Here is a 72,089-nt window from a genome sequence, read left to right as displayed (position 1 = left end):
AGATCCTTTGTCTTAGAGTCCACTCCTGCCTTTGTTGTTCCAATTACCTGATCATGGTCATTTTCCTGCTCTGTACCCTCTCACATTTTTAAATGTACGAAGGGAGTCATAGTCCTGGACCAAATTTTGGGGTATTTTTTTCTTATAAATAGAGTGATAAGATTAATGGTTCTTTTTTATTAGCCTTAGGAAGTATTGCACAGTTCCTTTGGATTATTTTACCATAAGGTTTTTGTTCTTGTTTTATAAACAGCACTAAAATAATCACTTTTCATAGCTTTTATTTTATGATGTGTTTAAAATCAGCCAGGATGCTATAGCCATGAATTCTGTCAGGATGTCCTTCAGTGAGTAGTTCTGTTCAATGAAAACATAAACTAGGTAATTTTAGGGTTTTCTTCTTTGTCATTATTTTTGTTGACTTTCTTTACACATATATTAAAGTGCTGTAATTTGTTTGCATTTATGGTCACAGGAAAATTCATGCATGCAGATGCTTTCAAAGTTTTATGATGGGGTTCAAGCATCAGTAATATAGTGTGTTGTTTTTCACTAGCTCTCATTTTGTTGCTATTTCCACCATAAAGTAACAAGAATTCAGAATCAAAAACAGTTCATGTAACTTTATGCCAGCTGAGTTTTATAGATCAAGGAAATGATTTGGACAAGATTAGTGTACATTCCTCAGTTATTTTCAGGTTGTTACTCTGAACACATTTTTAAAATCTCTTGGGCATTTTATCAGTATTTTGTATTCTTTATATTTACAGTACTTAAAAACCTGTTTATAATATTTGGTATTCTCTGAAATTTACTGTAGTTTAACACTGTATGAATAATTCAGAAGAGAATCTGTTGAGTCTCTTTCCTCCTGCTCATTGTTTCCTTATCTGTCTATACATTTTCATGTTAATAATTTTACTGGTTAGCCTGAGAACACTGAAATATCAACTCTTCCAACTTTATTGGGGACTCAGATATCTCTGCCAAGTTCATTGCTCCCCAATTTTCAGTGTTATTCAAACTATTGAAAATTGCAAGTTTTACTACTTTGTAATTTGTTAATACCTTTGTATCAGGAGTTTATCCTGTCTGCCTATTGTATTCCTTATTAACATCTTCTGATTTTGAACCCTTGAAGCATTTAGCTTACCAGTTTTCCCCCTCCATTCCTTCTTACATTTTAGTGTGGTATTACTAACTAAATTGTAAGCCCCTTAATACTTTTTTTCTCTTCATCGATAAAATATTTTCTTCTTTATATTTAATTTAATTAATTGATTTTGCTCTACTGAAAAGTGAATTTATGGGTGCTGTGCCACTAGGTATCTCCTTAGCCTTTTTAATTTATTTTTAAAATTAAAGACATTGTCTTATATAAAGCAGTTCTTCCAAAATACCCATTAGTCTGTGAACTTGTGATTGCCCTGCATCAACCTTCCACCTCACAGGATTTTAGGCATGTGCCAAACTGCCCTCCACTCTTCATAATTTTAAATGACTTGGAAACTAAATTGCTCATTAGCAGGGGTCTTGAATAATCTGTTTTAAGGTATTCTGCTAAGTGAAAGAAATAAGTAGGTGAATAGTATTTAGAGTTATACCTTGAAATAATATTTTTGTACTGGGAATTTAACCCAGGAGTGCTCTACCAGTTAGCTATACTCTCTTTTTAAAATTTGGTTATTGTTAAATTGTCCAGACTGGCCTCCAAGTTGAAACCCTCGTTCCTCAGCCTCCAAATAATTGATATTGTGTGGGTGACAACATTCCCAGAATGTCAAAAGAATGTTTTAATTATCCTGGGGACAGGAGCTAACAGTATAGCTGAAAACATCTCATTAGTTCCATAGACTCTAAGGCCTAAAAATAAAATTAACTAGAAATGTTAAAGAAATAGGATATACATAGACTTTCCCTTTTTTATTTTATTTATTTATTTATTTTTTTTGGTTAAGGTATTGAGCCCAAGAACCCTTTAACACACTGAACTCCATACCTAGCCCATTTAATTTTTTTTTTTTTTAATTTTAAGACAGAGTCTCACTAAATTGCTGAGACTGGCCTCAAACTAGTTACTCCTGCCTCAGGCTCCTAAGGTGCTAGGATTATAAGCTTGTGCCATCACATATATACCTTGAAAAGGACACTGAGTGGAAACCTGAAAAATCACTTTTTGAACAGGTGATAGAAGATAAACTCAAAGTGTTTATGACACTTCAGCGGACTCAAATTATATTTTAAAACACTGACTTCTCATTTGACAGTTTTTGGAGTTTCTCTGAAGAAACAGAAAAGTAAAATAACATCAGAAACCTGGGGCCATGATCCAATGGTATTATTAAGTGCCCTTTCATAAAGAGATATCAGAGAGTTCAGTCATGCTTTGAAGTACATGTGTACAAACAAGGTCAGTTGAGGACACAGCAAGATTGTGGTCATTTTCAAGCTGTGGAGGAAGACCTCACCAGAAATTGATCCTGATGGCTTCTTAATTTGGACTTCTGTCAGTAATGTAAGAAAATACATTAGTTAAGCCTCACCCCCAGTCTGTGATATTTTGTTATGTCAGTACAAGTAGACTAACACAGGTTTATAAGTATTCTGGAGTTGGTTCTAGAAAAATTTCCTAGCAGAAAGGGACTTATTAATGGTATCTGTGTTAACAATGGATTTCCACGTTGAGGTTTAGTGGATGAAAAGGCATGGAAGTATGAGGAAGTATGTGGAAAAGAGGATAAGGGAACCTCAGTGAAGAGATGTTTGGAGGTGTTTTGAAATGGGATGCAGGGTCACATCAGACAATGCACTGCTGGCAATGTGGAATAATGGAGCTCAGGTATGAATACAGTTGTGTGATTTTGGACATGAACCAAAATTTTAAGCCAAGATCTGAATTTCTTCATGAAATGAGAATTAGTTTTTTTGTTCACTTTTTCTTTTGTAGTGCTGGTTAGCAAATGCAAGATCTGGTGCAGGGCGGGCAAACCCTCAACACTGAGCTATATTCCCCAGCTGCCTTGTGGATTTTTTATGAATAATTAATACATTTTAGTGAAATACATGGTTGCATTCCTGGCATCTAATAAATATAGCTGTAAAAGATGAAAAAAAATAAGTCTTTTGGAATCTAACCAAAGTTTAACTCATTACACTTTGCTTGTGGAGGTGAATGCAGATTAGTTGTACATTGTTTTCAGGTGGGGTTAGGGCAGCAGTCTAGGTAGTTGTCTTTGTTTACTCATGTATCTCTGGAGGATAAAGCAGGACCTTTGCTGAATGGGAGAGATCCATCTTGAGAGAGTGGAGAAGGTGGTAATGAGTTTTATTTAGAGAAGGGAGCCAGAAATGAATAAGGGCACAGAGATGGCTGAGCATATTGGCACACACCTGAAATCCCAGCAAATTAGTTGGCCACAGCCAACTAAGATCTCAAGGTCAAAGTCAGGCTATACATCTTAGATCCTGTCTTAAAAAGAACTGGGAATGTAGCTCAGTGGCCAAGCATATCTGGGTTCAGTCCCCAGCATCAAAAGAGAGAAAAATAGAAGACAATGAGGACCATGAATCTTGAGGAGTGCCAATCTAAACAATAAGATTTCTTTCTTATCTAACACTTCACAGAGATGAGAGATTATTGCCTTGGTCCAGGATCAGGGGTTTGGAAGATTGAGTGAGATAGAAAGAATGAGAAGTTGAGACTAATGCAAGAGTTGGTAGCTGAAATCTGTGTTCATGGGACCTGTTTGGTTTGGGAAGAAAGTGATGTCAGCAAGTGTCTGCCAGTTATGACCCACAGGCCACACATGGCCTGATGCCTGTTTTTGTATAGCATGTGAACTAAGGATGGTAGTTGTGTTTTTCAGTGGTTGGAAAAAACATCAATATAAAGATATTCTATGATATGGTAATTACATCAACTTCCAATTTCAGTATCCACAAATAAAATTTCATTGAACTACAGCATTGCTCTTTCATTTACATATTGTCTATGGCTACTTTTGCCTTAAAGCTGTAGTAAGGTTTAGTAATTGTGACACAAAAGCTATGGTCTGCAAATTCTAAATTACTTTTTTGTAGGAAAAGTTTACTAATTCTTATGCTAGAATATTAGCAACATTGAATTCATTTACCAGAAAATGAGAAAACTAGTAAGATCAGATGAGAGGAGGAAAGTAAAGATTCAGAGACAGGACAGATGTGTAAGCAATAGGGTATCAAGAGTTAAAGGAGTCAAAAAACTGACTCATTTGGGCATGGGATAGGTTGTTCTTAGACACTGAAGAATCCTTTGATGGTAAAAGTTGAGGAGCAAAGAAGACTGTGGTAGAGTTGCTGGAAATCTCATTGAAGGTGGAAGAATTGGTACATCAGAATTGGAATTTAGGAGTTTACTACTAATTTAGTAAATAAAATGACAAATACTTTTAAAAAATCATCAATCTCACAAGTACAAAAGTTCTCTAATTTTTTATATTTGTAACTACATGATTTAAGATATTTTATGTCTATTAATGGTTTTATAAAAATTAGTCCAAATTTCTGTTGATAACATGTCCTCTGCTTTAAAAAAATGTTTATTTGTAAATACTCCTTATACATTAGGATAACCTCTGCCACAAGTTGCAACTTTTTCCCCATTTGTGTGTATTATGATACTATATCATGTTCCTGTTTGATCATGTGCTTTGGAAATGGAATATTTCATTTTTATCTAGTCCTCAGTCTGTCTTTTGTAATTAATTTTTTTTTTTTTGCTTTTTTAAAAACTTGGAATGTCTCTCTGCCTTAAATGAGCTACATAGTTCTCTGTTTTGTGATTATGATTGCTGAGATGCAGACAGGTTTTTGAATTTTGTTTTACTTGCTCAGAGGCAGATGGGTGACTGAACATGTGAGTAAAATATGATTACTGATATATTGTGTGTACTTAGTTTTCACATAATGTAAACTTTAATATGTATTTTTCTGGACTTGATTAATGTATGACTACCTATAGATGAATTTAAATCCTTAATAATGTGTTAGAGATAATAAATTAGAGATGATGATCCTGTACAGGTGTATCTACTGTAGTCTTCTTTGCTTTTTAACTTTTACCATAATTACAGGGATTTTATTGTCTGGAAAAAATCTATTAAATCACAAATGAAACAATCATCATGACTTCTTTAACTCTCGAGGACCTAATACTCAACCCAAGTATTGTGTTTATAGATCCTTACTCTAATTTTATTTATTTGGGTTTTTCATCCTTTTTTAGCTAAAGATTTATCAATTTTCTTTACATTTTCAAATAACCAGTTTCTTGTTTCATTGATTTGCATATTGTTCTTTAGTTTCCACTTTGTTTATTTCTGCCATGATCTTTTATTATTTCTTTAATTCTACTGATTTTAAATTTTGTTTATGTTTTTCTAAGACCTTAATGTGTGCATCACTAGGTTATTCTCTTTTTTCTCTTAAATTTTATTGAGTTCTCTGCTTTTATAAATGTAGAAACTCATAGCTGTAAGCTTTTCTCTTAGTACTGGTTTTCTTGTATTTTTAAGTTCTGGTATGTGATCTTTAATTTTTATTTGATTTTAGAATTTTTTAATTCCCTCTTTGATTTCTTCACTGACACCCATTGTTATTTACAGAGTATTGGTCAGTCTCCGTGTGTTTGTATAATTTTTGTAGTTACTCTTGCAGTTGGCTTCTACTTTTATTTCACTTTTTTATCACATGCAAGAAATTGTTCACTTTTTAAAATATATTACCACTTGATGGGTGGGGTGGCATGAGCTTGTAATCCCTTTGACTCAGGAGTCTGAAGCAGGGGGATCATGAGTTTAAAACCAGCCTCAGCAATGTTGAGGCACTAGGCAATTCAGTGAGATCCTATCTCTAAATAAAACACAAAGTGGACTGGGCATGTGGCTCAGTGGTTGAGTGTCCCTGTGTTCATTCCGCAGTACTCCCCAAAAATATTAAGTCTTTCTTTGTGTCCTATGTATCATTTGTTTTGGAGGATGTTTCCTGTGCTGATTAAAAGACTGTATTATGTTGCTGTTGGTGGGAGTACTTTGCATATGTTAAGTCCAAATATAATGCTGTTTCCTTGTTGATTTTTTTTTGTTTGTTTGTGGATGATCTACTAGGAAGAGTGAATATTATAGTCACCCACTGTCAGCAGTTGCAGTGTTGTGTACCTGTTCTACCAGTAACTTGGAAGACTGAGGGAGTCAGAAAATTTTATTTAATTTTAAATCAATTTAACCATTAAGGAATGTATCTTATGCACTGCTGTATCCTCAGGAGCTGGTGCAGGGTCTAGAATAATAAATGTATCTCTAAGGAAAGAGGAAATAGATAAATATAGCTACTGTCAAAAATTAAAGAGTTTTGCAACTAAGATTGAGGTAAACACTACATACAAAGCATAAAAGGCTTATTCTTCATGCTTTTAATTTTTAAATAAAGCATAGTGGCACATAGTATGTATATTACAGCTATTGTATGCATGTCAAAAGTATTTTATCTGATTCTAGGGATTAAAGCATTCCACAAAAATAAGCCTGAGATAAATACATTTTAAATTAATTTATTATTTTAGCTGTTGGATAATCTTGTAGAATACAATTAATATTTTTTCTTTTATTCCTAAAAGTTTTTCCTTCTAACTTTATGACAACTGTCATCCCTAAAAACATCCAGTGCATATTATGAAAAATCAAGGTACTGAAGAATTGGGGAGGCAAATAGGTGAACTGTGAGAAAGAAAAAGGGAGAGAAGAAAAATATTACAAAGTATGATTTTGATTCTTTTGGACATGTAAGCCATGCAAATGAGCATATGTAAAAGTACAGAGAAGAAAACTGACATTCAATTTTCTGCATTGAGTAATTTGGAAAGAAAAAAAATACCTTTCACAAAGAAAGGAAACACAGGAAGAAAATTTTGTACAATTTTTTTTCTTATGTACATGACAGGAAAATAATTAAGTTGAGATAGGCTCAATAGACATCTTGTAATCACTGAAGAAAAAATAAGATGTAGGCAACATGCCAATTTAAGTATTGAGATTGTGAGTGCAGCTCACAAGTTTTACATTCAAAACCCATAAAGAATACCCATAATTCAATAATTAATTAAGAACAGCCCAATTAAAATGACCTAGGCACAGTGGAACATACCTGTAATCTCAGCAACTTTTTTTTTTTTTTTGGTGGTACTGGGGATTGAACCCAGGGCCTTGTGCTTGTGAGGCAAACACTCTACCAACTGAACTACATCCCCAGCCACTCTCAGCAAATTTTGAGGATAAGGCAAGGAAATAACAATTTAGAGACCAGACCCAGCAACTTAGCAAGACCCTGTCTCAACATAAATAAAATAAAACAAAACAAAAATTTAAGTAGACAAGTGACATATTGTAACCACATAGAGGTAACAATGCACATACATTTATGGCTATTTATATACAACAGGGCTGCAGATGTAGCTCAGTGGTACTGTGTGCTTATTATCACATGCCAAGTCATTGGTCAATCCCCACCACTGCAAGGGTTTTGCGGTATGTGCAAGCGGAATTAGGTTCTGTAATTATGGTTGTTTACAGAGTGAATTGGCAAGTACTACTTTCTGTATTTGTAGAGTATGTTGAACCCAAAGACGTGTCATGGAATTTGAGGGTAGACCATGATCACTGACTAGTATTAGAATGTCCCTTAATTGAAGAAGGCATTCAGCAACAAAACTTTCTGCTTTCTGTGCCCTCAAAATATCCTTCTTCCCCCTTTGAATATTCATCTTGGAAGCTTTTCATCATAGCTCTTTCAGCATGGTGCATGTTCCTATCTGGAGCTATGCCATGTGACCCTGTGTTCCTCATGCCATCAGCAGGCTCTTATATGATCCACTTGCTTGTAGTCGGCATCATCTTTGGGCTGCTAAGAGGACTGTTAGAAATTTTCCACAGGCTCTTGTGCCAAGCAGTCTCTATTGTGTTGAAGAGATGAACCCATGTGTGAACACAGATAGACCACACATTTCTGCATCTCAAGGTGAGTGTAGGTGGCCCTGGAATTTCTAAGCAGGTAAATTTCTGAGTGCAGCCTAGTTGAGCTTGGTGATCCACGTGTCCCCAAGCACACATCCACCCAACCAGGCCCACTGGAACTGGTGGGGGATAATTGCCTGCGGTCATGAAGCCCAGTGTGGCCAAAAGAGTGCAGTGACACCTAGCAGTCTTGCAGCGTAGTGTGAGCTGTCAGGCTTCAGAGGAGTACCTTGTCCTGCCTGGTAATCAGGGAACAACAGACCACAGGGCTGTGCTCTCCTGGTCTAAGAGGTTAGAATTACATTTGGGAAAACCTCAGTTCCCTGGCACTCACTCCCTTCTTTTCGCATGTAACCATCACAACTCAGCTGGTCCTTGTTTTCAATCTTGGTCTGAAGTGACCAGGAACAAAAGCTTCTCTGGTTGCCATGAGAACCGTGATGCCATCATGCTGACAGGCATTTCCTCTGTGACCTCAGGCGGAATCTGCAGTGCGGCCACCAGGTCATGTGAGCCACTCCTCAAACTCATGTTGAACAAGGCTCAGATAAACCCTTTTGGGGGAGAAACCAACTGTTCTCCAACTGGAGCCAGGAATCCCTGAGCCTTTCCCACCTGTCCTACGTGATGCCTGCCCCTTCCACCTGGATAAAAAGAGCTCTCCCATTTTTGCTCTCATGTCACAGCAGCACTGGTAACCAAGTGAGGCATTGCATTCAGTGCAACTGAATGCAACTGAATCATTGAGAGATCAGGAGTATGAATTTCAGCCCTTTTCCTACTCTAACAAATCTTGACAGTAAAAGCTACAAACATACCAAGAGGAAGATTGAAATTGGATGTGGAATGTTTCCTTTCTGCCATCAAATATGAGTCTTGGGAACCCAGACCCCGAGAGCCATCACCACTTAACTTTTCCTGTTTATATTTCCGACATCTTCTTGCTAAGCTGATGAGGCATTCCCTCATTGAAGGAAACCAGCCTTTCCCAGGAGGAACGCCTTCCTCTACCTCACACTACCTCACATGATATGCAAGATCCAGAACCATCACTGGCTTGTGCATTATTCACATCACTCTGTTGCTTAGAATTTTCCAAAGTAAAATACCAAAAGGAAACAAAAAGAAAAAAAAAATCAAGAATTTTGTCAGTAGATTGTGAATGAAATGGATGTGGATGCAATGGCGAATGATCCCCAAAATCTCCTTTCACACTAGAAAAATGAGCACATTCTAATACCCACATGGATTTTCCTCTCCTCATGCCCTGTTCTCCGTGGATCAGTGATATAAATTTCTGCTCTGGGATCAGTTATAACCGGTTTCCTCCTCAAGTAAAGAGGGGATATTTCTTTCCCTCAGGACAAAACCTTAGATTATGGGTTTGGAGATGCATAAATGGTTATTTGCAAGATTGTTGTTAAAAGGAGAATTAAGAATTCCTTGGTCATTGATTAGCTTTGTCTAGGGTTGATTCTCTGCATAGAACTTCACAGAGACAGAACCTCAGGGGATCAAGTCATGTACCTTAAAGGAACTCTTCCTGTGCTGAGGATATTGTCCATCCCCTAGGGCACTGGATTTGCAAGCAGAAAGGCTGGGATTCATATCCCCAGCACAGTGTGATTTGTGGGGGAGGAAACAAGAAAAAGCACTTCTGAGGGTTCCACACTTCCATTCACTCAAACTATTGGTTTGTTCTCCTCTGTTTTTCAGCAAAATTGACACTATTCAAGATCTACTAGTTTCACCTGCAAGCAATTTCCATTGACACCTCTCAGCCCACAGCTCCACCCAAAGGGAGCACTACTTCTCCTGTCACCTCCATGCTTAAGAGTATGTGTTCCTTCACAGCTTTCAACTCTCTTTAGTTCAGACGTTTCATCTCACACATGACTATGCTATGCCCATCTCATTCAAGCAACTTCTCCAGAAAAGCAATGTGCATCAGGTTGCAGTGGAAGGAAATTCAAAATGACCCTTGCCAATTTCCAGGCTTTTTGGACACAATCCCATACAACCAATGAAGGAGACTGCCACACCTGAACACTTTCCATGTGAAATACAAGGCCTACTGAAAAACCAACATGTGAAGGCATAAGACAGCTGCCCCTGGCCCTGATTTTCCTAGTCAGTTTTCCTATGCTTTCACTTGATTATGACTTGATGAAAAGTGGTAGGATTTGGGTCTGAATCCATGTTAGTTAGTGCTGATAGCATTCAGGAGAAACAGGGGGATTTACCACCTACTCTACCACTATCACTGGAGCTGCAGTGTTAAAAGGAACAGAACACATGTAGAGACATATATTAGAATGTGTATTAATTGAAGAAGGCTTTCAGCACCAACATCCTTCTGCCTTGTGTACCAACAAAATGTGCTTGCCCTCCCTCTATGAATATTCATCTTGGAAGCTTTTCATCATTTCCCTTTCAGCACGGTGCATGTTCCTATCTGGAGTTATGCCATGTGATGCTGTGTACTCATGCCATCAGCAGGCTCTCTTATGATCCACTGACTTGTAGGTGGCATCCTCCTGGGGCTGCTAAGAGGACCCATAAAAATACTCCACAGGGCTTTATGCCAGGTAGGCTCTAGTCTGCTCAAGAGAATGAACACATGTGTAATCACAGATAGGCCATCTATCTGGCCTACATCTGGAGGTGAGTGTAGGAGGTCCTGGAATTTCCAAACAGGTAAATTTCTGAGTGCAGCCTAGTTGTAAGGCCAGAGCCAAGGAGGTGTGGCCTTGCAGCTGTAGTGAGCACAGAGTGTCTCTACTGGCCAGTCAGCACCATCCTATCCTCAGTACAACATGCTCCCAGGACTGCATATTAGCCTTCAGAAGATGCACCCACCTTCACCTAGAAGATCCACTTCCAAGTTTCCAGCTATCACCTGGCTGAAATTTCTAGAAAAAGAGGAGAAACACTCAGGATTGGGTGTCAAGTATCCCAATTCAAAGGTCACCTAAGACACCATGCTCACTGCATGCTCCACTGCCCTGAGCTCTCACTAGTCATGACTCTGTGTGGTTGCTATTGCCTGAGGCTATTTTTCTGACTAGGATATTCTGGGTGTGCCCAGTGCTGGAGGAATGAGTTTGGAAGGAAATAGCACTGGAGCAGGTGCTCAGTCTGGTGATCCACGTGTCCCCAAGCACACCTCCACCCATCCAGGCCCACTGGAATTTGTGGGGAATAATTGTCTACTGTCATGATGACCAGTGCGGCCCAACAAATGTAGTGACAACTATCCGTATTGCAGCTTAGTGTGAGCTGTCAGGCTTTAGAGGAGTACCTTTGCCTGCCTAGTCCTGCAGGGATCCACGGACCACGAGGCTGTGCTCTCCTGGCCGAAGAGGTTACAATCATGTTTTGGAAAACCTCAGTTCCTGGCACTCACTCCCTTCTCCTTGCCTCTGACCATCATAACTGAGCTGGAGCTTGTTTTCAATCTTGGTCTGAAGTGGCCAGGAGTGGAAACTTCTCTGGTTGTCATGGGATCCATGATGCCATCGTGCTGTCAGGCCTTTCCTCTGTGACCTCAAGTGCATTCTGTGGTTTGGATGCCAGGTAATCGGAGCCACTCCTCAAATTCCATGTTGCACAAGGTCCGGAATAATCCTCTGGGTTTGAAACCAACTGTTCTTCAATTGGAGCCTGGAATCCCTGAGTGATTCCCACCCTACAAGCCTGATGCCTTCCCCTTCCACCTGGGTTGCAGGAGCTCTCCCATTTTTGCTCTCATGTCAAAGGAACATTGGTTACCAATTGAGGAATCGTCCTCATTGCAACTGAATGCAACTGAATCATTGACAAATCAGGGATATGAATTTCAGTCCTTATCGTATTCCAAAAAATGTTGACAGTAAAAGCCACAATCATACCGAGAGGTAGATTGAAATTGGATGAGGAATGTTTCCTGCTGCAAGCAAATATGGGTCCTGGGGACCGAGAATCTAGAGCTATCACCACTTGAGTTTGTCTGTTTATATTTCTTGACATCTTCTGGCTAAGTTGATGAGGAAATCCCTCATTGAAGGAAACTGCCCTTACCCAGGAGAAACGCATTCTTTTACCTCACTCCTACTCAGATGATAGGCAAGATCCACAACCACAAATGGCTTGTGCTATTTGCATTGCACTCTGTTGCTTAGAATTTTCCAATGTAAAATGCCAAAAGGATAATGAAAAAAAATTCCTGGAAGTTTTTGGTAGATTGTGAATATGATGGCTGGGGTTGCAATGGTGAATGATCCCCAAAATCTTCTTTCATAATAGCAACCTGAGCATATTATTTTTTTTATTCATTTTTATTGTAAACAAATGGGATACATATTGTTTCTGTTTATACATGGAGTAACAGGATACCATTTGCATATTCATAAATTTACATAGAGTAATGTTTGATTCATTCCATTATTTTTTCCTTCCCCCCACCCCTCCCACCTCTCTTTTCCCTCTATACTGTCCCTCCTTCCTCCATTCTTCTCCCACTCCCACCCCCCATTAAGTGTCATCATCCGCTTATCAGTGAGATCATTCTTCTTTTGGATTTTTGAGATTGGCTTATCTCACTTAACATGATATTCTCCAATTTCATCCATTTGCCTGCAAATGCCATAATTTTATTATTCTTTATAGATGAGTAATATTCCATTGTATATATATATATTTATATATATATACCACAGTTTCTTTATCCATTCATCAATTGAAGGGCATCTAGGTTGGTTCCATAGTCTGGCTATTGGGAATTGAGCCGCTATGAACATTGATGTGGCTGTATCTCTGTAGTATGCTGATTTTAAGTCCTTTGGGTATAGGACGAGGAGTGGGATAACTGGGTCAAGTGGTAGGTCCACTCCCAGTTTTCTAAGGAATTTCCACACTGCTTTACAGAGTGGCTGCACTTATTTGCAGTCCCACCAGCAATGTATGAGTGTACATTTTTCCCCACAACCTCTCCAACACCTATTGTTGCTTGTGTTCTTGATAATCGCCATTCTAATTGGGGTGAGATGGAATCTTAGTGTACTTTTGATTTGAATTTCTCTTATTACTAAAGATGTTGAATATTTTTTCATATATCTGTTGATTGCTTGTACATCTTCTTCTGTGAAGTGTCTATTCATTTCCTTAGCCCCTTTGTTGATTGGGTTATTTGTATTCTTAGTGTAGATTTATTTGAGTTCTTTATATATTCTGGAAATTAGTGTTCTATCTGAAATATGAGTGGCAAAGATATTCTCCCACTCCGTAGGCTCTCTCTTCGCATTGCTGATAGTTTCCTTTGCTGAGAGAAAGCTATTTAGTATGAATCTATCCCAGTTATTGATTCTTGCTTTTATTTCTTGTGCTATGGGGGTCCTGTTAAGGAAGTCTGATCCTAAGCCAACAAGGTGAAGATTTGGACCTACTTTTTCTTCTATAAGATGCAGGGTCTCTGTTCTGATTTCAAGGTCCTTGATCCATTGTGAGTTGAGTTTTGTGCAGGGTGAGAGATAGGGGTTTAGTTTCATTCTGTTGCATATGGATTTCCAGTTTTCCCAGCACCATTTGTTGAAGAGGCTATCGTTTCTCGGTGGCATATTTTTGGCACCTTTCTCTAGTATTAGAAAATTGCATTTATTTGGGTTTGTGGCCGTGTCCTCTATTCTGTTCCATTGATCAACCTGTCTATTTTGGTGCCAATACCATGCTGTTTTTGTTACTATGCTTTGTAGTAGAGTTGAAGTTCTGGTAATGTGATGCCCCCTGTGTCATTCTTCCTGGTAAGGATTGCTTTAGCTATTCTGGGTTTCTTATTCTTCCAGATGAATTTCATGATTGCTTGCTCTATTTCTGTGAGGTACATCATTGGGATTTTAATTGGAATTGCATTGAATCTGTATAGTACTTTTGGTAATATGGCCATTTTGACAATATTAATTCTGCCTATCCAAGAACATGGGAGATCGTTCCATCTTCTAAGGTCTTCCTTAATTTCTTTCTTCAGGGTTTTGCAGTTTTCATTGTAGAGATCTTTTACCTCTTTAGTTAGATTGATACCCAAGTATTTTATTTTATTTTTTTTGAGGCGATTGCAAGTGGAGTTGTTTTCCACATTTCCCTTTCAGCTGTTTCATCACTTGCATATAAAAATGCTATAGATTTACTCGTGTTGATTTTATTGCCTGCTATTTTGCTTAATTCATTGATGAGGTGTAGAAGTTTTCTGGAGGAGGTTTTTGGATCCTCTAAATATAGAATCATGTCATCCGCAAATAGTGACAGCTTAAGTTCCTCTTTTCCTATTTGTATCCTTTTAATTTCTTTAGTCTGCCTAATTGCTGTGGCTAGAGTTTCGAGGACAATGTTGAATAGAAGTGGTGAAAGAGGACATCCCTGTCTTGTTCCCGTTTTTAAAGGGAATGGTTTCAGTTTTTCTCCATTAAGAATGATGTTGGCCATGGGTTTAGCATAAATAGCCTTTACAATGTTGAGTTATGTTCCTACTACCCCTATTTTTTCTAGTGTTTTCAGCATGAAGGGGTGCTGTATATTGTCAAATGCTTTTTCTGTGTCAATTGAAATAACCATATGATTCTTATCTTTAAGTCTATTGGCATGATGGATTACGTTGATTGATTTACGGATGTTAAACCATCCTTGCATTCCGGGAATGAACCCCACTTGATAGTGGTGCACAATTTTCTTAATATGTTTTTGGATACGGTTTGCCAATATTTTGTTAAGGATCTTAGCATCTATATTCATCAAGGATATTGGTCTAAAATTTTCTTTCCTTGATATGTCTTTTCCTGGTTTGGGTATTCGGGCGATATTAGCTTCATGGAATGAATTCGGTAGGTTACCCTCCTTTTCTATTTCCTGGAATACTTTGAGAAGTATTGGAATGAGTTCTCCTTTGAAGGACTTGTAGAACTCAGCTGAGAATCCGTCTGGTCCTGGGCTTTTCTTGGATGGTAGATTTTTAATGGCTTCTTCTATTTCATTACTTGATATTGATCTGTTTAAATCGTGTATGGTCTCCTGGTTCAGTTTGGGAGGAGCAAATGTCTAGAAATTTGTCAATGTCTTCGGTACTTTCTATTTTGTTGGAATACAGATTTTCAAAGTAGCTTCTCATTATGTTCTATATCTCAGTGGTGTCTGTTGTGATATTCCCTTTTGCATTACGTATTTTAGTAATTTGAGTCTTCTCTCTCCTTCTCTTCATTAGTGTGGCTAAGGGTTTATCTATTTTGTTTACTTTCTCAAAGAACCAACTTTTTGTTATGTCAATTTTTTGAATAGTCTTTTGTTTCAATTTCATTGATTTCAGCTCTGATTTTAATTATTTCCTGTCTTCTACTACTTTTCCTGTCATTCTGTTCTTCTTTTTCTAGGGCTTTGAGCTGTAATGTTAGGTCATTTAATTGTTGACTTTTCATTCTTTCCTTGAATGCGCTCCATGCAATGAATTGTCCTCTTAGTACCGCTTTCATAGTGTCACCAGAGATTTTGATATGTTGTATCATCATTCTCATTGACCTCAAATTTTTTTTAATCTCCTCCCTGATGTTTTTTGTTATCCATGTTTCATTCTGTAGCATATTATTTAGTCTACAAGTGTTGGAGTAATTTCCTTTTTTTACTTTGTCATTGATTTCTTCTCAGTCCATTATGAACGATAGAACAATTTTCGAGAAGGTTCCATGTGCTGCTGAGAAGAACGTGTATCCGCTCGTTGATGGATGGAATATTCTATATATGTCTATTAAGTCTAGGTTATTGATTGTGTTATTTAGTTCTATGGTTTCTTTGGTTAGATTTTCTTTGGAAGATCTATCTAGTGGTGACAGCAGTGCATTAAAGTCACCCGGAATTATTCTGTTGTGGTCTATGTGATTCTTGAAATTGAGAAGGATTTGTTTGATATACAGGGAAGCACCATTGCTTGGGGCATAAATATTTACTATCATTATGTCTTCCTGATTTATGGTTCCCTTAAGCAGTATGAAATGTCCTTCTTTATCCCTTCTGACTAACTTTGGCTTGAAGTCCATTTTATCTGATATAAGGATGGAAACCCCCGCTTTTTTACTGGGTCCATGTGCGTGGTAGGTTTTTTCCCATCCTTTCACCTTTAATCTGTGGATGTCTTTTTCTATGAGATGAGTCTCTTGCAGGCAGCATATTGTTGGGTCTTTCTTTTTAATCCATTCTGCCAGTCTATGTCTTTTGATTGATGAGTTTAGGCCATTAACGTTCAGGGTTATTATTGAGAAATGATTTGTATTCCCAGTCATTTGGCTTATTTTTGGTTTTTAAGTTGGCTTGGTTTCTCCTTTGAGTGGTTTTTCTCTAAGGTAGTTCCTCCCTTTGCTGACCTACATTGATGTTTTTCATTTCCTCCTCATGGAATATTTTGTTGAGAACATTCTGTAGTGCAGGCTTTCTATTTGTAAATTCTTTTAACTTTGTTTATCATGGAAGGATTTTATTTCATCTTCAAATCTGAAGGTTAGTTTTGCTGGGTATAGGATTCTTGGTTGGCAACCATGTTCTTTCAGAGCTTGAAATATGTTGGTCCAGGCCCTTCTATCTTTTAGAGTCTGGGTTGAGAAGTCGGCTGCTATCCGTATTGGTCTCCCCCTATATGTAATCTGATGCTTTTCTCTCGCGGTCTTCAAAATCCCATCTTTATTTTGAATGTTAGGCATTTTCATTACAATGTGCCTTGGTGTGGATCTGTTGTGATTCTGTGCATTTGGTGTTCTGTAAGCCTCTTGTATTTGATTTTCCATTTCATTCTTCAGGCTCGGGAAATTTTCTGATATTATTTCATTGAATAGGTTGTTCATTCCTTTGGTTTGTATCTCTGTGCCTTCCTCAATCCCAATAATTCTTAAATTTGGTCTTTTCATGATGTCCCATAGTTCTTGGAGATTCTGTTCATGATTTCTTACCATCTTCTCTGTTTGGGCGACTTTATTTTCAAGATTAAATATTTTGTCTTCATTGTCTGAGGTTCTGTCTTCCTAGTGGTCTAGTCTGTTGGTGATGCTTTCCATTGAGTATGTCATTTGGTTAATTGTCTCCTTCATTTCAAGGATTTCCGTTTGTTTTCTTTTTTTTTTTTTTTTTTTTAGAATCTCTATCTCTTTTGTGAAATGATCTTTTGCTTCCTGCAGGTGCTCTTTCAGCTTATTGTTATTATCATTCATTGCCTGCATTTGCTCTCTTATCTCATCCTTTGCTTCATGAATCATCTAAATCATGTATAATCCGAAGTCCTTTTATGACATTTCTTCTAACATACTGGCATTGGATTTTGTCAATATAGAATCTAGATTTGTTTGGATCATTTTCTTCCCTTGTTTTTTCATGTTGTTCATGTATCTTTCCCTCTAGCGCTGTAGATCTGCGGTATTGCAAATTTCCCCCTATAGGCTTATAGTGGCCCTATAGGTTTCCAAAACCCTTTCTTTAAGGGGAGATCAATATTAGCAGTACCAAATCAGACACTATGCAATCCTAGACCAAATAGCCCCTATGGGGACAATAACATCATGTAAATAAGGGAGAAAGTGACTCTGAGGGAACAGGTAAACAGAAGGAAAAGAAAGCAAGAAACGTAATCAAAACTTAAATAATTTTTTAAAAAGGAGAAAAAAAGAAAATCTACTTTATAACAGTCATATACTAATGAAACCTCCTGATGTGTGAGATGTACCTGACAATGGGCTTCAAGCCTCCAGCAGTCGTCACAAGATGGGATTTGCCCCACCCGAAGATCGGAGCTATGGCTTCTAGGATTATCCAAGATGGCTGCTCTGGCTTCCAAATGTGTTGGCAAATGGGAAGCTGCAGCTCAGGGGTGGACGTGGTCAGCTGGAGGTCCTGGAAACAGGATGCAGTTGGTCCAGCAGTAGTCCTGGAGGTCGGGTGCATTTGGTGTGATTGTGGGATCCAGGAGGCTGGGTGCAATCAGTTGGTCTGGGTTTCTGGTGATAGGGCACAGTCAGTTGGTCTGGGGGTCCTGGTGGCAGGGAGCAGTCAGTTGATGTGAGGGCTTCAGATTCAGGGAGTGATCGGTCGGGCTGAGGGATCCTGGAGATGGGGCTCAGTCAGTCTGGCCAGGGGTCCTACCGGGCCTGGCTGTTGTCTCAAAATGGCGGCAGCCACGTGTAATCAAACCTGCAGGTCCTGTGACAGTGAACTTCCAGGCAGCAGCAGTCAGCTGGTGCTCCACTGGTGGTCTGCGGTCAGTCTGCTGGCAGCTGTCGAATAATCAGGAGGTGAACCTCCAGCGTTGGGTGATGGAAAGGGGTAAGGCAGGTGATGGACAGGCGAGAGGCATGCAAATGGCGGATGATAGATGCCTGACAGTGAGCAATCTGCTCTCAAAAAAGGCGTCGATATGCTGGCAGCTTGCAGGTGATCACAGCAGACAAATGGGGTAAAGAGCAGGGGATCAATAAGCAGCAAAAACTGCCTCACCGAGAAATAGATATCCTCTGCTTGCATCTGGCGTTGCAGAGCAACAAGGAACACAGCCTCCCTCTAGACCGCCATCTTGGATCTCCCTGAGCATATTCTAATACCCACATAGTCCTGCCTCTTCTAGTGTCTTGTTCTCCACTGATCAGTTATATAAATTTCTGCTCAAGGATCAGCTATAATTGGTCTCCTCCTTAACTAATGAGGGGATATTTCTTTCCCTCAGGACAAACCCCTAAATTGTGGGTCTTGAGATGCAAAAAAGGTTATTTGCAAGATTGTTGTGAAAAGGAGAATTAAGAATTCCTTAGTCATGGATTGGCTTTGTCCAGGGTTGATTCTCTACATAGAACTTCACAGACACAGAACCTCAGGGGATCAAGTCATGTTCCTTAAAGGAGCTCTTCGTGTGCTGAAGATATAGCTTATCCCTTGGGCACTGGCTTTGCAAGCAGAAAGGGCAGAGTTCAAATCCCAAGAACCACGGGATTTGGATGGGAAAAAAATACTTCTGAGAGTTCCAAACTTCTGTCTTCTCAAACTACTTGTTCTCCTCTCTTATTCAGTGAAATCGACACTGTTCAAGATCTACTAGTTTCACCTGCAAGCAATTTCCATTGACACCTTTCATCCCTCAGCTGCAGTCAAAGGGATCACTGCTTCCCCAGTCACCTGCATGACTTAAGATTATGTGTTCCTTATCATCTTTCAACTCTCATTACATCAGAGATTACATCTCACACATGACTATGCCATGCTCATCTTTTTCCAGCAACTTCTCCAGATAGGCACTGTGCACCAGGTTGCAGTTGTTAGGTTGGAAATTTGGCGACTGTACGGGTAAACCTTAGCAGCCGGAACAAAGACCAGCCCACCAAATATGACCAGAAAGTTTGCAGCAAGGCGGATGGAAAGTTCTACTGACCTTCACACTCACTTGTCACTCAACAGGACCCCCTCCCATCCCAGTCTATAAAAACCCTGGACCGCCAGGGCCATGTGCAATTTTCTCCGGGACCCTATACCCCTGGAGATCTGGGAATTTCCCCTGAGAGCCAAATTCCGATAAAGCTTGCTTTGGCCACTTTCTGTCTCATTTTATTTGGCTCTAACTGTGCCTGCCTGGCGCCACCTAGACCCGCCAAGCTTACATTTGATCCTGGGAGGGTGTTTTCAGGCTTCCCCATGTCTTGGGGTTGAGACCCACCCCTCCTCAGAAGAACCAGGAGGTTTCATCCTGACCCACTCAGCTCTACTTTGTTCTGCTCCAACCTGCTTCAAAGTGCAGCAAGTTCCCTTGGTTATCTTTTTTTCCCATTTTCCACTCCAATTTCCCTTCCATTCTGTGGAGGGTTCTATTCCATTGGCATGCCATAGACCCTCTCTGTCCATCCAGCCCTGGTCATCATAGAGACGTCTGGGCTTCCAGTTAGGCTCCTTGTCTGTCTTAGGTCCCCAAGAGTTGAGAGACATCTCAAATTTTGGCCCACCCACTGTCTTCCCAGTGTATGAAAGCCAGAACTGGGATGCCTCTTCTGCTTCTGTATACCTCTCTGGGTAAAATTGGATGGCTAATGGGAAATACCAGGAGCTCATTAGACCCCAAAATCCTTTTGGGGTGTATCCACTGTAATTTTACTAAACTTTTCAAAGGGACTTTCCAAATTCTTAAGCTGTAGGCGGCTAGATTTTCATTCAAGCCTCAGTATGTTTTAGATCTCAAGATGGCCACCAAAAGGCACTCACGACAATTCAGTAGCATTCTTTTTAAATTTGGCACTCACCCCACCCCTTCTTCTGCCTGCTCCACCACACACATTCTCCTCCCCAAGCGGTTCCAAACCCCTACCGCCTCCATGGTCTAAACAGATCTCCACCTCCTCTTCCTGTCCTCCTCCAGCTGAAAACTCGCCCTGCTTCCTTCTCAGAGCCCTCCCACTTCCCCTTCCACCTCCTCCTTTAGAACACCTCTCTGCCTAGTCTATTCCCTCCTCCCGTCAGCAATAACATGCAACTTTATCAGATTCTCCCACTGCCTAACCCAGAGCTTCTTTATTCTCTCCAGGAAATAGCTAGTGCAAAAGGGTTATGTGAATCTAAGTTCCCTTCTCTTTTAGGTTCTTTCTCTGCTGATTCCTCTACTTACATTAAGAAATTTAAGTATCTTTCCCACACTTATAGTCTTAATATCCTTTCTTCCACTCCCAGTATCCAACAGGCAGCACAGGACCATGCTAACCAAGCCCATTTAATGGACATAACTTCACCCACAGGGGCAGGTTCCAATAACTGAACCATACTGGAACTATCAGAAAGGCCAGCAAGGCCACCGTTACTATGCTCGCATGGTCCAATACCTTGTAACAGGCATGCAAGCAGTCTCCAATAAGGTGGTACACTTTGATAAACTGAGGGAAATTATCAAGAATCCAGATGAGAATCCAGCTCTGCTTCTTAACTGCCTTACAGAGGCCCTTACTAGATATACTAAATTGGACCCTGAATCTCCTTCTGGGGCTACAGTGCTAGCAACCTATTTCATTTTTCAATCAGCCCCTAATATAAGAAAAAAGCTCAAGCGAGCTGAGGAGTGTCCTAAAACCCCTATCCGAGTTCTAATGAAAATGGCCTTTAAAGTCTGTAATACCCAAAAAATTAGCTGAATTAGCCAGGCAATCTCGTTTACAGAAAAAGATGACACTCCAATCCCAAGCCTTGGAAGCTGCCCTGCAGTCTGTGACTGCAGTGAGAGCTCCAAAGGGGAGCCAGCAATCCTCTCCGCAAGGGGCCTGCTTCAAGTGCAAACGTAAAGGTCAGTGGCTCTTCAGTGTCCAAACCCACGGCCCCCCACCAGGCCATGTCCCACCTGCAAACAAGCAGGACACTGGAAGAGTGACTGCCCTATGGCCAGTCTCTCTCCAGTGTCTCTACACAGAGGTGTGGCCAGCCAGGCAATCCCTTCCAATGAGATTTTAGGATTCACAGAAGACTGAAGGAGCCCAAACTTGAGAACTCCTATAATCCTAGCCAGGCCCAAAGTGAAAGCTCCAGATAAAGGGTAAGTCCATAATTTTTCTTGTGGACACGGGGGCCACCTATTCTGTCTTTCCTGCCCACTCTAAGCCTTTATTTCCTTCCCAGGTTTCAGTTATGGATATTGATGAAAAACCCTCCTTCCCAAGCAGAATGAGAACAAGGCTAAATTAGCCTTTGCACTAGAGGTACATCCTTTTACATACCCATTCCTAGTTATTCCCTCCTATCCATGCCCCTCCTAGGAAGCGATGTTCTCCAACCCTTGGAAACCACCCTACAGCTCCTTCCCAGGCACACTGCTAGTGCTCACCTTCTTCTACCTATGTTTCGTTCATTTTCTAGTGCCCCCAAACCACATACCCTACCATTGACCTCCAAGTCTGGGACACCTCCAAGCCAGTCATAGCTTCCCACAACAAGCCAGTCCTTATCCAACTGAAACCTCAAGCTATGTTTCCATCACGTCCCCAGTTTCCAATTTCCTGTATTCACAGGAAAGGACTTACACCCATTATAGACCAGTTGCTTACTCAGGGAATTCTTATCCCTTCTGACTCCCCTTGTAACACCCCTATATGTCAGTACATAAACCCTCAGAAACCTATAGCTTGCTCCAGGATCTCCATCAAATTAACGAGGCAGTTATTCCCATCCACCCAGTAGTTCCTAACCCTTACACCCTTCTTTACCACATCCTCCCTTCTACCAACCACTTCATAATCCTACATCTCAAAGATGCATTCTTCCTTTTATTTTGATTTTTTTATTGAAACAAATGGGATATATGTTATTTCTGTTTGTACATGGAGTAGCAGCATACGATTTGCATAATCATACATTTACATAGGGTAATGATGTTTGATTCGTTGTTACTTTTTCCTACCCCCCACCCCTCCAACCCCTCTTTTCCCTCTATACATTCCATCCATTCTCCATTCTTACCCCCCTCCGACCTCCCCCTTATGGGTCATCATCTGCTTATCAGCGAGATCATTCATCCTTTGGTTTTTTGAGATTGGCTTATCTCATTTAGCATGATCCTCTCCAATTTCATCAATTTGCCTGAAAATTCCATAGGTTTATTATTCTTTATGATGAGCAATATTCCATTGTATATATATACCACAGTTTTTTATCCATTCATCAATTGAAGGACATCTAGGTTGGTTCCACAATCTGGCTATTGTGAATTGAGCAGCTATGAACATTGATGTGGCTGTATCTCTGTAGTATGCTGATTTTAAGTCCTTTGGGTATAGGCTGATGAGTGGGATAGCTGGGTCAAATGGTGGTTCCATTCTAAGTTTTCTAAGGAATCTCCACACTGCTTTCCAGAGAGGCTGCACCAATTTGCAGCCCCACCAGCAATGTATGAGTGTACCTTTTTTCCCCCCATCCTCTCCAACACCTATTGTTGCTCGTATTCTTGATAATCGCCATTCTACTTGGGATGAGATGGAATCTTAGTGTAGTTTTGATTTGCATTTCTCTTATCACTAAAGATGGTGAACATTTTCTCATATGTTTGTTGATTGCTTGTAGATCTTCTGTGTAACATCTGTTCACATCCTTAGCCCATTTATTTGATTGGGTTATTTGGATTCTTTGTGTAGTGTTTTTTGAGTTCTTTATATATTCTGGAAATTAGTGATCTATCTGAAGTATGAGTGGCAAAGTTATTCTCTCACTCCGTAGGATCTTACTTTGCATTGCTGATAGTTTCCTTTGCTGAGAGAAAGCTATTTAGTTTGAATCAATCCCAGTTATTGAGTCTTGCTTTTATTTCTTGTGCTATGTGAGTCCTGTTAAGTCTGATTCTAAACCAACAAGTTGAAGATTTGGACCTACTTTTTCTTCTATAAGATGTAGGGTCTCTGGTCTGAATTCAAGGTCCTTGATCCGTTGTGAGTTGATTTTTCTGCAGGGTGAGAGATAGGGATTTAGTTTCTTTCTGTTGCATATGGATTTCCAGTTTTCCCAGCATGATTTGCTGAAGAGGCTCTCTTTTCTCCATTGCATATTTTTGGCACCTTTGTCTAATATGAGAAAATTGTATTTATTTGGGTTTGTGTCCATGTCCTCTATTCTGTACCGTTGACCTACTTGTCTATTTTGGTATCAATACCATGCCGTTTTTGTTATTATTGCTCTGTAGTAGAGTTGAAGTTCTGGCATTGTGATATCCCCTGTTTCATTCTTCCTGCTAAGGATTGCTTTAGCTATTCTGGGTTTCTTATTCTTCCAGATGAATTTCATGATTGCTTGCTGTATTTCTGTAAGGTACATCATTGGCATTTTAATTGGAATTGCATTGAATCTGTATAGCACTTTTGGTAGTATGGCCATTTTGACAATATTAATTCTGCCTATCCAAGAACATGGGAGATTGTTCCATCTTCTAAGGTATTCCTCAATTTCTTTCTTCAATGTTTTGTAGTTTTCATTGTAGAGATCTTTTACCTCTTTAGTTAGATTGATACCCAAGTATTTTATTATTTGAGGCTATTGCAAATGGAGTTGTTTTCCGCATTTCCCTTTCAGATGTTTCATTGCATGTACATAAAAATTCTTTAGATTTATGGTTGTTGATTTTGTAGCCTACTATTTAGCTGAATTCATTGATGATGTCAAGAAATTTTCTAGAAGAGTTTTTTGGATCCTCTAAATATAGAATCATGTCATCAGCAAATAGTGACAGCTTAAGTCCCTCTTTTCCTTTCCATAACCCTTTAAATACTTTAGTCTGCCTAATTGCTCTGGCTAGAGTTTCAAGGAAAATGTTGAATAGAAATGTTGAAAGAGGACATCCGTGTCTTGTTCCCATTTTTAAAGGGAAAGGTTTCAGTTTTTCTCCATTAAGAATGATGTTGGCCATGGGCTTAGCATAAATAGCCTGTACAATATTCAGGTATGTTCCTACTATCCCTATTTGTTCTAGTGCTTTGAGCATGAAGGGGTGATGTATTTTGTCAAATGCTTTTTCTGAGTCAATTGAAATAACCATATGATTCTTATTCTTAAGTCTATTGACATGATGGATTATGTTTATTGATTTAGGGATGTTAAACCATCCTTGCATTCCAGGGGTGAACCCCACTTGGTCCTGGTGTATGGTTTTCTTACTATGTTTTTAGATATAGTTTGCCAATATTTTGTTAAGGATATTAGCATCTATATTCACTGGGATATTGGTCTAAAATTTTCTTTCTTTGATATGTCTTTGCCTGGTTTGGGTATGAGGGTGATAATAGCTTCATAGAATAAGTTTGGTAGGATACCCTCCTTTTCTATCTTCTGGAAAACTTTGAGAAGTATTGGAATGTGATCTTTGAAGGTGTTGTAGAACTTGGCTTCAAATCCATCTGGTCCTAAGGTTTTCTTGGATAATAGGTTTTTAATGGCTTCTTCTATTTCATTGCTTGATATTGATCTGTATAAATTATGTATGTCCTCCTAGTTCAGTTTGGGAGGAGCATATGTCTCTAGAAATTTGTCAATGTCTTCAGTAGTTTCTGTTTTTTGTAGTAAAGATTTTCAAAGTAGGTTCTCATTATGTTCTGTATCTCAGTGGCATGTGCTGTGATATTTCCTCTGTCATCATGAATTTTAGTAATTTGAGTTTTCTTTCTCCTTCTCCTTGTTAGTGTGGCTAAGGGTTTGTGTATTTTGTTTACTTTTTCAAAGAACCAACATTTTGTTTCTTCAATTTTTTGAATTTTTTCTTTTGTTTCAATTTCATTTATTTCAGCTGATTTTAAATATTTCCTGTTTTCTACTACTTTTGCTGTTATTCTGTTCTTCTTTTTCTAGGGCTTTAAGTTGTAATATTAGGTAATTTAGTTGTTGACTTTTCATTCTTTTCTGGAATGTGCTCCATGCAATGAATTGTCCTCTTAGTACTGCTTTCATAGTGTCCCAGAGAATTTGATATGTTGTGTCATCATTCTCATTGACCTTTAAGAATTTTTTTAACTTCTCCCTGATATTTTCTGTTATTAATATTTCATTCAATAGCATATTATTTAGTCTCCAGGTGTTGGAGAAATTTCTGTTTTTTATTTTGTCATTGATTTCTACTCTCAGTCCATTATTATCTGCTTGAACACAAGGCAGTATATCTATTTTTTTTGCATTTCCTGAGGGCTGTTTTGGGGCATAACATATGGTGTATTTTCAAGAAAGTTCCATGTGCTGCTGAGAAGAAAGTGAATCCTCTTGCTAATGGATGGAATATTCTATATATGTCTATTAAGTCAAGGTTATTGATTGTGTTATTGATTTCTATGGTTTCTTCAGTTGGTTTCTTTTTTTTTAATACCAATTGCAGGGCTTTATTTTTTTTCTAAGTCTACATGATAGTATAAATCTGTATTTAGTTTAGATATACTTTTTTCTATTTTATTGTAAACAAATGGGATACATGTTGCTTCTCTGTACATGGTGTAAAGGCATACAATTTGTGTAATCATAATTTACATAGAGTCATGTTGTTTGATTCATTCTGTTATTTTTTCCCTTCCCCCCACCCCTCCCACCACTCTTTTCCCTCTATACAGTGCTTCCTTCCTCCATACTTGCCCCCCTCCCTAACCCTAACTCTAACCCTAACACTAACGCTTCCCTCCCACATTATGTGTCATCATCCACTTATTAGCGATATCATTCGTCCTGTGGCTTTTTGAGATTGGCTTATCTCACTTAGCATAATATTCTCCAATTTCCTCCATTTGCCTGCAAATGCCATAATTTTATCATTCTTTATGGCTGAGTAATATTCCATTGTATATATATATACCACAGTTTCTTTATCCACTCATCAATTGAAGGGCATCTAGCTTGGTTCCACAGTCTGGCTATTGTGAATTGAGCAGCTATGAACATTGATGTGGCTGTATCTCTGTAGTATGCTGATTTTAAGTCCTTTGGGTATAGGCCGAGGAGTGGGATAGCTGGGTCAAATGGAGGGTCCATTCCAAGTTTTCTAAGGAATCTCCACACTGCTTTCCACAGTGGCTGCACTAATTTGCAGCCCCACCAGCAATGTATGAGTGTACCTTTCTCCCCACATCCTCGCCAACACCTGTTGTTGCTCGTATTCTTGATAATTGCCATTCTAATTGGGGTGAGATGGAATCTTAGGGTGGTTTTGATTTGCATTTCTCTTATTACTAGAGATGTTGAACATTTTTCCATATGTTTGTTGATTGCTTGTAGATCTTCTTCTGTGAAGTGTCTATTCATTTCCTTGGCCCATTTGACAACTGGATTATTTGAATTCTTGGACTAGAGTTTTTTGAGTTCTTTATAGATTCTGGAGATTAGTGCTCTAACTGGAGTATGATTGGCAAAGATATTCTCCCACTCTGTAGGCTCTTTCTTCACATTGCTGATAGTTTCCTTTGCTGAGAGAAAGCTTTTTAGTTTGAAACTATCCCAGTCGTTTATTCTAGCTTTTATTTCTTGTGCTATGGGAGTCCTGTTAAGGAAGTCTGATCCTAGACCAACAAGGTGAAGATTTGGACCTACTTTTTCTTCTATAATCTGCAGGGTCTCTGGTCTGATTCCGAGGTCCTTAATCCATTTTGAGTTTAGTTTCGTGCATGGTGAGAGATATGATTTTAGTTTCATTCTGTTGCATATGGATTTCCAATTCTCCCAACACCATTTGTTGAAGAGGCTATCTTTTCTCCATTGCATATTTTTGGCACCTTTGTCTAGTATGAGAAAATTGTATTTATTTGGGTTTGTGTCCGTGTCCTCTATTCTGTACCATTGATCTACCTTTCTATTTTGGTACCAATACCATGCCGTTTTTGTTACTATTGCTTAGTAGTAGAGTTGAAGATCTGGTATTGCAATACCCCCTGTTTCACTCTTCCTGCTAAGGATTGCTTTAGCTATTCTGGGTTTCTTATTCTTCCAGATGAATTTCATAATTGCTTGCTCTATTTCTGTAAGGTACGTCATTGGGATTTTAATTGGAATTGCATTGAATTTGTATAGCACTTTATTTAGTATGGCCATTTTGACAATATTAATTCTTCCTATCTAAGAACATGGAAGATCTTTCCATCTTCTAAGGTGTTCTTTAATTTCTTTCCTTAGTGTTGTATAGTTCTCATTGTAGAGGTCTTTCACCTCTTTTATGAGATTGATTCCCAAGTATTTTATTTTTTTCGAGGCAATTGTGAATGGGGTAGTTTTCCTAATTTCTCTTTCTGAAGCTTCATCACTTATGTATAAAAATGCATTGGATTTATGAGCATTGATCTAGTAACCAGCTACTTTACTAAATTCACTCATGAGTTCTAAGAGTTTTCTGGTGGAATTTCCAGGTTCCTCTAAATATATAATCATGTCATCAGCGAACAGGGATAGTTTGAGTTCTTCTTTTCCAATTCGTATCCCTTTAATTTCTTTGGCTTGTCCAATTGCTCTGGCTAGAGTCTCAAGAATGATGTTGAATAGAAGTGGTGAAAGAGGGCATCCCTGCCTTGTTCCAGTTTTTAGCGGGAATGCTTTCAGTTTTTCACCATTTAGAATGATATTAGCCATGGGCTTAGCATAAATGGCCTTTACAATGTTAAGGAATGTTCCCACTATCCCTATTTTTTCTAGTGTTTTAAGCATGAAGGGGTGCTGTATTTTATCAAATGCTTTTTCTGCATCCATTGAAATAATCATGTGATTCTTGACATTAAGTCTATTGATATCGTGAATTACATTTATTGATTTCCTGATGTTGAACCAACCTTGCATCCCTGGGGTGAAACCCACTTGATCATGGTGCACTATCTTTTTAATATGTTTTTGTATGCAATTTGCTAAAATTTTGTTGAGAATTTTTGCGTCGATGTTCATTAAGGATATTGGTCTGAAATTTTCTTTCCTTGATGAGTCTCTGTCTGGTTTAGGTATCAGTGTGATATTGGCTTCATAGAATGAGTTTGGGAGGGTTCCCTCCTCTTCTATTTTATGGAATACTTTGAGAAGTATTGGAATAAGCTCTTCTTTAAAGATTTTGTAGAACTCGGCTGAGAACCCATCTGGTCCTGGACTTTTCTTTGTTGGTTGGCTTTTTATGACTTCTTCAATTTCAGTACTTGAAATTGGTTTATTTAAATTGTGTATGTCCTCCTCGTTCAGTTTAGGCAATTCATATGTTTCTAGAAACCTGTTGAAGTCTTCGAAATTTTCTATTTTGTTGGAGTATAGATTTTCAAAATAGCTTCTAATTATGTTTTGTATTTCACTCCTGTCTGTTGTGATATTTCCTTGTTCATTCCGAATTTTAGTGATTTGGGTTTTCTCTCGTCTTCTCTTTGTTAGTGTGGCTAAAGGTTTATCAATTTTGTTTATTTTTTCGAAGAACCAACTATTTATTTTGTCAATTTTTTGTATTGTTTCTTTTGTTTCAATTTCGTCGATTTCAGCTCTGAGTTTAACTCTTTCCTGTCTTCTAGTACTTTTGGTGCTGGTCTGTTCTTCTTTTTCTAGGGCTTTGAGCTGTAGTGTTAGGTCGTTTAGTTGTTGAGTTTTACTTCTTTTATTAAATGCTCTCCATGAAATAAATTTCCCTCTAAGTACTGCTTTCATAATGTCACAAATATTTTGATATGATGTTTCTTTGTTCTCATTTACCTCTAAGAATTTTTTAGTTTCCTTCCTAATATCTTCTGTTATCCATTCATCATATAATAGCATATCGTTTAATCTCCAGATGTTCGAATAGTTTCTGTGTTTTACTCTTTCATTTATTTCTAACTTCAGTCCATTATGATCTGATAGAATACATGGTAGTTTCTCTATCTTCTTCTATTTGCTAACATTAGCATTATGGCATAATATATGGTCCATTTTAGGGAAGGATCCATGTGCTGCTGAGAAGAAAGTGTATTCGCTCTTGGTTGGATGGTATATTCTATAAATATCCGTTAAGTCTAAATTATTGATTGTGTTATTGAGATCTATGGTTTCTTTGTTCAATTTTTGTCTGGAAGATCTGTCCAGTGGTGAGAGAGGCGTGTTAAAATCGCCTAGTATTATTGTGTTATGGCCTATTTGGTTTCTGAAATTGAGAAGGATTTGTTTGACATACATGGATGAGCCACTGTTTGGGGCATAGATGTTTATGATTGTTATATCTTGCTGATTTATGCTTCCCTGAAGCAGTATGAAATTACCTTCTTTATCCCTTCTGACTAACTTTGGCTTGAAGTTCACATTGTCTGAAATGAGGATGGATACTCCAGCTTTTTTGCTGAGTCCATGTGCCTGGTATGTTTTTCCCCATCCTTTCACCTTTAGTCTTTGGGTATCTTTTTCTATGAGGTGAGTCTCTTGTAGGCAACATATTGTTGGATCTTTCTTTTTAATCCAATCTGCCAGTCTATGTCTTTTGATTGATGAATTCAGGCCATTAACATTCAGGGTTATTATTGAGATATGATTTGGTTTCCCGGTCTTTTGGTTCATTTTTTAAATTTTATTTATTTATTTGTTTGACACAACTTGGTTCCTCCTTTATTTGACAATTCCTTTAGGATAATTCCTCCCTTTGCTGATTTTCTTCTTTGTTTTTCATCTCTTCCTCATGGAATATTTTGCTGAGAATGTTCTGTAATTCTGGCTTTCTTTTTGTAAATTCTTTTAGCTTTTGTTTATCATGGAAGGATTTTATTTCATTATCAAATTTGAAGGTAAGTTTTGCTGGGTATAAGATTCTTGGATGGCATCCATTTTCTTTCAGGGCTTGAAAAATGTTGTTCCAGACCCTTCTAGCTTTTAGGATCTGTATTGAAAAATCTGCTGATATCCGTATGGTTTCTCCCTGTACGTAATTTGGTTCTTTTCTCTCACAGTCTTTAAAATTCTGTCTTTATTTTGTATGTTAGTTATTTTCATTATAATATGCTTTGGTGTGGGTCTGTTGTAATTTTGTATATTTGGAGTCCTATAAGCCTCTTGAACTTGATTTTCCATTTCATTCTTCAGATTTGGGAAATTTTCTGGTATTATTTCATTGAATAAATTGTTCATCCCTTTGGTTTGTTTCTCTAAGACTTCCTCAGTCCCAATAATTCTTAAATTTGGCCTTTTCATGATATCCCATAGTTCTTGTAGATTCTGTTCATGATTTCTTACCATCTTCTCTGTTTTTTCAACTTTGTTTTCAAGGTTAAATATTTTGTCTTCAATGTCTGAGGTTCTGTCTTCCAGGTGTTCTATCCTACTGGATATGTTTTCTATGGAGTTTTTAATTTGGTTTATTGTTTCCTTCATGTCAAGGATTTCTGTTTGTTTTTTTTTTTTCATTATCTCTAACTCTTTATTGAAATGATCTTTTGCTTCCTGTATTTGCTCTTTTAACTGGCAATTGGTGCGATCATTCAATGCCTGCATTTGCTCTTTCATCTCATCATTCAGTGCGTGCATTTGCTCTTTCATCTCATCATTTGCTTCCCTGATCATTTTAATTATATACATTCTGAACTCCTTTTCTGTCATTTCTTCTGCCATGCTGTCATTGGGTTTTATTGATGTAACATCTAGATTTGTTTACAGCATTTTCTTTCCTTGTTTTCTCATATTGTTCAGGTATCAGTGGACCGCTGAGATATTGTAGGTTTCCTCTATTGACTTACAATGTCCCTGAAGATATCTATATATATCCCCTCTTAGCCTTCAGTAGGCTGAAGTCTTGGAGGAAGTTGATAATGCGGTGCTCCACAAGGAAGCTGCCTCTCTAGGATTGGTGGCCTTCAGGTGGGGTATATTCCCTGCTAGTGGGCAGAGGTGTCTCCACTTGTTGACCAATGGTCATCCAAAGGGGAACTAGACTCTACGCTGAGGCAAGGCCTGTTTGGGCCTGTGTCTCTGGTTTTACCGTCCTTGTGGGAAAACCTCACCCAGCAGGGAAGACTCACCTGGTGGGGAGGCCTCGTTGGTCATTTCCCTTCTAGAGGTTCCCCTCAATTTACAGCTACCGCCTGGGCTGGGCTGCCTTCCTCTGCAAAGTTCCCAGGGGTCCGGCCCTACCTCCTGGGCCTGGGAGCCTCACCCTTCGCAGATGAATCTTCTTAGGCTGCCCCTCCTCAGAGAATCTGCCTGCAGTCCTGGAACCTTCACTCCACCCCTAAGCGTGTCTCTGTGGGGCTCTTCCACCAAGATGCCTCCTAGATCCTGGGACCCTGCTGTGCACCTAATTGCCTGGCTATGCGGCCCCTCCTCTAAGCAGCCACCTGGGGCCCCATACAATCGCTCTGAGTCCCAGAGACCCGCCACACACCTCTTCCTCCAGACAGCTGCCTAGTATTCCGGTGCGGTCACTAGGAGTCCAAGCAACTCACTGCATGCCTCCTCCCACCAACCACCCATAGCCCTGGGCAATCAATCACTCCGAGTCAAAATGACCCTCCCCGTTCCTCCTCCTCCTCCTGGTAACCCCGCAGGTGTTGAGGAGCGGTCACTCTGAGTGGCTCTGAATCCACGTGACCTGCTGCACGTGTCCTCTGGGCAACCGTCCGGAGCTCTGGTGCAGCCACTTGAGACCAAGCGACCCACTGCACTTCTCCTCCAGGCAGCCCCCCTGTGTTCAGGAGCGGTCCCTTTAAGTCCAAACAACTCACCAATCGCCTTCTCCTCTGAGCAGCTGCCTGGAGCTCTAATGCAGTCACTGCGAGTCCAAACGACCCGCCGCGCTCCTCCTCCTCCTCCTCCTACTCCTCCGGGCAGGCCCTGGTGTTCAGAAGTGGTCTGAGTCCAAACAGCTCGCCGCGCTGCTTCTCCTCTGGCAACCGCCTGTAGCTCTGGTATAGCCACTCCAAATCCAAGTGGCCACGCTCCTCCTTCTCCTCCTCCTCAGGGCAGGCCCCGGTGTTCTGAGTCCACACAGCTCTCCTTGCTGCTCCTCCCCTGGGCAGCCACCAGAGCCCCAGTGGTTGCTCCGAGTCCCAGCGCTGTGCTGAGCGGCCTCCTTTGCGACGCTCCCAGTTGTCCAAGTTCACTGCTCCAGCAGGGGGAGGGGTGTCTCACCGGCAGCTCTACTTCACAAAGTTCCCTGCGTTCCAGGACTACCGTTCCATCCGGGATGCCTCCCCAATGGGAGAGACTCACCCGGCTGCTTTGAGTTGGTTCCAAGTCTCTCAGTATCTCCTCTTTTGAATCCTGAGTCCTGGAGCAACATGAAATGCAGCCACCCTCTAGGCCGCCATCTTGAAACCCCCCTTCGGTTGGTTTTTGTTTGGAAGCTCTATCTAGTGGTGACAGCAATGCATTAAAGTCACCCAGAATTATTGTGTTGTGGATGATTTGATTCCTGAAATTGAGAAGGATTTGTTTGATATACAGGGATGCACCATTGTTTGGGGCATAAATATTTACTGTCATTTTGTCTTCCTGACTTATGGTTCCCTTAAGCACTATGAAATGTCCTTCTTTATCCCTTGTGATATCTTTGGCTTGAAGTCCACTTTGTCTGATATAGGATGGAAAACCCCACATTTTTACTGAGTCCATGTGTGTGGTATATTTTTTCCTATTCTTTCACCTTTAGTGTGTGGATGTTTTTTCTATGAGGTGAATCTTTTGTCAAAGATGTGTTCTTAACAGTTCCCCTCACCCTGACTCCTATTACCTCTTTGTCTTCACTTGGGAGAATCCTACATCCTTTAGGTCTCAACAGCTGACATGGACAGTTTTACCCCAAGGCTTCTGGACAGTTCTCACCTTTTTGGGCAAGCCTTAGCTCAGGATTTGGCTACTTGTGACTTGAGAAATAGCACAATCCTAAATATGTGGATGACCTCCTCCTATGCAGCCCATCACTCAAGGCCTCCCAAACTCACACTGCCCAGCTCCTTTACTCCCTAGGGTCTCAAGGCTTTAGAGTCTTTCCAGCCAAAACCATACTCACAACCCCTTCAGTCACATATTTGGGTATAGTCCTCACTCCTACCTGTAAGAGTCTCACAACAGACAGAATCCAAGCCCTGCATAACTTACAGCTGCCAGAGATGGCAGATTACATTCTCTCCTTTCTGGGATAGCTGGGGTTTTTTTAGACACTGGGTCCCTAATTTTGCATTTCTTGCCAAACCCCTATATCAGGCAGCAAAGAAGATTCCACATGGGTCCCTTACCTCCCCCAAGATGATAGCTAACTCTTTTTAAAAGCTCGAGGATGCTCTTACGTCCTCCTCTGCTCTATCTCCCCAACTCTAACCATCCTTTCCACCTCTTCACAGATGAAAAACAGGGTGTTGCCACTGGCTTCCTCATGCAGCCAACAGGACCTTCTTACAGAGCAGTGGCATATCTCTCCAGGCAGCTTGATTCCATGATTTGCGGGTGGCTACCATGTCTCCAAGCACTGGCAACAGCAGCTTAACTAAGTAAGGAAGCTCTAAAACTCACCCTACTTCAACTAGTAACTGTGTTTTCCACCCATCAACTGCAGGACTTCTTAAACCACAAACCCCTTCCACACCCACAGGTGCTAAAGATGCTATGTTCACCTCATGAAGACCTCTTCAATTACACACTCCCCTCACCTAACTTAGTCATTTTTGTAGATGGCAGTTATGTGCTGGGTCCTGATGGATGCTGTAAAGCTGCCTATTCAGTTGTCACCACCGCCTCAGTTCTGGAATCCAATTGCCTTCCAGAAGGGACCATTTCCCAAAAGGCTGAACTCTTTGCTCTGATCAGGGCTCTAACTTTATCCATAGGTGAACAGTTCAACGTCTACACAAATTCCAAATATGCCTTCCTGCTTGCTCACTCAAATTAAGCTATATGGAAGGAGTGTGAATTTTTCACCACAATGTGCTCACCAGATATGAAAGAAAAACAGAAGGTTCTAAGTATGGGAATGTATTCAGTAGAAAATAAAAGAATGTTTCTACGTAAGAAAGTTCTTGTGTGATGCAATATATGAGGGTCAAAGTAAGTGCTAAGAAAGTCTGTGTAAGTAAAGGACAAATTTAAACAAGTTTGCATATAACTAAGTTGGTTATATGTACATGAGACAGGCTATGGCTTAATTCCTAAGAATGTTCCTGTGCAGGGGCACAAGATACCTGGCTGCTGTGGCAGTACCCTTGCTGGGGAGGCTCTGTGCAAGAATCCTATCAGCTCTGACATTGATCTCAGGCACACAGCTCTCAGGCAGGAAGGAATTTCTTTGCCAGATAACCAGTGTTTCCTCAGTTCCCTTCTCTGGTTCCTGCCTGCCTTGCAGTAACTTTAGACAGTGGACTTCCATGAAAGCAACATAGAGCTGCTAACATTGCACTTTGCAGCTGTAAAAAGCTACATATGTGTCCTAGTCTCTGTAACTTTTCTGAAAACAAAAATAATGCTTACATGCTCTGTAACGTGATAATAAGACATATATAAAGATTGATGACATAACTCTTTAGAACTGCATTTCTATCAGAGAACAGAGTTCCATTTGATCTCTGCTTAATCTTCAAAAGCTGTTTTGTGAAAAGCCCCTCCTTATCTGAAATAAGGTTCTGCCTCACCTGGCTGCATGTTAGAATGGCTCCAAAATAAGCAAGACTTTAATTCATTTAAAGTTGTGTTCAAAAGTTTGATGTTTGCTGTAAAGATTACTGTGATCTCAAACGGGATATAATAAATAACTCATCCAGAATTCAGGATACCTATTGCACAAACGGAATAATTTACTGTTGGTGATTCCATTTTGTATTTTCTTTGTGAACTCTGTTGCCTAATTAATATTTGCAGAAGTATTGATCCAAGAGCAAATACTGTAAATTAACTTAAAATAGTAAGGCATGACTGATAGGACAGATAACATAAACCCTAATTAAATAAGGGGGGGGTGAATAACTGTAAAGTCATAGACATTGAAGTTAAATCCCAGCACACTTACTTTATGACTGGTGAGACTAACTTGCTGGATGGTTGAGATTGAATTTAAAAATTGAGATTAAATACAGAGGCCAAAAAAGTCAATAACAGGTCAATTTGACCAACTTGATCTTAGACACCTAACAAAACAGTTAAAACTGAAATATAGCCATTCTTTGGCAATTAAGAGCAAAAAGAGTTAAATGCAACCTAAGATGTAGACTTGTGTTAACCTTCATAGAATAAAGACTGGAAGCTACAAGAGAGAAATTTTTAGGCAGATGTACCTGCTAACTATCAAGAGAAACTGCCAGAATTAGGAGCTTTTAATCAGTTTAAGGCCTACAGATCCTCTTAAACTACATAGGTAGACTTAATCTATGCTTGCTAGTGTGATTAGCTAGCCCTAAGTCACAGGAATATAGATATCTCTACTAAACACTGGTTATACCAACAAGAGGACTTAATTATGCAGTCACTGCAAACCAAAAGCTAGAAGAGCAACTCCAGAAAGCACTAGAGGAAACTGCTACTTGTCCCTGACATCCCTGCAAAGATGAATAACATTTATTGCCCAAGTTTCCTTGCAGAACCGTTGAGTACTAGACCTGACAGCAGACAAAGGGGGAACATGTCTCTTCCTAAAAGAATGTTGTTGCTGCATCAATGAAACTGGTCTAATGAAAACAATGTCGATACTCTCAGATGACTAAATAAAACGCTGAAGGAAGAAGAATCAAATGACCCCTGGCCAGGACTGCAGAACTCCATTCTTGTCTCCACCTGGCTGACCCCTACCCTTAACCCCCTATTTGTGATAAGATTTCTGCTAATGATTGCTCCCTGTCTCTCAGGTTTGCCTGGAACAGCATGAGTGAGGTTGCCAGGGTGACATACAACCAGATACTCCTACACTTTTATAGCCGCCTTCCCACTGACCTAAAACAGGAACGTTTTTCTCCCCATGATGTCCCCTAATATGTAGGAAGTAGCCAGAAAGACTCGGCACCCTATATCACCAAAAAGGTCAGGATGATAGGTCGGAAATTAGGTGACTGTAGGGGGCAAATCTAAGCAGCCAGAACAAAGACTGGGACACCAAAGGAGACAAGAAAGTTTGCCCCAAGGCGGATGAAAATTTACACTGACCTTCACACCCACCTGTCACTCAACAGGACCCCCTCCCATCCCAGTCTATAAAAACCCTGGACAGCCAGGGCCACTTGTGATTTTCTCCAGGTCCCTATACCCCTGGGGGTCTGGGAATTTCACCTGAGAGCCAAATTCCAATAAAGCTTGCTTTAGCCACTTTCTGTCCCATTTTATTTGGCCGCTAACTGTGCCCGCCTGAGCTTACATTTGGTCCCCCCGCAGAGACCCACCAAGCTTACAGCAGTGGCAGAAAATTCAAAAGGACACCTCACTGGCTTTTGCCAATTTCCAGGCTTTTTGGACACAATCCCAGACTGCCAATGAAGGCAACTTCCACACCTGAGCACTTTCCATGTGAAACACAAGATCTACTGGAAAACCAACATGTGAAGGCAAAAGACAGCCTGCCATGGCCCTGATTTTCCTACTCAGCTTTATTATGCATTGACTCGATTATCACTTGATAAAACAATGGTAAGATTTGGGGCTGAATCCATGTTAGTTAGTGCTGATAGCATTCAGGAGAAATGGGGGAATTTACCACCTACTCTATCACTACCACTGGAGCTCCAGTGTTAAAAAGAACAGAGCACATGTAGAGAATCTTGTTAATTTTGATGGATGTCCTCAATAGATGCACTGTAGAAGTGGGAAAAGCATATGTTGTTCTCATGTTTACCACAGATCTTGGAATTATTGGATTGCACTTGGTAAGCTTAAAAAAAAAATCATTGCAAGAACTCGCACTGAAGGAAGAAACCAGTGACATTAGGCATGTTGCAGGTTGGTGGTGGGTGGAAGCAATTCCAGAAATAAAATGCACTTGACATTTTGCCAATGCCTGTGGTACAAGTTTCCTGCTCTGTAATTTGGATCCCACATTTGGATCATCTTGAACCACTCCTGTTTTGATATTCAAGTTTTGCCCATGTTGGGTCTTCTCTTTTGTCTTTTAGCAGAGCTCTTTCTCTTTACATTTGTGTTATTACAGTGCAGTCTTTATTTCGAGAGCTGGGTTCAGTGCTGCATATTCCAAATTCAACTCCTTTAAATTGTAGTTTATGGGTGTAAGTGCTGTATTTTATAGAAATCTTTTTCAAATGGTTCTTGTACCAGAAAAACTATGAATCAGCATATGTATAATAAGTTGCCTCTTGAAAGCAGCAAGAAAGAGCCACGTATTTGCAAGGGATTTGAGGTTCTTTCAAGCAGAGTTTGGTTCTGTAATGATGGTTGCTCTCAGGATGAACTCACAAGTACTACTTCCTCTATTTGTAGAGTATGTTGAATGTGAAGATGTGTCGTGGAATTTGAGTGTAGACCATGTTGCCTGACTAGTATTAGAATGTCTCTTCATTAAAAAAGGCTTTCCGCACCAAGAGCCTTCTGCTTTCAGTGCCAATAAAATATCTTTGCACTCCCTTTATGAGTATTCATCCTGGAAGCTTTTTATCATAGCCATTTCAGCATGGTGCATGTTCCTATCTGGAGTTATGTCATGTGATGCTGTGTTCCTCATGCCATCAGCAGGCTCTCATATGATCCACTGGCTTGTAGGTGGCATCCTCCTGGGGCTGCTAAGAGGACTGTTGGAAATTTTCCACAGGGCCTTGTGCCAGGCAGGCTCTAGTGTGCTCAGGAGAATGAACACATATGTGATTACAGATAGGCAAGATATTTCTGCATCTCAAGGTGAGTTTACATGGCCCTGGAATTTCCAAACAGGTAAATTTCTGAGTGCAGCCTACTTGTAAGGCCAGAGCCAAAGAAGTATGGCCTTGCAGCTATAGCAAGCCCAGAATATCTCTCCTGGCATGTCAGCACCATCCTATCCTCCATCCGATATGCTGAGTAAATGACTCCCATGACTGAATATTAGCCTTCAGAAGAGGCACCCACCTTCACCTAAAAGACCCACTTCCCAGGTTCCAACTGTCACCTGGCTTAACTTTCTAGGAAAAAAGAAACCATTGAAGCCAGAATTAAGGACAGATAGTGTAGAAATAGGGGATCCAGTGAAATCCATGGAATGAAGCCATGAATCCATCTGCCTCTGGAAGTTGGAAACTTCCCCTGAAAGAATGGAATGTCAAGGATCTCCGGAGCCCATTGATTACCAAATTTACCTGCCTTTATCAAGGACTGCAAGCATAGAGCTGCTAACAGATGCCCCCTCGGCCCTTAGCTGCCTGAATCACCTTGGCCCTCCCCCTGCCCGTGGCTTCTCACTTAATGCAAAACCAGGCCTTGTCACTTAGGCAGGAAGGAAAGACAAGGGGGAGAGACCTGGAGAACATCAGCCATGGCCCCTTCTTCCTGCTGGGAGTAGTCTGTATTATTACCTTTAAATAAAACCTGCTTAATATGCTTGCCTTGGCCTGCTTCTCTAGTGTTCAATCTTCAACTTTAGAAGGAGCAGAACTCATCACTGTTAAACGGAGGCATCAGATTTGGAGGTCCCACTGAGATTTATGTCGAGGCAAGAAAGCTTCTTCCTCCATGCACCCCACATATGTTTGAGGTGCATCTTTTTTTCTCTTTATTTTTGGAGGGCACATAGGGCACCCATCAGCTACTTAAACTCAGTTAGTGCTACCGCCATTTTTCAAGACTCAAGTGAGAGGTTTCTGACCTAGGCAGTTTATAATCACCAGCTCTGTACAGTCCAGGCATTTTGGAATCTGACAAAGCCATTTCCTACTTTTCTGTCCAGGTCTGGAGCACAATTGCCACCAGTACACACTGTCCCTTGTCCTGAACTACCCAGGATGCATGGAGGTGTAAGAAGGGTTGGAGCAACGTGGGGTTTTCTGGCCAGGGCTACTCTCAGGCGGACCCCAAAGGTTCCTTTTCCAGACTCCCCCTCCCTACAGCCCTGAGGGGTAGGCAAGGTGATAGGTAGATGAATGGCACTGAGGGAAAGCGCCAATTACCTTTGCCTCCATATAGGTCATACAGTGCAGAACACTCCCACACATTCACTCTTTCCTGAATGGTCCCCTTCCCTTACCAGTCAGACATTAGGAATTCAATCTGTAGTATTAAGACCTGGGATGATTAGTATGAAAATGCCCAGGTTCCCTTTGTTCACATAGTTAGCCTTCACTAGTCTATCTAGAGTCTCCCCATTACTGTTACTGTGCTTAAATTGGCTCAGTGTGTTCTCTTTAAGCTGCAAGAGGGAGGCATTTAAAAAGCCCTCCTGTGAGACCCTCCAAGCAAAGGGCGTTTTACACCTAACCAACCAATAGCCGTCTCCTCACCCTCCAGAGATTCCTTTAGGTGTACAGGGCAAAAAGATAGGCAAAAATGCACACTTTTTACTTTTGTCATTGTTTTCTTCATAATTAGGAGTTTATAGTGGCAGGGAGGAAAGCAGTAAGGCCCTTAAGTCTGACTCTTCCCAGGGTCTCTAGCACAGGGCAAATTAGGTCCCTAGCACTTTGCCAAAGAATACCAGAATTAACTTTGGCAAAGACAGGTAGTGAGAGACAGGTTTTTGTGGACTGTAAGGAAGCTCAAATTTAGGGAGACATCCCTAATACTTCTAACTCAGAAGGGAGCTTCTCTCTCAACAGTATTGCCACGTTCATCACTAGCCTGCATACTATTAAATTGCAAATGGTCAAGAAAAGTGCCTTTCATACGTTACCATGCTTGATATCAATAATCTCTACCATGAGAGGAGAAAGCCTTGAGGAATTACCTACTAAGGGAGGAAGATCAAGGGGACCCTCCCAACTTAATACAGACAAAAATGAATTTAGGGAAGTTTTTGGAGGATCCTAATAAATATTGAGATGTTTCAAAACTTATGCCAGGTATTTGATTTCACCTGGGAAATTATGCTACTAACCATCTAGATCACAGGCAGTTCCCAGAAACCATCCGAACTGGGATTCAGAAACCATCCTAACTGGGATTTGAATAATGAGTAGTATGCCTAAAGAGAAATAGCAGGAAAGTCCTGCTATTTTCACGGAGAGACTCAGGAAGGCAATAAAAAAACACACCACCCTGAATCCTGAATACACAAAAGGCCAACTAGTTTTAAGGTACAAATTTATCATTCAGTCAGCCCCTGAATTTGGAAAAATTGGTACATGGCCCTGATCAATCCTCAGATGAATTTCTCCAGCTTGCATCTTTCATTTTTCAATAGACATCAAAAAGAAAGAAAAGGGAGCAGAAAGACAAGAAAAAGGACTTATTAAAGATTATTCAAAATGACAGAAACTTTTAATGCCTTGCAATAGCCCATGCAATTCACCCACTTACAATAAAAAAAGAAAAAAAAAAGAAATTAAAAAGCAAACTGCCTAGTCCAAAACCTTAGAATAATGAAGCAGTAATTTTCCCCCACCCTGTAGTTCTTACTCTGTTATCTGAAATTCCAGCTGCTGCTTGGTTTACTAAGTTAGATTTAAAAGATGGCTTTTCCTGTATATGTTAGACTCTGAATAGCAATTTCTGTTTGCCTTTGAGGAACCAGATGTGTCTCAACTAACCTAGACAGTGTTTCCTCAGGATTTAGAGATGGCCTTCACCTGTTCCAGACAAACCTTAGCTAAGGACTTAACAAAGTTCAGAGATAAAATATCTGTGATTGTTCTCCAGTAAGTAAAGGACATCCTTTGTGTGCCCCCACCAAGGAGGAATATCAAAAGGCCATTACAGAGCTCCTAAACTTCTTAGCTGATAGGAATTATAAGATCTCAAACTAAAGCTTAATTATGTCATCAACAGGTTCACTCCTACAGGAAATAGCCACCATAGGATAATATTCTGCCCCAGGAATATCAAAAAGGGGACTTACTTCAAGTTCCTGTCCTCAACTTACCTATGAAGCAAGATTTAACCTGTTTGTCAATGAGGGGAAAATAAATCCCAGATATGCAGCTATAGGCAGCTCAATAACCAATGGTATATCTCAGTGAGGAGCTTAGCATAGTAGCTTCATTCTCAAAAGTAACAGAAAATAAGGTCTCATAATTTTCTTTGACATCTAAGCCTGTCCAGATAGAAATGGCTAAAATGCCCTAGGCACAAAGTTTCTGCTAAAACTTGTTAGCTCAGCTCCTTCCAGATCTCAGTCAAGGTTGACATTGAAATATAAGTAGAGAAAGCCTGAAGGCTCAGTAGGAGACCAGTCTTAAACCCAGGAAAAAAAGGGTAAAAAGAGTCTTACCTAAACTCTAGCAAAAGTAAATTTTATGGTGTTTTACTAAAGTAATTAATGTCCATATCATTTTTCCAGGACTCTTGTTTTTTATGAATTCTACATTTTTTGAGCTCATGACATTTTTTTTTGAGTTCTATTTTTTTCTTCAACTAGAGTTTTTGAACATCTGTTACATTGCAATGGAGATTCACCTATAAAGTTACAAGGCCTTTTATTTTGCATTATTTGTATGTTGTGCTGTCTGATGTCATGTTTTGTCTGTATCAATGGAGAGTGCTCCTAAAATTAAAATTTAAAAATGAATCAAGATACTTTTAATTTACATGATTTAAAAAGTTTCAATTCAAATTGGGTAAACTAATAAAAGTAAAATGTCCTTCAAAATAACTCGGAAGTCTCTAGGTGGTTAAGGTAATAAAATATTGATGTTAATAAAATGTCTAATATCAATTGTTTCTAGGACTTTTCTTCAACAGGAAAGAGATGGCAAATACTGTTAGTACACTTGTCTGATATCTTGGTTTTTACAAAATAAGTGAATTGGAATTAACATGTATGGGATTACTCAAATGTGCTTGTACAGACATCTGATTAATTTACAAAGTTAAAATGCTAATTGTTAAATAATATTGAGTACTCTTAACTCCTTAAATTCCATGGGGTAACATACTTAAACATTATTGGTGTTTTCATAGATTGGTAAATAAAAAGGTTTTTAAATTGCTTAGCGTCCTTATCAAAAACATGGCTACTGAGAGTTAGGTCCTAACAGGTACAATTCTATATACAAAGGTTTCCAAAAGTTTCAACTGTGTTTCAATTAGAGTACTATAAATAACAAAATATTTAATTTTATTAAAATAGAGTAATTTATCTAAATTGAGAAATTTCATAAGAGTTGTTTCAGAATGTGAACAAAAGGGGTCAATAGATAGGAAAGGGAGAATAGAAGGTTCTGGGTATGGAAATATATTCAGTAAAAGGGAAAAGTAAATGTTTCTGGGTAAGAAAGTGCTTGTGTGATGAAATACATGAGGGTCTAAGTAAGTGCTAAGAAGGTCTGTGTGTAAGTAAAGGGCAAATTTCAACAAGTTTGCATGTAACTAAGTTGGTTGTATGTTTGTGAGACAGTTAAAGCTATTTAAGGTTTTTCCTAAGGTGAAATTCTAATGTTCTGATATAAACCAACATTTAATCTATATGGTAAAATGACATGGTAAAATTACAAGGATTTCTTAGAAACACTAATTTACTCTTAACTCTGTGTCTATTAAGTTTTGTTCTTTAGAACAATTAGTCTTAAAAATTGAGGTTCATACAATTATGGTTAAAAAACTGTTAGAGTATTATACTACTTTACAGAACCTAAATTTTTCTTTAAAATCTAAATTTGGTAAGAAAATAGTGTCAAGGTAATTGTGAAATGGGCACTATTTGTATATTAAGTGTGTTCATATTTTCCAGGTATACAAGTTTTTAAAGCAGGGAATCTATCAAACTGCAATTCTCCAGATAAAACTTGTCTGTAATGGTAATTTTAAACTTATAAAGAGTAAATTTTATTGGGGATTTATTTCTGTCATTTAATGTTCTATTATAGGACCTGTTATCATTATGGTATATGTATAATTTGTTACTTTTTACACTGAGATAAAGAATTTTAAATGTAAACATATTTCTAAACGTTAGATCCTGATTTGTTTAAAGGTTAATATTGTGAAACATAAAAGCATTTTGCAACTTTGTCACACAAAAGGAAAATTAAAAGCACTCTCAGCCTTTCTTTAATTCATGTTTTACATATAATGCTAAATTATTAATTAAAGTTCATACACACTCAGGAATCAATATATGTAAACTTCTTAAAATGACATTTAAGAAAGAAGCAAAGATCAACATCAGAATTAGACCACTTAAGATTTGTAAAGAGCCACGCCTTACTTGAGATAAGGCTCTGCCTCCCACCTTACTGCGTATTACAATGGCTCAAAAATAAGACAGACTTCAGCTTATTTAAAGTTATACTCAAAAGATTGGTTCTTGTTGTAAAGGTACTGTGATCTCAAATAGGGGATATAAGGTGGCTCTCAGTCAGAATTCAAGATAGCTATTATACAAGCTGGATATATTTTTACTCTTGCTAATTTCTTTAGTAAAGCAGTTACCTGTTAATGTTTTGCAGAAGTAGCTGCTTCAAGAACACCCAACCTAGGTAACTTGTGATCATAATCCATCACTTATAGAAGAGATAGTGGTAACTGCCAGTACTAATTCAGACTACAGTTAAATAAAAGGGTAAATAACTGTAAAGTTATAGACATTGAAGTTAAAATCCAGTACTGTTACATTATGACTGGTGAGACTGGCTTGCTGGATAGTTAAGATCAAACTTAGAGATTGAGATTAATACAGAGGCCAAGAAAAAAAACAAAACACAGTAACTTGCCCTCAAAGTCAGCCTGAACCCAGGGAACAAGAGGACTTCTCTAAGGAGCATTGCAACTCTGGGTGGGCCACACAACCTCCTGATCAAGGAGATTGATGAGGCCACTAGAGAATGAAAAGTCAATCAGTACACCTGCTGCAGAGGAGGGTCATGGAAAAAGGGAGACACACCTAGTGCTTCCAAGGGAAGCCACCTCATCAAGGAGACACTGCCTAACCAATGGCACTACTGGAGCTAAGAAGCTGCTCTTAAGTTCTCTATGAGTGACTCCTGTAGAAACTCAGCTGACTCTTTAACAAGAAAGGAACAGGTCAATTTGACCAGCTTGATCTTAGACACCTAGCAAAAGAGTAAAAACCAAAATATAGACATTATTGGACATTTAAAACAAATAATAGTTGAATGTAACTTAAGATGTACACATGTGTGTTAGCCCACTGGAAGCTACAAATGAAAGAGTCTTGGGCAAATATGCCTGATAAGTATCAAGAGAAACTGCCAGAGTCAGAAATTTTTAGTCAGTTTACACAGGTAAGCTTAATTCAATTTGCTGCTAGTATGATTATCTAGCCCTAAATAACAGAAGTATAGAGATCTGTACTTAAAACATGCTATACCAATAAAGGGATATTTGATAAAAAACAGATGACATTAAGTAGCTTAACTATATTTTCTGGGGACATCAATGAAATTAAGATTTAAAAGTAGTGTTTACATTTCTGATAACCTGGAGAATGTTAAAGTTCTCAAATTTGTCCTCTCCAGCCTTTATTAGGCCTTGTTATGGGAACAATTTCTCAGGTCTTCTACCTCCTGGTGAGAGATTTACTTCTGTCATCTTCATGATATTCATTGGCATGTTCCAGATGCTGCAACATTTACGTTGTACTAATCTCATTTTAGTACTAATGTCTCTTTTTTCTTCTATCATAGAAGCACCCACGCCCAGATGACTTTACAACCTGCTCTTCACCAACCAGACTTCTACCTTGCACCCCTCAATTGACCTGATTTTAAAAGGGAATTCCAAACTGCTTGCCCCTTACTGCCCCCTTTCAGCTTCAAAGCAGCCAGAATGATTGACACCCCCTTTCCTCACAGCAGTAAGGAGTTCCTAAACCAAAAGGGAGGAATGAATTCAGAATTGAGGACAGGCAGTTAGTAATAGGGGATCAGGTAAAATTGAGGAAATGAAGGCCATGAAAACCATCTACCTCTGGAAGTTGGAATAGATTTTGTTAAGGGCTGTGTAAGCATGGTCCACCCGATAGTGCTAAGGCATAAATATGAGAGAATACTGGCCTCAGAGAATGAATATGTGTGATGCCTGAATGAGCATGATTCCTCAGTATGAACAACTAAAGAGGAGAATGTGAGAACAGGGTGACATCTGTAAAATCCCCCACAGTAAAGGGCATGCAAACACTAAGGAATGAGAAACTATCTTAATCATCAGGATGCAGGCTGTTGCCACAGCGCCCTCAAGAGCCAATACAGGAGAGATAGCACATGCTGGACACGGGCTTATCAAGGTTATTGATACCTGTCTGAGGAATGTGCAGCTGCCTGGGAACCTTATCTATCAAGGAGAGGGGGCCGAGCCCTGACTCATCTCCTGCATAGTTCACCCCTTCCCTCCTCCCTTCTTCCTCCAGGACCATTCATTTCTGGCAGGACCCAATGAGAATAAAACAGATTGGCGGGACCCAACCAAAGAGGACAATGTTTAGCTGTTCAAATGTTAACCAATAATATACAGGTCTTTGTGTGTGAATGCTTGAAAATATCTTAAATAGAGTGCTTTCTCACCCCTTGGGGTTGCTATGGACTCAGTCATTGTAGTGATCTGAGAGGCTGGTTGTGGTCCAAGCTCGAGCTTGCAATAAAACCTTGATGTGTGTCTTGCATTATCATTTCTGCACTTTGACTATCTGGGGATAGGTTGATATTGAACCCCAACAACAGGAGCACTGGTAACCAAGTGAGGCATTGTTGTGAGTGGAACTGTATGTCACTGAATCATTGAGAGATCAGGGATATGAATTTCAGCACTTATCTCACTGTAACAAATCTTGAGAATAAAAGCCACAAATATACCATGAGGAAGACTGAAATTGGATGAGGAATGTTTCCTTTCTGCCAGCAAATATCGGTCCTGGGGACCCAGACCCGAAGAGCCATCACCACTTGACTTTGCCTGTTTATATTTCCTGACATCGTCTGTCTAAGTTGATGAGGCATTCCCTCATTGAAGGAAAATGACCTTTTCCAGGAGAAACACCTTCCTCTAACTCACCCCTACCTCATATGATAGGCAAGATCCAGAACAAGCACTGGCTTGTGCATTTTGCACATCACTCTGCCTGCTGCTTAGAATTTTCCAAAAAAAAATGCTAAAAGGAAAGGTTAAAAAAAAAAAAAAAAAAGATCAAGAATGGTGTCAGTAGATTGTGAATGTAATGACTGGGGATGGATGGTGAAAGATCCCCAAAATCTCCTTTCACACTAACAAACTGGGTATATTCAAATACCCACATAGTCCTGCCTCTCCTCCTGCCCTGTCCTCCATGGACCACTGATATAATTTTCTGTTCAGGGATCAGCTACAACCGGTTTCCTGTTTAAGTAAAGATGGGATAATTCTTTTCCTCAGGACACACCCCTAGATTGTGGGTCTTGACGTGCAAAAAAATGTTTTTTGCAAGATAGTTCTGAAAAGAAGAATTAAGAATTCTTTAATCATTGTTTGCCTTTGTGTACCATGCTTCTCTGCATAGAACTTCACAGACACGGAACCTGAGGGGATCTAATCATGAACATTAAAGAGCTGCTCCTGTGCTGATGGTATAACCCATCCCTTATGGCTCTGGATTTGCGAGATGAATGCCTGGGGTTCAAATCTCCAGCACAGTTTTTTGAAAAAAAAATATAAAAGGAAAAGCACTTCTGAGGGTGCAAACCTTCTATCCTCTCAAGCTTTTTATTTTTTCTCTTCCATTAATCAACAGAATCAACACAGTTAAAGATCTACCAGTTTCACCTGCAAGCAATTTCTATGGACACCTTTCAGCCCAGAGCTGCACTCAAAGAGAGCATTGTATCCCCAGTCACTTGCATTTCTTAAGAGTATGTGTTCTTTCACATCTTTCAACTCTCATTAGTTCACAGGTTACATTTAACTCATGAGTATGCTATGGCCATATTTTTCCAGCAAATTCTCCTGATAGGCAATGTGTACCAGGTTGCAGTAGCATGAAATTCAAAATGACACCTCACTGGCCCTTGCCAATTTGGAGGCTCTTTGGAGTAATTCCAAGACAGCCAATTAAGAGGACTTCCACACCTGAGCACTTTCTATGTGAAACAAAAAATCACCTGGAATACCAATATGTGAAGAGAAAAGAAAGCCCCCCAGGCTGTGATTTCCTAGTCAGTTTTATTTTTTATTGACTTGGTTATGACTTGATGAAAGATGGTAGGATTTGGGGCTGAATCCATGTTAGTTACTGCTGATAGCATTCAGGAGAAATGGGAGAATTTACCACATACTCACGTTATCATTGGAGCTCCAGTGTTAAAAGGAAAAGAGCGCTTGTAGAGACTCTTGATAATTTTGGTGGAAGTTATCAATAGATGCACTGTAGAAGTAGGAAAAGCATATGTTATTCTCATGTTTACCATGGATCTGGGAATTACTGGATTGTGCTTTGTAGGGTAAGGGGGGAAAAAGCATTCATTGCAAGAACTTAAACCGAAAGAAGACATTAAGAGACATTAAGCATGTTGGAGGTTGGTGGTGGGTAGAAGAAAGTCAAGAAATAAAATTCACTTGACAATTTGCCAGTGCCTGCAGAACAAGTTTCCTGCTCAGTAAGTCTGATCCCACATTCAGATATTCTTGAACCACTCCTGTTTTGATATTCAGTTTTGGGTCTTCACTTTTGCCTATTAGCTGAGCTGCTTCTCTTTACATTTGTGATACTGTGGTGCCGTCTTTATTTTGAGAGCTGGGTTCAGTGCTGCATATTTCAAATTCAACTCATTTAAATTGTAGTTCATGGGTATAAGTGCTGTGATTGAAAGAAAGCCTTTTCATATGTTTCTCGTGCCAGAAAAATATGAATCAGCAAATGTATAATCAGCTGTCCCTTGAGATCAGAAAGAAAGAGCCATGAGTTGGCAAGGGCTTTGAGGTCATTGCAAGGGGAATTAGGGTCTATAATGATGGTTTCTTTCAGAATAAAGTGGCAAGTATTACTTCCTGTATTTATAAAGTATGTTGAATCTGAAGACATGTCGTGGAATTTGAAGGAAGATGATGATGGCTGAATATTTTTAGAATGTCTCTTCATTGAAGTAGAATTTCCACACTAACAGCCTTCTGCTTTCAGAGCCAACAAAATGTTCTTTCTCTCCTTCCTTGAATATTCATCTTGGAAGCTTTTCATCATAGCCCTTACAACATGGTGCATGTTCCAAAGTGGAGTTACATCATGTGATGCTGTGCTAGTCATGCCATCATCAGGCTCTTTTATCATCCACTGGCTTGTAGGCAGCATCCTCCTGGTGCTACTATGGGGACTGGTGGAAATTTACCACATGGCCTTGTGCCAGGCTGACACAAGTCTGGTCAAGAGAAAGAACACATGTGTGAACACTGATAGGACATACATTTCTTTATCTCCAGGTGAGATAAAGTGACCCTGGAATTTCCAAGCAGGTAAATTTCTAAGTGCAGCCTAGTTGTAGGGCCAGAGCCAAGGAGGTGTGTCCTTACAGGTGTAGTGAGCACAGAATATCTCCCCCCGCATGTCAGTACCATCCTATTCTCCGTCCAACATCCTGAGTGAATGGCTCCCATGATTCCATATTAGCCTTCAGAAGAGGAATCCACCTTCACCTTGAAGACCAACTTTCCAGGTTCCAGCTTTCACCTGGCTGAACTTTCTCAGAAAAAAAGGAGCAACCAGCAAGATTGGGTGTGAAGTGTCCCAATTCAAAGATTACCTAAGACACCATGCTCACTGCATGCTCCACTGCCCTAAGCTCTCACCAGCCATGATTCAGTGTGGTTGCTAGGGCCCTAGGCCTATTCTGACCTATTCTGACTAGGATATTCTAGGTGTGCCCAGTCTTGTAGGAGAAGGTACTTTTTTCTTTCTTTTTTTTTTTTTTTTTGGCTGATAGTTTATTAAATACACTACAATTGTACCTTTTTCTGTAGTTTTTAAATCATTCACACATGGACTTAGTAAAAACGTATTTTATAGAAAACCATCTGCAAAACTAAAATGAAAATAAAAATGTAACATAATGCACACATATTAAACTGGTGAACTGTTAGGCATATTTTAATTTAATCTGTATAGGTGATCATGAAATATTAGGTGGTTTGATTTTCTTAAATCTGTCACCAGACCATGACTTCAAGTGTTAATGTTAAAACATGGAAGCAGAAACGTCTACCAATGAAACTGTGTCTGAGAAACAGGACAAACATTGTTTTTCTTCTACAGATATTTTTCTAAATCCATCCTTTATGCATTCTGCTTTCCTTTCACAGAATTAATTGTTCAGAATGGTGATGCAAAAAATTAATTTCACTTAAAAACACAAACTGGAGCCTATTTACAAAACATGCAAAAGGAGAATTTTATGTAGGTGTTACTGCAAAACTGATTTAAGGTGACTACAACTGAGTGACAGAATATACCTTTACTTCTACAAATATAGGCCCTTTCCCCCTACTTTCTGGAAGAAATACATTTTCAGAGCATGAACTATAAAACGGCATACAATGCAAAGACAGAAACAAAGAAGTTTGCAAATCTTTTATATTTCCAGCTGTTGACACAATATATTTGAGTGCTGAAGTTACCTCTAGCGGTGAAACCAGAGCCAGCTATTAAGCAGCCAGAATGCTACAGTAATTGAATATATGACCATTTCTCTTTTAGCACGCTCCTTGTTCTCCTCTTCTAGAAGTTGTAAACGTCTATTTAGTTTGATTATCTGTCATCTTAATGAAGCTGCATCAACAACAGTCATGTCATCTGATGTGCCTTCAATCGTTGTTTCTATATTTGAAATGCCATACATGGAATCGTTTCTGACCAGCTGTCCATTTTGGCAAACAGCCTTTTCACTCATAGAATGCTCTCTTTTTAGCCTGCCAACTGCACGGATTTCTTCATTTTGAGGTGTTGGAGGAGATCTTTCTAAATCCAGAAAGTCTAGTGATCTTTCACTTAATGTAAGCACACGAGGTGGTGTTTTAGTGCCAGAGGTTTAATGGGAGTTGAATAAGGACAAGATCTGCTGGTCTTGAAAATGAAACATCTTCATTATTTCCTGCTACAACAATCCTCTCTGGAACTTGCATTATCACACTAGCATTTGGAATGCCTTCTTGAAATTCTTGTTCCAGGTCAGCATTTGGTGGTGCTACTATAAGTTTTTCTGGGACCCTCATTCGCAGACTAATACCTTCAGTATATTCTATTTCATACTGAATTCGACAAATTTCTGCCATTTTAACAGCAGTGGGTGAAGGAAATGCTGCCCCACTTACCTAATGTGTACAAACCACTGCTTGCTGTTTGGCACTATCTGCTTCTGTGCTTCATATTACATCCTTCAACTTGCTTCAATGTGCATGTGCTGGAGTTAGAGCCACTTTGGTTCCCCTGGGCCCGCTGGAGAGTCCCCAGAGAGGGCCGCCGCCCACCAGCGCTCAGGAGAGTGCTCCCAGAGCCCGTTGGCCAAGCACACTGAGGCACTGGGCAAAGTACCGGCCGAGCAGCCCTCAGCAGGCCAGCAGAGACCAGGAGCAGATTCTTAACAAAATAGCGCTGGAGCCAGTGCTCTTCTTGGTGACCCACGTGTCTACAAGCACACCTCCACCCAACCAGGCCCACTGGAACTGGTGGGGGATAATTGTCTGCTGTCTTAATACCCGGTGTGGTCAAATGAGTGCAGTGACACCTAGTGGTCTTGCAGCTTATTATGAGCTGTCAGACTTCAGAGAAGTACCTTGTCCTGCCTGGTCCTGGGGGGATCCATGGAACACAAGGCTGTGCTTTCCTGGCAGAAGAGGTAGAATCACATTTTGGAAACTTCAGTTTCCTGACACTTGCTCCCTTCTTCTTGCCTCTGATCATCACAACTGAGCTGGTGCTTGTTTTCAATCTTGGTGTGAAGTGGCCAGGAGCTGAACTTCTCTGGTTGCCAGGGGAACCATGAAACCATTGTGCTGTCAGGCCTTTCCTCTGTGACCTTAGATGGAATCTGAGGTGCTGGTGCCACATCATGGAAGACACTTATCAAACTCCACATTGTTCTAGGCTCAGAGAAAACCCTCTGGGTAAAGAAAGCATATGTTCTCCAACCGGAGCCTGGAATCCCTGAGCCATTCACACCCAACCTGCCCAATACCTGCCCCTACCACCTGGATAGGGTAGCTATCCCATTTTTGCTCTCATGTCACAGGAGCACTGGGAACCAAGTGAGCTGCTGTCCTGAGTGAACTGAATGCAACTGAATCATTGAAAGATCAGGGATATGATGTTCAAACCTTAACTCACTGTAAGAAATCTTGAGAGTAAAAGTTACAAAGATACTGAGAGGAAGATTGAAATTGGATGAGGAATGGTTCCTTTTTGCCAGAAAATATGCGTCCTGGGAACCCATAACCCAAGAGCCATCACTACTTGCCTTTGCCTGTTTATATTTCCTGACATTGTCTGGTTAAGTTGATGAGGCATTCCCTCATTTTGGGAAACTGGCCTTTCCCAGGAGAAGCACCTTCCTTTTCCTTACACCTACCTGAGATGATAGGCAAGATCGAGAACCATCACTGGCTTGTGCATTTTGCACAGCACTCTGCTGGTTAGAATTTTTCATAGTAAAATGTGACAAAGAAAAGTAAAAAAAAAAAAAATGTTCAGGAAAGGTGTCAGTAGATTGTGAATATAATTGCTAGGGATGCAATGGCAAATGATCCCCAAAATCTCCTTTCATACTAACAACCTGAGCATATTCTAATACTCACATTGTCCTGCCTCTCCTCATGCCCTGGCCTCGATGGATCAGATATAATTTTCAGTTCAGTGATCAGCTACAACCAGTTTCCTCTTCAAGTAAAGATGGGATAATTATTTCCCCAGGACACACCATTTGACTGTGGGTCATGACATGCAAAAATGTCAATATATACAATTGCTGTTCTAAGGGGACTGAAGAATTCCTTAGGCATTGTTTGGCTTTATCTAGGATTAGTTCCCTTCAAAGAACTTCACAGACACAGAAGCTACAGAAGCTGAGTACATGAAATAATGTACCTTTAAGCAACTGTTCATGTGCTGACAATGTAGCCTTTCCTGTAGTCCGCTTGCCTTAGAGCCGGGAAGACAGTGTTTGAATCCCTAGCATTGCAGAATGGGAAAAAGAAAAAAAAAAAAAAAAAAAAAAAAAAAAAGCAGACTAAACACTTCTGAGGAAGCCAAATTTCCATCATATCAGGTTTTTCTTCTCAACCAAATCTGTTGAAGAAGTTCCAGTTTCATATGCAAACAATTGCCATTGCCACCTTTCAGCAGGGAGCTGCACTCAAAGGGAGCAGTGCTTCCTGAGTCACCTGCATTTCTTAAGAGTACATGTTCTCTCACATCATTCAAATCTCATTAGTTCATAGGTTACAACTCTCTCAGAAGTATTCTAGTGTGGATATTTCCTCAGTAACTAATTCAGCTAGGCAGTGTGCACAAGGCTGCAGTAGCAGTAAATTCAAAATCACAACTGCACTGGTCCTTGGGAATTTTGAGGCTTCTTGGACACAGTTCCAGACTCTGCCAATGAAGGGCACTTTCAAACCTGAGCACTTTCCACGTAAATAACAATGTCAAGTGGAGAGCCAACATGTGAAGATGAAAGACAGTTGCCCTTGGCCCTGGGTTTTCTAGTCAGCTTTTCTTTGTATTGTCTTGCTTATTACTTGTTGAAAAACAGTAGAATTTGGGGTCGAATCCATGTTAGTTTCTGCTGATAGTATTCAGGAGAAATGGGGGAATTTATGACCTACTCTAGCACTATCATTGGAGCTCCAGTGTCAAAAGAAACGGAGCACTTGTATAGATTCCTGTTGATTTTGATGAATGTCCTCAAGAGATGTACTGTAGAAGTGGGTGAATCATATATTTTTTTCATGTTTACCACTTATCTGGGAATTATTGGATTGTTCTCTGAAGGGTAAGGGATGACAAAAGAGCTCTTCTTTGTAAGAACTCACACCAAAAGAAGGAAAACAGAGGCATTAGGCAAGTTGCAGGTTGGTGGTGGGTAGAATCAAGTCAAGAAATAACAGGATTTGAGAGTTTCCAAATTCCTGTGGTACACCTTTTCTGCTCAGGAAATCCTATCCCACATTCAGATATTCTTGAACCTCTTCTGTTTTGATATTCAGGTTTTGCCCATGTTTCATCTACACGTTTGCCTTTTAGCAGAGCTTTTTGTGTTTACATTTTAGATATTGTGGTGCAGTCTCTATTTGGAGAGCTGGGTTCAGTGCTGCATATTCCAAATTCAACTTGTTTAAATTGTAGTTTGTGGGTGTAAGGGCTGTGTTTTGAGGAAAGGATTTCCTCATGGTCCTTGTGCCAAAAAAAAAAAAAATATATATATATATGAATCAGCATATGTATTATCAGCTGTCCCTTGAGAGCAACAAGAAAGATTCACAAGTTTGCAAGTGCATTGAGGTCCTTAAAAGGGGAATTAAGGACCATAATGATGGTTGCTTACAGAATAAACTGGCCAGTACTACTTCCTCTATTTGTAGAGTATGTTGAAGCTGAAAAAGTGTCATGCAATTTGAGGGTAGAGCATGAAGGCTGACTAGTTTTAGAGGGTCTCTTCACTGAAGTAGGTTTTCAGCTCCAACACACTTCTGATGTCTGTGACCCCAAATGTCCTTGCTTTCCCTCTGAGTATTCATCTTGGAATTGTTGAGAACAGGGTGACATCTGTGCAGCCATCTTTTGTAAACAAGACATTTTGCCAACTGGCCTGTAAACCCCCTTCCAGGAAAGGGTGCGCAAACACTAAGGAATGAGAAAATATCTTAATCACCAGGATTCATGCGATTGGAACAGCATCTTCAAGAGCCAATATAGGACAAACAGGACTTGCTGAGCCCCTGGCTTGTCAAGGCTGTTAAGCGATATCTGCCCTAGGAAGGTGCAGCTGCAGGGAAACCTTACCTATCAAGGACAGGGAGGCCTAGCCCTGACTAATCTCCTGTATAGCTCACCCTTTCCCTCCTCCCTTCTTCCTCCAGGACCATTCAGTTTTGGCAGGACCCAATGAGATTCAAGTAAATTGGCGAGACCCAACCAAAGGAGGACAAATATTTATCTGTTCAAATGTTAACCAATAATATACAGGACTTTGTGTGTGAATGCTTGAAAATCTCTTAAATAGAGTGATTTCTCACCCCTTTGTGCCACTCCCCACTCAGCCATTATAGTGGTCTGAGGGGCTGGTCATGGTCCAGGCTTGAGCTTGCTTTAAACAAAACCTCATTGTGTGACTTGCATTACTGTGTGTGCACTTTGACTCTCTGAGGACCGGTCAATATCTGACCCTAACAATATCATCTATTGGCTTTTAGTCGGCATCCTCCTGGAGTTGGTAAGAGGACTCATGGCAATGTCCCAGAGTTCTGTGCCAGACAGTCACTAGTCTGATCAAGATAATGCACTTGTGTGAACACAGATAGACAGGCATTTCTACATTTTGTGGTGAATTGAGGTGACCCTGGAAATTCCCAGCTGGTAAATTTCTAAGTGCAGAAGAGTTTTAAGGCAACAGCCAAAGGGGTGTGGCCTTGCAGGTGGAGTAAACCCAGAACATCTCTCCTTCCATGTTAGCACCATCCTGTCCTCCTGAGTGAATGATTCCCACGTCTCCATATTAGCCATCAGAAGAGGCACCCACCTTCACCTAGAAGACACACTTTCCAGTTTATAGCTGTCTTCTTGCCAAACTTTCTAGGAAAGGAGAAGCAAATTGCAAGATTGGGTGTGAAGTGTCTCAATTCATAGATCACCTAAGCCACTGTGCTCACTGCATTCTCCACTGCCCTGAGCTCTCACCAACCATTATTAAGTGTGGTTGTTTGGACTCTATGTTAGTTTCCTGACTAGGATCTTCTGGGTGTTCCCACTCCTGGAGGAGCAGATTCGAAAGGAAAGAACACTGGAGTCTGTGCTCAGCTTGGTGATCAACGTGACACCAAGAACTCCTCTGCTCAAACTGGATCACTTGACCATAATTGCCTGTTGTCATGATTCCTGGGGCAGACAAATGATAACAGTGTCATCTAGCAAACCTGGAGTTGAGTGTCAGCTGTCAGGCTTCAGAGGGGTTCCTTTTCCTGCCTGTTCCTGGAGCTATCCACCAACCACAGGGCTCTGTGCTGCACACAGTCTTGACCCTCTTCTCCAGGCCGATGAGTTTAGAACCACATTTTTGAAAACCACAGGTCCCTGTAACTCACTCCTTCCTCTTTCCTCTGACCATTACAACTGAGCTGGTGCTTGTTTTCAACCTTGGTCTGAAGGAGACAGGAGCAAAACTGTCTCTGGATGCCATGGGAACCATGATCACATTGTGTTGCCATACCTCTATTCTGTGACCTCAGGTTGTGTCTGTGGTGCAGGCACCATGTCATGGGTGCCACTCCTCAAACTCCATGTTGTCCAAGATTGGAAAAATCCTCTGGAGAAAGAAAACAGGTGCATTCTCCAAGTGGAGCCTGTATCCCCGTGCCATTCACACCCAACCAGCCTGATGCCTGCCCCTTCCACCTGGATTACAGGAGCTCTCCTATTTTTGCTCTCATATCACAGGAGCACTGGGAAACAAGTGAGCTGCTATTCTGAGTGGAACTGAATGCAACTGGATCATTGAGAGATCAGAGATTTGAATTTCATTCCTTATCTCACTGTAATAAATCTTGAGAGTAAAACCTGCCAACATACCGAGTGAAAAAATGAAATTGGATGAGGAATGTTTCCTTTATGCCAGCAAATATTTGTCCTGGAGACCCAGACCCAGAGAACCATCACCACTTGACTTTGCCTGTTTATATTTCCTGACATCGTCTGTCTAAGTTGATGAGGCATTCCCTCATTGAAGGAAACTGACCTTTCCCAGGAGAAACACCTTCCTCTACTACACTCATACCTGAGATGACAGGCAAGATTCAGAACCATCACTGGCTTGTACATTTTGCACAGCACACTGCTGGTTAGAATTATTCAAATAAAATGCCAAAAGGAAAAGTAAAAAAAAAAAAAAAATCTAGGACATTGTCAGTAGATTGTGAATGTAATGGTTAGGGATGCAGTGGTGAAGGATCCCCAGAATCTCCTTTCATACCAACAACCTGAGCATATTCTAATACCCACATAGTTCTGCCTCCCCTCCTGCTGTGTCCTCCATGGACCACTGATATAATTTTCTGCTCAGGGATCAGCTACAACCGGTTTCCTCTTTAAGTAAAGATGGGATAATTCTTTTCCTCAGGACACACCCCTGGACTGTGTGTCTTGACATGCAAAAAAGGCTATTTACAAGATTTTTGAGCAAAGGAGAATTAAGAATTCCCTAGGCATTCTTTGGCTTTATCTAGGGTTGCTTCTGCGTATAGAACTTCACAGTCTCAAAAGCTGAGGACATGAAATAATGTACCATAAAGGAGCTGTTCATGTGCTGACAATGTAGCTCATCCTGTAGTGTCCTTTACTTGCAGTCAGACACACTTGTGTTCGAATCCCCAGCACCACGGATGGAAAAAAGAAAAAAAGGAAAAAAAAAAACAAGACAAAACACTTCTGAGGATGGCAAATTTCCATCCTCTGAACTTTTTTTTTCTCAATCAACACTATTGAAGTAGTATCAGTTTCACATACAAGAAATTGACATTGCCACCTTTCAGCAGGGAGCTGCACTCAAAGGGAGGAGGGCTTCCCAAGTCACCAGCATTTCTTAAGAGTATGTGTTCTTTCACATCATTCAAATCTCATTAGTTCATAGGTTACATCTCTCTCAGGAGGATGATAGTGTGCATGTTTCTTCAGCAACTTATTCAACTAGGCAGTGTGCACCAGGCTGCAGTGGCAGGAAACTGAAAACTACAATGGCACTGGTCCTTGGCAATTTTGAGGATTTTGGACACACTCCCAGACTCTGTCAATGAAGGGCACTTTCACACCAGAGCACTTTCCATGAACCACAATGTCAACTCTAAAACCAACATGTGAAGACAAAAGAGAGCCGCCCTTGACCCTGAGTCTCCTAGTCAGTTTTTCTTTTCATTGTTGTGCTTATGACTTGATGAAAATTGGTAGGATTTGGGGTTGGATCCATGTTAGTTTCTGCTAATAGAATCCAGTTGAAAAGGGGGAATTTATGACCTACTCTCACACTATCATTTGAGGTCTACTGTGAAAAGGAACAGAGCACTTGTATAGACTCCTGTTGATTTTGATGGATGTTCTCAAGAGATGTACTGTAGAAGAGGGTAAAGCATATATTGTTCTCATGTCTACTACTTATATGGTAAATACTGGCTTGTTCTTATTAGGATAAGGGATGACAAAGGAACCTTCTTTGTAAGTACTCACACCCAAAGAAGGAAAACAGGGGCATTAGGCAAGTGGAAAGTTGGTGGTGTGTAGAATCATGTCAAGAAATATAAGGATTTGAGAATTTCCAAATTCCTGTGGTACACTTTTTCTGCTCAGGAAGTCCTATCCCACATTCAGATATTCTTGAACCACTTCTGTTTTGATATTCAGTTTTTGCTCATTTTTCATCTACATGTTTGCCTTTTAGCAGAACTGTTTGTGTTTATGTTTCTGATATTGTGGTGCAGTCTTTATTTGGAGAGCTGGGTTCAGTGCTGCATATTCCAAATTCAACTTGTTTAAATTGTAGTTTGTGGATGTAAGGGCTGTGTTTTAAGGAAATCCTTTCCTCATGGTCCTTGTGCCAAAAAAAAAAAAAAAAAAATGAATCGACATATGTATAATCAGTTTTCCCTTGAGAGCAACAAGAAAGATCTCCCAATTTGCAAGGGTATTGAGGTCTTTCTAAGGGAAAATTAGTGTCTGTAATGATGGATGCTTACAGAATGAACTGCCAAGTACTACTTCCTCTATTTGTAGAGTATGTTGAAGCTGAAGAAGTGTCATGGAATTTGTGGGTAGACCATGAAGGCTGACTAGTTTAGAGTCTCTTCACTGAAGTAGGCTTTCAGCACCAACACACTTCTGATTTCCGTGACAAACAAATGTCCTTGCTCTCCCTCTTTAAGCATTCATTTTGGAAGCTTTGAACCATTACCCTTTCAGCATGATACATGTTAAATCGGGTGTTATGCCCTGTGATACTGTGCCCATCATGCCACCTGCAGGCTCTTATATCATCTAGTTGATTGTAGTCAGCATCCTCCTGGAGCTTGAAAGAAGATTCATGGCAATATCCCACAGGGTTCTATGCCAGACAGGCACTAGACTGGTCAAGAGAATGAACACTTGTGTGAACAGATAGTACAGACATTTCTGCATGTCAAGGTGATTGGTGGTGACCCTGGAATTTCCAAGTAGGTAAATTTCTGAGTGCAGCCTACTTGTAAGGCAACAGCCAAAGAGTGTGTTCTTCTAGGTGGAATGAGCCCAGAACATCTCTCCTTCCATGTCAGCAGTGTACTGGCCTCTGTCCAACATGCTGAGTGAATGACTCCCTCCTCTCCACATTAGCCATCAGAGGAGCCACCCACCTTCACTTAGAAGAACCACTTCCCAGGTTCCAGTTGTCTGATGTTCCAGTTTTCTTGGAAAGGAGGAGCAACTCACCAGAATAAGTGTGAAGTATCCCAATTCAAAGATCACCTAAGCCACCACATTCACTGCATGCCCCACTGCCCTGAGATCTCATCAGCCATCATGCAGTAGTTTTGGAGGAAATACCGCTGGAGTTGGTGCTCAGCTTGGTGATCCATGTGCCACCAAGTACACCTCTGCCCAAACTGACCCACTGGACCTGGTGGGGAATAATTGCCTGCTGTCATGTTGCCTGGTGCAGCCAAATTAGAATACCATCACTAGCAAAGCTGGACTTTGGTGCTAACTCTCAGACTTCAGGGGGTTACTTCTGGGGTCCAGCCCTAGCAGGAGTCCATGGGTTCCACACTGGGAAACGGGGCGCAGGGAGACAGCGTTAGCAATGGATGGAGAATGAAAGACACAGACTCTAGTTCTGGTGCAATCAATCCCACTTTATTCTGGGGAAGGCTGGGTTTATATACACTTTTCTTGAGGCTATGATGACAGGCTTATGATTACTAAAATCAAAGAAGTTTCCAAAGCATAGGCAGAAATTGTTTTCACCGAAAGATTGTGAGAAATCAGTAACTGTACAGATTACAAATATTTAACTAAGTCAATGAGCTAATACAATGTTTATTTCCTTAATATCTAAACTCTATGAGACCTAAGACTGTTATTATTCTCATGGTTCAAGCGATAGACAAATAATCTCACATGACCATTTCTACTAGGTCCATCTGATTAATATATAAATTGCTAAGTTATAGGAGGGCAACAATCCCAATGGTTCCCATGGCTAAGTTTTTTTTTTTTTTTTTTTTTTTTTTTTTTTAACTGAATAGATTACATTGTCTTATGTAGCTCTTTTTCTCACAACAGGACATTGTGTACCAATGTTTATTATAGGAGTGACCTATTCTTTGTAGGAAGGAAGGAATGTTGTGAAACCTTATTCTTTTACCTTACCACCACACATAAACAAAACCATCATCTGGATTAAACCACCCTGTAGGAGACAGGGGGAGATCTATATCTACCTTCTCTAAGGGCTTGCCATTAGAGGGGTAGCAGGGCTTGCCATTGATAAAATAAACTAGTCCATATCTAGTAGCTACTGTGTGAGGTGCTTTTTGCATACTCATGGTTGGAAAGACAGACGGTTCCATGGCCAAATTTATGTACTGCATTACATGTTCATAACAAGCACCCCAGGAAGAAGACACATCACACAGTGGTAAAATATTTTTTTACTACTTGTGGCTGAGAAGGAGTTATAGTCCCTAATGTTTTATTAATATTCTTGGGAAATTCTGTAGTATTCCCTTCACCCTCAGAGATTACTACCAAGGAATAGTATGAGTAATATAATATTAGAAACATAATGCAGAAAAAGCACCAGAGCCTGGAGGCAAGCATCTGGCATCTCCTGGGATGATGAGTCCTTGCAAACATCATTCCCCCAGTGGATCCTTGTCAAGCACTGGTTGGGTTGCTAGTCACCCCTGCAGGTTACATGCCCTGCCTGGAGATGGAGCAATCCACCAAACTCGGGACTGGAACCTGCAAACGGCTTATCTCCTTGTCTCCTGGCTGAGGAGTTTAGAATCATATTTTTGAAAACTGCAGGTACCTGGCACTCGCCCCCTTCTTCTTGCCTCTAACCATCACAACTGAGCTGGTGCTTGTTTTCAATCTTGGTCTGAAGCTGACACGAGCAGAAGCTTCTCTGGTTGTCATGGGAACCATGAAGCCATCGTGCTGTCAGGCCTTTCCTCTGTGTCCTCAGGTGGAGTCTGCAGTGCAGGTGTCATGTCATGGGAGCCACTCCTCAAACACCATGTTGCCCAAGATCGGAAAAAAACCTCTGGGGCGAGAAAACAAGTGCATTCTCCAAGCAGAGTCTGGAATCCCTGAGCCATTCACACCGACCTGCTCAATGCCTGCCCCTTCCACCTGGATTACAGGAGCTCTCCTATTTTTGCTCTCATATCACAGGAGCACTGGGAACCAAGTGAGTCATTATCTTGAGTGGAATTGAATGCAAATGAATCATTGTGAGATGAGGGATATGAATTTCAGTCCTTATCTCACTTTAATAAATCTTAAGAGTAAAACCTGCAAACATACCGAGTGGAAAGATGAAATTGGATGAGGAATGTTTCCCTTGTGCCAGCAAATATCAGTCCTGGGAACCCAGACCCTGAGATCCATCACTTCCTGCCTTTGACTGTTTATATTTCCTGACATTATCTGGCTAAGTTGATGAGGCATTCCCTTATTGAAGTAACCTGTTTTTCCCTGGAGAAACAACTTCCTCTACCTCACCCATACCTGAGATTATAGGCAAGTTACAGAACCAACACTGGCTTCTGTATTTTGCACAGCACTGTGCTCATTAGAATTTTTTAAAGTAAAATTCCAAAAGGAAAATTAAGATAAAAAGATTGAGGAAGGCGTCAGTATATTGTGAATGTAATGGCTAGGGATGCAGTGGTGAATGATCCTCAAAGTCTCCTTTCATACTAACAACGTGAGCATATTCTAATACCCACATAGGCCTGCCTTTCCTCATGTCCTGTCGTCCATAGATCACTGTTGTAATTTTCTGCTCAGGGATCAGCTACAACTGTTTTCCTCCTTAAGTAAAGATGGGATAATTCTTTCCCTCAGGACACACCCCTAGACTTTTAGTCTTGACATGCAAAAAAGTTACTTGCAATACTGTTGTGAAAAGGAGAATTAAGAATTCATTAGTCATTAATTGGCTTTGTCTAGGGTTGCTTCTCTGCACATACACATACACAGAACCTGAGGGTATCAAGTCATGTACCTTAAAAGATCTGTTCCTGTGCTGATGATATAGCCCATACTGTGGGGAGCTTGCTTTGCAGGGGGAAAGTACAGGGTTCCAGTCCCCATCACTGTGGGATGGGAAAAAGAAAATAACAAGACAAAATCCTTCAGAGGATGCCAAATTACAATCCTCTCAGCTTGTCTTTCCCTTTTCTTAATAAACGGAATCAACAGTGTTGAAGAAGTACCAGTTTCATATGCAAGTAATTGCTAATGCCGCCTTTCAGCAGCGAGCTACACTCAAATTTAGCAGTGCTTGTGGAGTCACCTGCATTTCTTAATAGTACATATTCTTTCACATCATTCAAATCTCATTAGTTCATAGGTTACATCTCTTTCAGGAGCATGCTAGTGTGGATATTTCTTCAGCAACTTATTCAACTAGGCAATGTGCACGAGGCTGCAGTGATAGGAAACTCAAAATGACAAATGCACTTGTCCTTGGCAATTTTGAGACTCTTCGAACACACTCCCAGACTTTGCAAATGTAGCAGACTTCAATACCTGAATACTTTTCATGTGAAAAATGAAAAGTATTCAACTGGAAAACTGGAAAACCAACACGTAAAGACAAAATACAGCCGCCCTTGACCCTAAGTCTCCTGGGCAGTTTTTCTTTGATTTTTCATGCTTATGACTTGATTGAAAATGATAGGATTTGGGGTTGAATACCTGTTAGTTTCTGCTGATAGAATTAAATTGAAAAGATGGAATTTAAGACCTACTTTCGCACTATCATGGAAGCTCCTGTGTCGAAAGAAACAGAGCAGTATATTTGTATCTCATTGAAATTTGTATTCTAATTACCTCAGTTGAGTCCATAATCCCAGTGATTTGGGAGGTTGAGGTAGAAGATTACTAAGTTCAAAGTCAACATCAGGAACTTAGAAAGTTCTAAGCAACTCAGGGAGACCCTCTCTTCAAATAAAATAAAAAAGGGCTAGGAATGTGACTCAGTGATTAGATACCCCTGGGTTCATTACCTGGTATCAAAATACATAAATACCTTGATTGAGAGAATAAAATATGGAGAGTGACCTGGGACATCTAGTGCTGCATAGGAAAGAAGGAAGAGAAGTAGGGAATATGTGAGGGTGGTAGGAAAGAAGCAGAGAAAAGGAATGAAAAAGAAAGGAATTCACAGATTATTGGAATTATTTCCCATGGACTTGCAGGCAGGTTCAAGGGAACTTCTTCCTCATAAGGCCATTCTTCACTTTACCAAGGGATTTATTTCTTCCCTTAGAAATTCTGATTTCTGGTCCTCCATGTTAGTGGTCTCCACATCTCCCTCTTGTGTCTGAAAGCTCAATCCTTGTTCCTGATGCCAATCCAATATTGAAGACATAGTTTTGAGAAAAAGGGAAAAAAGGTTTACTGCTTTGCTAGAAAAGGAGAAGCAATGGGGACTTGTGTCCCAAAGCCTGTTGTTCTACAAATTGACAGGAACAGAGGTCTTTTAAAGAGATGACTAAGAGTCTACATTCCATGTGTTCTCTGTCTGCAGTTGTAATTCACTCATTAATTTGTGAGACAGTAATGTCTGAGATCTTCCAGTACTGTCCCACAGTCTGGATTACTTTGTTATTATGGTGGATGAGTGCTCAAGGACAGACAGCTTTTCCTAGGATGGGGAAGAAAAATATTCTGGCTTTTCCTGAGAATAGGAAGAAAGAGAGATTAAGGAGTAGCAGGGAGAAAATAAACTCCAGAAACATGTCCATTTAAAATATAAGTTGTAATGACAGAGCAGCAAAGATTATATTCAAAGCATAAAGCATTAAACTGTTTGGAGTAAGGGTTGAATTTTAAGTGGATATGTCCTCATTATTCAAGACAGCACTGCATGGAATGTACATGTCCCATGCCAGAGCTGGGAGATAATTTCTCCATTTTGTGTCCATTACAGCTCATCCATGTGCTGTGGTGGGTAACCTCAATGTATTTTAGCTAGACATCCCTCCTTCCCTCCTTATTTCAAAATGCAGAAAAAGCCTTTCCTGCCAACCATGGCTTGCTATATACTTTCAGGCCATAAACTCTGTGTCTCATCATAATATCACCCCCACTTTATTTTTCCTTGGGTGTGTACAACTACATATCTGTACATCATTGTTCTTGCTGCATTTCCACTTAAGCTTTGTCAGGTAAGCAAGGGTACAATATTCCCATCTTTTATACTATGCTGTAAATGAAGAAGAATATTTAAGAAAACATCTCAGAGCATTTTATTTTCCAGCATAGGTGGAGTAAATTCCCACTGGATCAGGTTTTTCATATGAGCTAAAAAATCACTTGTTTTGGAACAGAGAAAGTAGTCGTCACTCTTCTTTGATGAAAGGGTCTCTCAGGTTCCTTGGGGATTTAAAATATTGGCTTCCTTCATAACTTATTTTTTGCTGTTACAAATATATATATATATACATATATATATATATGTCAAGGATTTTTTATTAATAACAGAAAAATGCTCACGAATGGGTGAGTTGATTCTGTTCTTGGCTATCATGAAAAAAAGAAACTAAGGATATTTGTATTAGGTTTTGTGTGGATGTAAGCATTCAATTCCTTTGGGTAACCACTAGGAACATGATTTTTGTGACAAATATAAGCCTGTGTTCAGTTTTGTAAGAAACAATGAAACTGTTTTTTGAATCCAATAGAAATGTGGGAGAGTTCCTTTTGCTCCTCATTTTTGTCATCTACTGGTGTTGACTGGTTTGAATTTTGTCCATTCATATGTGTGAGGTTAATTTGCTGTCCCCCATAATTTGGTGTTGAGAAACTTCTTCTTATGTGCAATGTATATATCTTCTTGAGGTTTTCCTTCCAATTGTTTATTCATTTTTTTGTTTTATTTTCTTTTTAACAAGTCCTATTTATTTATTTATTTATTTTAAAAATTTTTGTTCAGGTAAAACTGATGGATGATCAACTATACATATGTAATGTATACTTTGTTGTTTGCTTATACATTTACCCATGAATTCATCACCGCAATCTATATAGTGAGCATGGGTGATATCACACCCAAAATATTTCTGGTGTCCCTTTGCAGTTTCTCCCTCTTCCCCCACTCTCATTACAGAAGCATCCACTCACTGGATTTAAACAGTCATATAGATCACAAAAGTGTTTGGAATTAAGACAATTCGGACTAATCAGTGGTCTTGAACCCTAGTTTGCAAGGTGGATGATCTTAGAATAAGGACTTCATTTGTTAGTCTTAGTGTACTCATCACTAAAATCAGAATTCCTTCCATAAGGTCTCAAGATTTTCAGGAGAAATAGGATCCAAATATATGAAGAACTTAAAATGGTGCTTGAAACAGCTTAAGCTGTCAATTCCTGGCTGTCACTAATACTATCAGATGTGCTTTCAATTGTGATCTTGAAAAGACTTGGGAGTCTGCAGCTCCACAGTACCTTCTACCACCTAGTCCTAGATTCCCTGCAATTGAGTATACTTCAGTGTTCTCAGATTTTTAAAAGTTTGACATTAACTTCTCATAATAGTGACCATTCAAATTTGTGCAATTTAGTGATGTTTACAGTATTGTGACATAGTCTCCATCTTTATCTTGTTTCACATCATTTCATCACCACAAAGAAAACCATCTGTTCATTAAACAACCACTCCATTATATGCCCTCCCAGGTCCTGGCAACAACCATGCAATTTTCTGTCTCTGGGGTTTCCACAATCTGGATATATCATATGAATTGTATTATGCAATATGTGATATTTCATTTCAGACTTTATTCAGTTACATTTATATTCAAAAAACAGTCATGTTGTAGTATGTATCAGTATTTTATTCCTTTTATGGAAGTGTGCTTTTCTACCACAAATGTGTATTTGTAGGTGCACATGTGCACATATATGTAATTTTTAATCCTTTTATCTGTTGGTTGTCATTTGGATTCTTTTCCCCTTTTAGTGGCATAAATGGTGCTACTATGGATATTCATGTTTAAGTGTTTGAGCATCTGTTTTCAATTCATTTGAGCATACAGTTAGGAGTGGAATTCATACATCATATGGGAAATCTATGTTGAAATTTTTAAGAAGTTATCAAACTGTTATCTATACCTATTGCACAATTCCACATTCTTACTAGGAATATAAAAGGAATCCAATTTCTCCACCTTGTTCCACTTTCCGCACTTGCTATTTTACTTTTAAAACTTATACCATCTTTATGGTGTGGCATGGTAACTCACACGTGTTTGTGTGTGTTTTATAATTTGGGCCAAAGCCATGTGCCCTCTACAACTGAGTTACATCTCCATGCTCCTTAATTTTTTGTTTTGAAGCAGTGTCTCATGAAGTTTTTCCGGTTGGCCTGGAACTTGCCATCCTACTGCCGTCATTTCTGAAGTAGGTGGGATTGAGTGTGCCACAGTGCCCTGCTCTCATTGACATTTTGAAATGCATTTCTCTAATGAATAATGATGAGCACATTTTGAAGAGCTTCTTTTGTCATTTTTGCACTGACTAGTATTTTCTATTCAAGTCCTTTGCTCATGCTACTTTTGTTTGTTTATGTTTTATTTTTTAATGGGTATTGAATCCAGAGTTGCTTAGCCACTGAGCCAAATGCCCAGCCCTTTCTTTTAATTTTTTAAATTTTGAGCCAGATTCTTGCTAAGTTCCTCAAAGCCTCACTAATTTGCTGTTGCTGGCTTCGAACTTCCAGTCACCTTCCTCAGCATTCTGAGCTGCTATGATTACAGGCATATGTTGAGTCAATATATTTGTTGTTTTAAGGTGCAAGGGTTCTTTATATATTCTGGATTTTAAATACACAAATGTAAACACACACACACACACACACACACACACACATACATACACCTACACACACATACATATACACAAAGTAGTTCTCAAATAATTTTCCCAATGCTTAGGTTGTGTTTCTTAAAAATACCATTTTGAACATGAAAACATTTAATTTTCATGAAATTTAGTTTAGCTGCTTGTTATTTTCTGGTGTATGTAAGAATTCATTGCCAAGTTCAAGGTCATAAAAATTTACTACTTTATGCTGTGGTTGTCACTCAGTGGTAGAGTATTTGACATGTGTGAGGCACTAGGTTTAATTCACAGCACTACATATAAATAAATAAACAAAATGAAAATCCTTTGACTATTAAAATATTTTAAAAATTATTACTACCTTCTTTTCTCCAAAGAGATTCATACATTTTTAATGTTTTTAATTTTACATTGGCAAAAGTCCTTTATTTTCTATATTTACTTGTACATCAATCTGAAGAATGAACCCACTGCCTTACACATGGTAGGCAAATGCTCTATCACTGAGCTACAAACTCAACCAAGTATTTTATATATATATATATATATATATATATATATATGTTTTATATTTAGGTGTGATTATTAGACTTAATTTTTGAATGTGATTAGAGGTGAGTTCGTATAAAACTTTTGCATGTGGATATTCATTTGTCACAACTCCATTAGTGACATTACTATCCTTTACCCTTTGTTTATGTTGTAAAAAATAAGCTGGCCACAAATGCATACATTTATTTTTGACATTCTCCAGATATCCTTACCTATTATTACCAAATCATGTCTGGATTATGTAATGATTTTTGGGCTCCCACTCTACATCAGCTATCCTATCCATTTAGAATTACCATATATTGTTGAGGACAGTTTCTGTTTATAACCTAATTTTAAAGTTTTGTGGGGTAGTATCTTATTTTGTTTTCATCTTTTTTCTTTATTTTAAATTTTTGGGATTTTTAAATGGACACTCTACCTTTATTTTATTCTTTAATGTGGTGTTGATGATTGAATCCACTGCCTCATGAATATGAGGCAAGTGCTCTACCATTTGATGAAACCCCAGGTACATATTGGATTCTTCAAGAATTGATGAATTCAGTTGGGAGGATTCCATAATTGTGCAGAATTCTAACTCTCAAGAAATCAGTATCAAATGAGCAATTGTATACATGAATATATTACTTTAGTGTTTATTTTAGTCTTTATTCTGGTATATTTTCAGAGATAATACCTTTAATTCACCAACTAAGCCAATATTATATTGGGTGCAACCTCTAAGACACATTGTTTAAATTTGCATTTGTGGTCTTCCATTGGGTTCAAGTGTGACCATGAGTAGTATATAATGCTAAATTCTATCATCTGTAAAATACAGGCAGTCTCATTACCTGTATTCGAGAGGTATTATATATGAAAGAAAATGATGTAACCAACATAAAAGTGATTATTACATATAATGACCTTTAGAAATATTGGCCATTATGTTTCATTTATTCATTTGACCATACATGTACCTTCTGAGATTTTGAGGCAACTTCTCTTGTTCCCTCAAAAATTTCCTATAATATTAGAACATTTTATCAATATCTGTGCAAGATCTTTCATGGTTTTTAATTTTTTTTCAAATCCACACACTATCCACCTTATATCCCTGCTATTATCATCACTACAATAACTGTCCTAAGTAAGCCAAATGGACTAATCAAATATTAGTAAGAAATATTATAATGATTTTTACTAAGTTATCTGGAATTGGGATAGAAATTAATGTCACAGTTAAGCTACATTCAGAATCATTGAATTGTAGGTTTTCACTAAATAAAAATAATTTTACCCAACCCTGGAAAATGGAACTTCAAAAAAGTTCCTATTTTCCTCTCATGTATTATACAATTTTCTTGTTCAGAATCCCAATCTTAAACCTGCTACGGAAAATTTAGTGTTGATCTACTGACAAAATATTTCCTCTATAAGACATGTTTGTACATTAATTCAAATGTCTAAAATCATGGGTATGTATTTTACAACTATTTACAGACACATTAAAAATGACAGTCAACAGAAAATCATGTTTGATACTAAATCATTTCCCAATGTTTAGAAGATGTAGATCTATATGGCATGATATGAAGAGAAATGAGAAAACTTACATATTCATGACCATGGGATACCCTTTAAAGATCCATGGTGATGTAAATACTTGGTTAAAATATTGAACTCTTGATTTTTCTTTAATTTTTAAATTGAAGCTACTATTTGTTTTTGGATATGGAACCCAGCATTAAAATTCAACATGTGTATTCAGTGTTTAATGATCAAATGAGGGTAATTTTCATCTTCTCAAATGTTATAAGTTTTATGTTGACACCTGCAAAGTCAATTCTGGTTATTTTTAATTGTATAAGAATCATTATAGACTGAATTCACACTAATGTGCTATAAAACCTGAGTAGCTTTTCATTTTCAACTGTTTTTGACACTCGTAATTCACTATCTCTTTCCCTTTTTTTTAGATTTTGGAATATTTTCTGTTTTTGGTTTCTCTGGGATCAATATTTTCAAGTTTAACACATGAATGCCAACATCCAGTATTTGTGGAAAATGAAAACGCTCTACCACCACTAGAATAACACAATAATTTCCACAAGTAATTATCAGTTAAAGTAACACAATATTCTTCATTCACTCATTCAGTGTTTTGGTGTCATATTCCATGATAATCGAGAAAAATTAACAAAAAATATAAATCAAATTTCTATATATGCCCAAGCTTTTTTGGGTCACATTTGATTACTAGGATACAGTTGTCTTATTTCATGATATCCAGGAAAAAATAAATGACATATGCCCATTCTTAAAAGTTTATTTTTTGTATTTAAGAAATTTTAATGTGTATTTTATACACATTAAGTGGAAAATATTTGCACACACACTTCTGATAGAGCTCTAATCTCTGGAATCTATAAAGAACTCAAAAAACTACATCAGGAATACAAATGACCCAATCAATAAATGGGCTAAGGAAATAAAGAGACACTTCACAGAAGTGTCTTTTAGAAGAGGAACTAAAAGTAATCAACAGATATATGAAAACCTGTTCAACAAATCTAATATTAAGAGAAATGGAAATCAAAACTACCCTAAGATTCCATCTCACCTCAATTAGAATGGCAATTAACAAGAATACTAGCAACAATAGATGTTGGCAAGGATGTGGGGGAAAAGGTACACTCATACTTTGCTGGTGGGGTTACAAATTGGTGCAGCCACTCTGGAAATCAGTATGGAGATTCCTTAGAAAACCATAACCACCATTTGACCCAGCAATCCCACTCCTTGGCCTATACCCATAGGACTTAAAATTAGCATACTACAGTGAGGCACCCACATCAAAGTTTATAGCAGCTTAATTCACAGTAGTTAGATTGTGCAACCAACCTAAATGCCATTCTATAAATAAATGGATAAACAAACTGTGGTACATATACAAAATGGAATATTATTCAGCCATAAAGAAGAATCAAATTATGACATTTGCAGGTAAATTGGTAGATTTGGAGAATATCATGTTAAGTGAAATAGCCAATTCCAGAAAGACAAAGGACAAATGATATCTCTGATAACTGGTTGATGATATATTATGGGGGCATGGGGAGGTAAGAGAAGAATGGTAGAAGGATGAATTCTGTAGACAGAAATGAGGGATGAGCAGGGAGCAGGGGAAGAAAAGATAGTAGAATGAGACAAATATCATTACCCTATATACATGTATGAATATGCAAATGATATGATCACATTTCATGTACAACTAGAGAAATGATAGTTGTACTGCATTTGTGTACAATGAATCAAAATTAAAAAATTATACATCTAAAAAAACTTTTAGTTGAAATTCTTGTTGTTGACTTATTTCAGTTTCTCTATAAGAACTTGCATTTTGTATGTGCTCTTTTATCCTACAGTTAAAATAATTAGTTGTCAATTGACCTCTATTTTATATATTTACATATGATGCCGACATTTGAACCCAGTGCCTCACACATGCAAGGCAAGTGCTCTACAAATGAGCTATAACCCAGCCCTTATCCTATAATTTTTATTGTTGTTTCTTTAACTAACAGTTTTGAACCAGTAGTTAATTACAGCTAGACCTTGGGGAAATGAAATTGGAATGTCCATCTCTGTTCTACCTTCAATGATTTCAGTGACACAGGCAACTCTCAGCTTCTATAAACATTTCCTGATCAAGAAACTGGTCTCTTCTTAAAGGTCTCTTTCAGCTCTTCTAGCACACACATTTAACCTTCAGGAAATGTCAGTTCCCTGAACCAGCTTCTTTAATTTTAGTAAAGAATTAACCTATGATGGAGTAGTAGTCATGTCTATTTGTGGACTTTGGAGCCAGTCCCATTATTTTACAGTTACAGTTTACTGGAGTTGTTGATTTCTTTTTCCATAAAAGCCTGTGTCTCCACACAACAGAGAGAAGCTTGATTTGAACTGAAAATCTGAATTTCTAACTGAGCCTAATATCAGTATTTGAAAATTCAAGAAATATTGTTTCCCAAAGTTCACTTTTTAGCCTTTTCATAATCCCTGCCATTTAATGCCTGGTTTGGATCAGGTATTTAGTTACATTTCAAGTTGGTTTCTGTTACTTTGTAGTTAAGGATTACCATTAACCTAATCTTCAATGGGCACTTTCTAGTTTATTTATCTACTTTGGAAAATTCCTCCTTCATGTATAGGTTTGGTGCCATGGGAATGGAGACTACTGATTTTTTTTTACAGAACACAAAATTTTTTTAATCACTGTTCTAAACTGCATTTTATTAATTTCTTTGTTGTAACTGCAGGTAGTTCCACAGTGATGTGATTCATGAAGAATTTTTGCCAGGTTTTCTTCCATTATTACCATCAATTTAGTAAAACATAAAGCAGTTTATTATGTCTTAGTTTCCACAAGTAATGCCTTCATTATCTCCTTCTATATTTGTATTACTGTACATTTTTTGATCCATCAAAAATTGTGACTATATTCACAAAGGTGCTATAAAATCATTTCTTTGTTTTTTGAGCTCATCACCAGTGAGCTTTCAAAATATTAGATTTTTAAATGTTAATTATGGTTGTAGGTATTTAGAGAAACACAATTTCTATTGATACAGTAAATATATCAGGTTGATGTGATTTTTCAATAGGAAAAATCAGAGCTAATCTTTTGAAATAACAATATGCTCACCTAGAAAGTATAGCAGTCTGAATGCTATGGACTGGTGATTTCCTATTTTCGA

At 39.3% G+C, this 72,089-nt stretch overlaps 1 pseudogene across 1 annotated transcript; it reads right to left on the bottom strand.

Moving 5' to 3' along the window:
• Nucleotides 1-49,405: 49,405 nt before the first annotated feature.
• On the bottom strand, nt 49,406-50,795 carry LOC306652748 (mitochondrial fission factor-like; annotated as a pseudogene). The gene has a single exon. The product of its transcript is annotated as a mitochondrial fission factor-like (transcript).
• Between the last annotated feature and the right edge of the window lie 21,294 nt (nt 50,796-72,089).

The sequence above is a fragment of the Sciurus vulgaris genome (genome assembly GCF_902686455.1).
Source record: "Sciurus vulgaris genome assembly, contig: HiC_scaffold_570_arrow_ctg1, whole genome shotgun sequence".
NCBI lineage: Eukaryota > Metazoa > Chordata > Mammalia > Rodentia > Sciuridae > Sciurus > Sciurus vulgaris.
This window is presented reverse-complemented; position numbering and strand designations above follow the sequence as displayed.